We start from the raw sequence: 69,784 nt of genomic DNA on the forward strand, positions 1-69,784 counted from the left end.
GAAAAACAAAGAGTGGGGCATAAAATGACATATTTACCTTATTTTGGAATGTAAGTACCTTAAGGTAACCAGTGGCACAGAAATATGCCCCCTCTGTCCGGCATGTCCATGCCAGTGTCATGGGAGTCCTGTATTTCACACATAAATGATCAAGCAGCCAAGCGTGTACCTGATTACACTCCACGTGAGCCCAAATATTTATAGGGAACCGTGAAATTACTCTTGATGTGCGATGAAGGGGAACTTCTTGTGTGTTACCACAGGTAATGCTAAAACTGACAACACAGGCTGACATTTTAATCCCCCTCCCCAAAATACATATGTTACCGGCATATCACAGAGTGAAACACCATGCCCGAGGGTTACGGCTTTGAAGTGCAAAAAACACCTCATTCTCTTCCCTGAGCAGCTGGGAGAGTCTACAGTACACTCCGCTTACTGCACCAGCCACTTAACTCCTTCCCGAATCATCCAAACACATGTACTGACTCGCAAAATACACATCTCTCTGGTGGGCCAACTAGGATTAGGACAGAGTCAGCATTAATGGTTTATGTATTCGGTATGTCCAAAGCTCATCATTGTCGGTTTTAACCGATTTCCCCTGAAAAATGCATAGATTTTTTTAAAAAGGACAGTTTCGATTAGATTTTTTATTTTCTTATTGATGTTTCAAAAGTTTTTGTAATTTAAATCTATTATGGATTTGGTTCTCTAGACCATTGTCATTGTTGGTAAATGAGGCTACACAGTTTTAAGAGTGGGAATCTGGTGATTGTTCCGTGTCTGTATGTGAGGCCACTGGGAATGATGAGAGAGTGAGTGGAGTTTTCCATTGAGTGTGCGTGTTGAAAGAGAGGTAGTTTAATTTTAGCCTGATTGATGTCGTTTGTGAAGTTCTGCACATAAAATAAGACTTTGCAATAATTTTTAGGTGAGCAAAAGTATTAGAACAGAGAGTATTTAAGTACTTGCTTGCAATAACTGCATCAAGCCTGTGACCCAATAACATCACCAAACGATTTAATTCTTCTTTTGTGATGCTTCTACTGCAACCTCCTTCAGTTGTTGTTTGTTTCCGAGGGGTTTTCTCTTCAATCCCCTCTTCAGGAGGTCAATGCATGCTCAATTGGGTTAAGGTCTGGTGATTGACTTAGTCTAAAACCTTCCATGTTTTCTCTCTAATTAAGTCCTTTGTTGTGTTGGCAGTGTGTTTGGGTCATTGTCTTGGTGCATGATGAAGTTCCTCCCAATTAGTTTGGACTCATTTCTCAGTAAGTTGGCAGACATAATGTTTTTGTAGACTTCTGAATCATTTTGCTGCTACCATCATGAGTTACATCATCAATAAAGATTAGTGAGCCCACTCCTGAAGCAGCCATGCAAGCCCAAGCCATGACACTTCCTCCACCTTGCTTCACAGATGAGCTCATATGTTTTGGATCATTAGCAGATCACTTCTTTCTCCACACTAGGTTAATCTTGGTCTCATCGGTCTATAAAACTTTGTTCCAGAACTTTTGTGCTCATCTCTGTACTTCTTTGCAAATTGTTATCTCGCCTTCCCTTTCTTACTACTGATCAGTCGTTTGCATTACGTGATAGTGCCTCTATATTGCTGCTCTCTAAATATTATTTTTAATGGTTTATTGAGATACCTTCACCTCTGCCCTGTGGAGATAGTTTTGATGTCAATCACTGATGTTTTTGGGTTTTTATTCACAGCTCTCACAATGTTTCTGTCATTAACTGCTGTTGTTTTCCTTGGTCGACCTGTTTGATGTCTGTTGCTCAGTACGCCAGTGGTTTCTTTTTCAGAACATTCCAAGTTGTTGTACAAGCTATCCTCAATGCTTGTGCAATGGATGAATCCTTTTTTCTAAGCTTCAAAATAGCTTGCTTTTCTCTCAAAGATAGCTCCCTGGTCTTCATGTTGGTTTGTCTTTCCATCCATGCATCCATTATCTTATCCCACTTATCATGGACAGGGTCGCAGGGAGGCTGGAGCCTATTCCAGCATACATTGGGCGAAAGGCAGGAATACCTCCCGGACAGGTCGCCCGACCATCACAGGGCACACACACCATTCACTCACACACTCATACCCACGGGCAATTTAGACTCTCCAATCAGCCTAACATGCATGTCTTTGGACTGTGGAGAACACGCAAACACGGGGAGAACATTCAAACTCCTGGCCGACCAGGATTTGAACCCAGGACCTCCTTGCTGTGAGGCAGCAGTGATACCCACTGTACCATCCGTGCCGCCCTTGGTTTGTCTTTTCTAACATATTCAAATACTTTTGCTCACCTAAAAATTGGGTGGTCTGATACAAAAAGTGATATGTTCCAAGTTGTTTAACAAATCTAGATAAAATACCAATACGTTCAGATATGTCATCTCATGTACATCTTTTGACATCAAACTGAATTGTTGTCAGTGTATAGCAAAAACTAAGGAATTGACCTTGCTGTTCCAATACTTTTGGAGGGGACTGTATATACAACAACAAACTTTATTTCTGTTTCGGTGAAGTCACCTGTGTCACAAGTATATGCTTCATATTTGGACTTTACCAAAGTGTGCATGTTTGTGTTACCACTTTTAGCATAGAGAAACCAATACAGCCACACTATAAGCAAAACAGAATTATTTTAATCCTCGGAAATTGAATTTACCAACACTGCTCATTGTTTAGCTGGCACACCAGCTTCACATGTGTCCACTAGAGGTACCTCACTGAGACTCCCACTGCAGACTCAGCCAGTCCAGTCTAAATGGAGGGGAGTCTGTCCACTGTCCTCAGTCCTGCTTTAGAATATTAATGAAGCTGGCCTCCGTCTGTCTGGAAACACGTACAGTACGATACATTAAATAACTCTCACAGGCACTAGTAAAAGCACTTATATGTAATGCTTGGTTCTGTTGAATGCTTGCCGACGGATGAGTTGCTTTCTGCATACCTGCAGACCCTACTCTACGCACCGATGCTGATCTGGCTTGTGTCAGTGTGTTCGGTGGTCTTTTTTTTTTTTACAGCCGTTCCCAGATATTCAAGGCAGAAAAACGGGACGTCATGCAGCTGTAACGTGACAGAACATATTGTTTAGAATTTTTGCAGATGTGAATAAATAAATCTTGGGCAGAAGAAAAAGAATGCTTATGCAACAAAATTGGCGTGCCTCTTTCATTTCTAGAAATTCACCCAAGACATTTTCATGCTTGCTACGCTGTGCGTTACAGCGTTTTTCACAACACGACCGGAACCGAATTCAACTCTGAGGCAGATTTCCATAGCATGCATACTTTGTTTCAAATAAAAAGGGAACACGGATAGAGAGCAAAGAGAGATATCTGAGTGTTTAGCTTTCCCCATTCACTCCTGTTAACTTGGATGACTTTATGGCGAGGGAAGGGAGGATGGCATCCATTGACTCTAAGCACTCTGATCCAGTGGAGGCTTTATGAGCTCAAGCTAACACACACGCTAACACTCACCTGCTGGAGGACATTTCACGCATGGCCTTGGATTCAGAGGGTGTGATTGTTCCACTTCATCAGTGGAAGTGGGACATAGGGCTCTCACCTGAGGCGGCTCACACAGCTATGTGCCAGCCACACATGTCCCCAGGTCTCCCTAAACCCTGAAATCATTTTATGATAATCGCCGCAAACATTTATTTCTGAGAAATCAGACACTTCAAAGCGTGAGTCTCCTGGTTAACAGTGAAGGTAACCCACCTTGGTGACCATTATGATTGGTGACCAAAAATATCATTATTAATAACGGCTGACACTGTTAACACAAAATATGCATGCATCATCCGATGCCATATGAAAACCAGGCTTTCTCTAAACAAAATAATTGACTGTAACATGCAGCACAAGAGAAATATTGTAAGTTTGAAAGAGAAACATCCAAAAGACTTTGAAGTGGGATGCTCTGCAATAAAGTCATGGACAACAAATTAGAGGGGCCTGTTTGTTTTTTGGGTTTTTTTAAAGAAAAAACCACCAGAATATAAGCTACAAGGTTGTTTGTTCATCTTTGCAGAAAAAGGCATCCAGGTCATATCTAACAGTTCTTAGATGCTCGTTGTTTATTCCATGCTACATAGTTTTGGTCTTGCCAGATAGCGTTGTTCTATATTTAACAGCACGATCCCCCATACCCTCATACAAGTGAATACGGGTTGCATTGCTCTATATGAAATGACTGATGTTTATAGCATGTCTTTCACATACCATGAAAATCAACACAAAAAAGAATATTTGCAGTTTTTCAGTAACCACTCATTAAAGCATGACCTGTCATTTGATCCTGGGGGCTAATTACCTCGCGCGAGTATAAATAATGTTACCGTAATCAAAAATACAAAGGGTAGCATAAACGTGCCGCAAAGCAGCCAGGCGGCCTACAAGTCATTACGGTGCAATAGCCTTTAAATGGAGATTTAACCTCTCACCTCACACCTGGGTTTTCTAAGTGTTCCCAGGAGCTGTTACACGGAGAGGGAGGGGGAGAGAGGAGGCAGGAGAGGGCCAGCCATGCTCCCCAGCGTGGGCAGTTCTCCAGCTTCCAGCACGCACACCAGCACATCTTCCTACCCGGGAGGCATTCACATTGATGGATTGGGCTAGGCTTTCAGTGCACCATCATGCTTTCATTAGGCAAGTTTATGCTTTTTTCACTCACACCAATGCCCAGTCAGACCTTTGCCTGCATTCGTTCACACTGAAGCGCTTGTCTTATACAGACTAGAATGGGGACAGCATTGGACCGGGGTGGGCTTGCACAAATAAAAAAACTCCCCCCCGAACACTCCAACTTATACGCTATTTACGGTTACATTCTGGCAAAATGTTAAAATCCGTCAATTCTTAAAGGTAAGAATGTTTAACATCAGGGAACTCTAGATTTAAATCATCAAGCATACTCCATAGAATCCGATTAGTTTTCATTCAGATTATTTCATGCATTTCATGTTAAGTGCTAAAAATGTGAAAACAAGTTCAGGATATTTATTAGATAAATTGTGAATTCTCTTCTTCTCTTAATTATTGAATATAATCCAGTGAGCAATATTTATGCTGTAACATTAGTTCTGTACATAAATACTGCATATATCATCCTGAATATTGCAGGATTGAAGTTATAAATGTAGGATTTTACCACAGAGAAAATGAAAATACCATAAAATATAAGGTCCTCTCTACCAAGGTAACCTTCATCAACCAGCTGCATACTGGAAAAAATATTTATTTTTCATTTCAAACACTTAAGTTAAATCACAGATTTTTCTACCATTTGCAATTATTAAGTTAGAGGTTTGCTATTTTCATGTACTTTTGAAGGCCATCCTTTACATGTGAACTCAGTAAGGGAATTATCAGTGTTGTGCTAAAACCTTGTAACCTCAAAAAAGTACAGCAAACTATTTCATTTTAAAAGACACCATTACAGTTTAGCAATACTCATCACAGAGCTGGATGAAAATATGTGTAAAAATAGACATTCAACATTTTTGCAAATAAATACTTGGAGGCCAACAGCCATGCAGCCATGGTAACATGGAGCAACCTTGGCCTCCTGATGTTGACCCACAACTGGTCAGACGAACAAGCAGAAGAAGCAGAACAAAGACCCTTCACAGCGAGCTGAAATTTGCCATTTATTTGTTTGCCAATGATAAATTCACTCTTACAGATCCAAAAGCCTACACAAAACGAAAAGGCCCAAATGACATGACAAAACAGGAGGACATGATTTCCCATGTCAATGCTCAAGGGATACTGAGATACATCACAGCTAAATATGACCACCATGAAAACTACTGTGGAATGGACAAGAACAAACCAAAAGGTTACAGGTTATCATTTTAGAGGCAGCACTACTCATGCAACCTGGAGCTTAATATTCATTTATTCAAGAAAAAAGAAAATCAGGTGCACAAATGAGCACGCCAAATAAATTCTAGTGACTGTGAGTAAGAAAGAAAAAGAGCACTTTGCAAAAAAGGGAACTAATTTATTTCCATGAATAGGCAATATGGATGATGGACCGGCAAACTGAAATGCTGTGCCAGACCGTGGCTGTTCCAGGCCTGTGGCAGTGTGGCACACCACCGGACATCTACTCTGAAGCCATTAGAAAAATGGCTGGTTGGGAACGCTGACTGCAGCCAATACCAGCCCGATGAGTCTGCCATCAGTGGACCGCAACTATTGGCTTATTAGCTGGGAACAGATTGTAAATGAGTAGAGGCACATCTGCTGCTCTCCGCACATCTGTTTTCAACGGTTTGGCCAAATGTTAATCAGACATGTGAGAGTCCTCACAGAAAGAGCAGAGGAAGAGGCCTGTGAATCAGCTTCAGCGGGCCGCGAGGCCGGTGCTCTCTGAGGGTGAGCGCTCCGGTGAAGGCCATGCCAGTGGAGTCCCAACAGGATGCAAGAGAAGGGAAGGACGGAGGCCGAGAGGCAGGGGGAATACTGGAAAAGGGAATGGAAAGATTGGAATTCTGCTTGCATGCTGCTAAATATAAAAACTGAAAAATAAATTACTCTTGACTCAGTGTGTCTCAAACTTATTGTTCTTTTATGGGTTTTAGAATCTGAATCATGTTAAAGATATCAAGCCCTTACCCGTTGGCACTGTGGGAAAAAAAATGCATAAACCGCTCATCTGTGGCATCTGTAGTCATGGCGACCGATACCACTCGCTAGCTCTGCTGACCATATCTGTTGCAGGCAGAAGCAGCAATTCAAGCCTTTCATTTCATACAGTTAAATGATAAAGAGCTGGAAAATGATGGTAAAGATCATGGACAAGGCAGACAGAGCAGGCAAAGTGGAATCATAAATGACCTGTGAGAAAATACTATTAATATGCAAGTATAAGGAAAGGGAAGTTGGTGCTTTTAGCATGGTTTTATAAGGCACAAGTTCAGTGATGAATGCTAAAACACACAGTAGAAGGAAAGAGGCAACAGCTGAGAAATGACAGCATAATTAACTGATATCCTGCCAAACAAAATTGCAAACCAATTCAGCAATATTCAGTCTCATTTCACATCATTTAAGACAAAGTTTGATTGAGGGAGTACCAAAATGTAAAACTTATTTTGTTATTATCACACATTGTACAAGTTAGTCTTTCAGATGTATGACTTTTACTGGCAGCAGTACAACACACAAAGAACACTTGGAAGCCTGGTTCTGCCCTTTCTCATGTAATTATCTGTTCTGTGTCACCTGGCAGAGCGTAGTCTGTAAGATGTTGGCAGCCTGTGAGGACGTTGGCTTCTATCTTTTCTCTGTGAAATGGGTATATGGCACTGAGGGCATGGAAAAATCTCACCGCAACAAGGGGGTTTGTGTACAGCCGTGCCCACAGAGCACCATCCCAGTAAACATCCAAACATCTGGCGAGCGTTCCGGTCCCGGAGCGCCATCCAGCTTTTCGGCCATTGCTGACATTCCTTGAGCAATGCCGACGGCTTTGTGATGGAGTGTTTGTCTCTGACAATTACGCAGAAACGCGGGGACATTAACAGCCCTACGAGACTCAAATACGCTCTGTCACATTTCAACCCCTGCCTCAATGACATTCAGCAGCTGTGAAGAATGCACGCTTGGAAAGCCGCCAATTTCAGCGCTCAAAAGCCTTTTTTTTTTTTTTTTTACAGTGGACTTCTTTCACTTTAGTTTTATTTTGAAGCATTGTGGAGTGAAATACAGTAGTTTATCCACTTGATTTTCAGAATAAAAGCATGCACATTTTTAAATATCGATTCACAAAGCCTGGATTAGGATATATACTCAATGGATATAGAGATCAATATTAATGCTGCAGGTGGCATTAGGTGTTTCCTATGCAGCAGGTGGTAATGGGTCTGCATCAGGTCTCAGGAGCATAAAACGTGCAGCTGTTCATTGCCTCACAGCTTCTCAGAGGATGTGGGACAGTGGAGGTCTCAGGCTTTAAAGTGGGTTTTCTGTCCTTACCATTGAAAAAGTATGCAGAAAACACATGGTTGTGTTTATTTTTTTCCGCCTGCTATGCAACTCACATGGAAAATAAAATTATGTTCTGGACTTTGAGTTACATAAGAAAAGGTTTTTTAAAACGGGTACAGGCGTCCAAATTTAGGAGTGTCACAGAGCTAAAAGCAGAATATAAACATAGTATAAAAGTATTCAAAAGTGTGTGACAAAGATGAGGGGGTTAACTTTGTAATGCTTGCATTTACAAAGGGAAAGTTGCACTTTCTGCCTCCATTCTAGTTCATTTATAGGCTATCCATCTTATTCACCTGAGGGTCGGAGTCTGGATGTACTACCAGTGGAATACATCTGATCAAACAGAAGTGTACGACATGAAGCAGAGCCGTATTGTAGAAGCTCTTTATGATTGTGCTGACTGCAACAATCAGCTCACTGATTCACTGTAGCTGGGGTAACTTCACAGGAAGGAAGCTCCCGTTTTCATTAGAAACAAAGCACAAGCCAAGAGACTGACACAGGACACACAGAGGCACTCGCTCAGAGAATAAGAGCTTCTTTGGATTATTACAGTCCACGCATGGTATGCTTTCTTTTCGTACTGTTGACAGTGCTTCACTCGAACTGAAAAGCCATACATTTTATAAGATTAAATGATAAAGACCCGTCATAACCGATTTAAATGATTATGCTTTCGGATGTGAACCATCCCAAGTTTCCATGCCAGATGGCAAAATCTGTGTTCTCATTTGTAAACCTCTACGAAGATGTGTTTAGAAAACGAGGTTTTTGGGTTCAATGGAAACATGGTCAGTGAAGTCTATGAACACGGTGCCACACACACATGCAGGCACGCATGCACACACACACACACACACACACACACACGCACACACACACACACATACTAGTTAACAGTGTAATGTGCAAGGAACAAAAAAGGTGAAAATGCTAAAGAAGGCAACAATAATTTGGCTGTGATAATGAATTTCAATTCAGTCATTGTCTGATTTGTTCTAAATTATATGAATGTCTTCTGCAAACATTTTCCCAGTCCATACATCTAGAGGGAAAGCCTGGCATAATAAGTGCATGCCTTATATAAGACTTTAATCCTGGGGTTATGCTATATCCTCTGTTGGTTAGTCCTCCATTTGAACACTGAAATACAAAATAGGGCAAAAACTCACTACTTTTGAATGAACAGAAATCTGTCAGTACTGTGGTCCCTTACAGTAAGTCAAACTGAAGATATTCTGTTCTTTGCATACTTTTACAGTTGAATAATCTTGGCTCCTCCTCTTTCAGCTCCTGAGAAGTGACAGGGGCACCCAGCAGAACTGAGGTGGGTTGGGGGGTGGGGCGTTCCACAGGCTTTTGGAAAAATGTGCTTGATGAGGACAGGGGCTTTCTTCTTCTTCTTTTTTTAAAAAAGTGGAAGCTATTTTTAAACACCCTTGGGGCCTCTTTACCTTTAAGTTATAACTCCACTCCGTCCATATCAGACGAAATCAAGAACTCCATTAGCATGCAAATTGGAAAAAGGGGGCAATGTTTCTTTTGGATTAACTGGCTGGTTCTGTCTGTGACAGAGTAATATCCCTTATCAACATGTTCCGCGAAACAGCCAGCATGAGCACAGGCCCACGGGCATCTTAGCTGGGGTTTGTGCTTGTTTATTCTTAGAACTCATTGAGATATGAAGCTTCGTGGCTCAGATCCCAAAATAGACGCAGGTAATGCATGCAGTTCAGTTCTGACACAGCATTATTCATTAATCTGGAAAGAAGCTCTATATCTTCATGTGGGAGACAGGACCAGGCTGTCTGAGAGCTCTGCTTCTCTGATAAAAGGGCTAATGAAGACCATGGAGGGCTTCATCTGGGTGCAGATCCAAGCAGAAAAGCAGCCAGCTGCAGTATTGCATTTCTGCACTCTCACAGGCAGGCAGAACACAAAGGCTGCTGAACACAGATGCTGGCTCTGGTAACAGGAAACATGCAGAACTGTACGGACTCAAGCCTGATAAAGCAAGCTGTGACTCAATGAAATATTCACTTCTCATTTTGTGAAAATTCCTAGAAATTCTCCATTTACCAAAGCAAATACTTTCAGAGATCTATCCGTGCAGTTTGTTATGTCGTAAGATAAAATGTTATCAGTTCAAATAGTACGTTTCTGAAAGTGGTGCTGTCAGAGCCGACTTAATCAAAACCAACTTACTCTGCATGCCTCCAGTCATGTATGGGTATTACAGTATATAATATATCAGAGTTCTCTCAGCTTCCAGCTTCTTTTAAACAAGATTTTGCCACCCAAAACTTCCATGCAAACACACCACGGGGGTTGTTTTCATTGCTTCCCACGTCTCTGGGCACGAGTCAGACTGCTCGCTGCGCCTTTGCTTCCCAGCGCCCCCCCCCAAAGTTGTGGAGAGTCGCTGGGCTGTGGTGGTGTGGTGTTGGCCCTGGCTGGCTGACATTTCCACAAGGAGCCAACTCTGATCTGGGCAGACATGCTGACAGACTGGGAAGATACCCTAAACCATGCACATGACTGCACACTCTTGTTGCGCATTGCTCGAACTGCCCGTGTCACCCAAGCTTGTCTTCCCCACGGAAAGAAACTGAGTAGTACTGTCACTGTCCCCCTTCCCCATAACCCCTCCCCCCCCCCACACACACACACACGTATAAATATATAAATAAGTAAAATCCCAGAGCTTTGGGCTACTGAGCTCTTTAGAGACATTTAAAGTAGAGTAATTGAAAACACTTGTCTGTGTGAACGGATGTGGGCGCAGCTCCAATATGTATTCCTGAAATTCCTGGGCTGGAGACAGACCCAGATGGGCCAGAACTGAAAGCAGATGGCTGGGGAAGCGGGGTAGGTACAGTACAGCCTGTTCACACTCTCTGTCCCAGTTCAAACCATCCAGGGTGGTGACTGGTGTCCAATCTGAAAGGTACACAAACTGGGTCAGTGTCTGGTCATTCATCAAGTTAAAGCCTTCTTTCATTTTTTCACTGTCAGGCTCCAGACTTGGGTCAGGAGGTGAGAATTGCAGTATGGGTTGATAGGCAAATTTTCCCTCACAATATCACTTTGCAGTATTGCAGGGTTGCTTAACACACTGAAAGTCCGTGGAAAACATCTTCCTAGAATTAAAAACATTGTTATTACAAAACTTCAATTTTTTTAAATTGGCGAGTCTGACTCTTACTGCTGGGTTCTTGTCATTCCAAAAAACATTAAAAAAACATAAAAAACATAAATCCTTTAAATTTAAATTCAAAGGCAATGAGGGAGGCACGCAGGTGCAAAAAACAAAAGCTTAAAATATGAGCAAGAGACCCACACACCATTTCAAAAAAGGCAGAACTCCGTTGAGACTCCATTCAACAAGGATTATCAAAAGCAGACATTGTTATAGTTCATGTTCAGGCTAGAAACATGCAAGTACAAGCACACAAAAATCCAGCCCTTTTCTCCAGTTCAGGCAGTGTCCAGTCAGCTGTGTATTCATTCAGTACTTCTGTTTTAATTATGAAAGTTTAAACCTGAACACAGAAGCGAGGAAAACAGATCTTCATTATGAAAGGAGACCTGAATATTATTCAGTGAAAGGGTAGCTGCAAATTGCAGGTGAAAATAGACACCTGGTGTAGATGAGAAACTCCTAATTAATGCCACAAAAGAACAAGAAGGTTGTAACATATGCACACGGATAGCATCCTACTGCACGCTTGGGGCTCTAGTGCTTCAGCCTCCATTAAAACCAGAAAGTGTTTTTATTAAAGGGATCATCTGCACCATTAACCATCAGTAATAATCACAATCATAAACATGAAAGATTCAACTGTACAGTAAAAACATAAACATTACTTATGAGTTAAATAGCACCTGTAACTTTCAAGATTAGCATAGGAATTAGGAGCCCCAAAAACAAACCATCTGTGTGTGTCGTGTTGTGTGTGTGAACACAGTATAACAATGGCTCTCCAGCTAACCCTGCACGTAATATCTCTGGAGAGGAATCTAGAGCCTCTCTTGAGGAATTTGTTCTGGTTTAACAGTTTAATACACTTCAAATGCAGCACACTGTCCATCTGCAGCCGTGCTGCTCACGCGATGAAGCAGAGCTTATTTTGACCATTTAGCCCCTAATGCGGTTTAACATAAAACCCAAGATGTTTCTAATAAGGTTTAGCTGTCGGAGTAAATGAAAGCAGCAGAGAGCCACGCAAGGATGCACACAACTCTGGGAAAAGAGCTTCTCGTGTGAAGCCTTCCAGCTCACAGACCCAGAACAGCCCCAGGGAGGGAGGCAGCACCTAATACACCAGCAGCAACTAGCCCAGTGGACAACCACGCCAGACACCGGCTATTCTTAGACCCCCCCACCCCACCCCCTTTCACTCATGCACCTGGTTGAGGTCACATGCTTGGACCTCAAAATGGGATAATCGATTCAGCCCTAACTTAATAATAGGATAATCTAAACAGGAAACACAATAGTATGTTAAATAAACCGCAGCACTTACACCCAAACTTTTTTGAAAACAAAAACCGCTCCACAAATGACCATTTCCTAACAGGCAGTTCCCTCACTCATAGGTTTCAGTTACCTGCACGCCTGGAGGGAACAGCACGGAGGCAAGCTGAACATGCAAGGATGACATTAATCCAGTGCCTGGCCAGCATTTATCAAAGAGGATCTTTCATTTACCTATAGCTCGGGCTAAATGTTTCAAACATTTCCTCAAGTGGAGCCAACTGTTCTTTAATCACCTTGACCGCATGTATGTTCTGTGCTGAAACAGATGTGGTTCCCAGTCAGGCTTACCCTGAATGGCAGGGTAAGGTCAGGTTATTCATGAAAATAATAAATAATAGTGCCTTCACTGTCTACAGTACCCAGGACAACTGTGAGGGAGTATTTAAGTCTTGGAAGTAACAAAGACATCTTTGACTTGTATTTCACGGTATATAGGTATTTTACAAAATGGCTGATATGAAGTATATGTTCGGAATTAAAGACCATCATGTGCACAATTTAGAGCTAATTTCATATCAGTATACCACCTTTTCAGCTGAAACTAGTAATACAGCGAAATGTGCTGAAAATTTGAGCATCGCAGCAACAGCTACCCATCCACAAGTTGTGACCAAAGAATGACTTTCACATAATCAAGTATTCCCAGCACGATCCTTCCTTTAAAGCCATTAGCCAAAAAAGAAAAGAAAAGCCACTTGCAGCTCCCTATAGAACAAAAGCTGTAAAAGCTTGGCAACCTGTCTTGGCAACCAGTGTTCAGACTTAACGTTCAAGTAATATGTAGTTACAAAAATGCCTTTAAAGGCAAAATAAATTTTCAGTTTCTAAATTATGATGGGAGCATATTCACTTCAGGAATGCTTTGCATACCACAGTTCAGAAGCTGACTAAAGAAAACATGTAAAACTCATGATATTGATACTTTCAGAATAATGAACTAAGACTTGTAAAATGTAAACTGCTCAAACACAAATTAACACCTTTCAAAGCCAATGTGCGGTGTCCCAAATCACTGAATACAACTGGGTGCTTTTCTTGCTGTCTTTGAAGACCGGCCCAGTTTTTGGAATTGCAAACCATTTTCGGTCAGAAAGATGTGGTCTTTCAGTGCTGCTGCACAGTTGTGGTTAAAATCACTAAGAAACCCCAGTCCTTGGTAAGCCCATCCTAGCTTCTGTCCCAACACCAGCCTAGGCTGACTCTACCCTCATTCTTTGTGGCAGAGGTCAGGGAATGCAAGAAACTCATCCTGGGCTGAGGCTGAGGCTTAGCCAGTTTGAACCCTTGGAGCGCAGTAATAGCTGTGCGTAAGACAAATGATGAATGCAGCCGGATAATACGGACTGGACTGCCAGAATGGATGGCAGGGGCAGCTGCACTCCAGAGAAGCTGGGGCAGAGCCAGTCTGACTGGATGACAGTATGATAGCTTTGGTAGCACATCGTTCTCTTGCAGGTTTTGGGAACTGTGGATATTTGTGGCACTTGCCCAGCACGTATGGGGTTCAGACAAGGTGCAGCTCTAACAGACCTTATGGTTCAGACTCAGTAAATGTTCTTCCCAGAGGTCTGCGTCCCAATTTACGCAATGCTGAAGATTTCCTCTAAGTGATAAACAGAACACAACATTTTTTGGCTTAGTTCCTGAATTTCTGAATGTAGGCTCTGTGCATATGTACTACAGAGACAAACATAAATTCACCCATACAACAAAGACATGGCTTTATTACCACATTTATGAGAGTAATATAACGGTTTATTTGCGTGAAAGAGATGACATCAAGCATCTATTCCCAGAATTGCATTTGCAAAGCAAAGGTCTCAAAAAAGGCAGTTAAAATTGGATGGCCATCATGTCCACTGCATTATACTGTCCACATCAGATGCATGTTTGTAATGACTCAAGAAAAATAAGAACAGGTCATTACAGTCACAGATAGGGGTAACACTGTCCTACCATGGATAAGAGCTTCTGCTAAATGCCAATGCTGAGCAAGGTGAAACACAGTGAAACGCAACTTCAAAATGCAGACAAGTGACATGGTAAGATGATTAATTATGTTAAAGGTTATGTTGAAGGTACAATAGGTAAGATTTTTGTGTTAAAACATTGTTACAAGACCATTTTAAATCCCTTCCTATCATTGAAAAAGGCTCACTGACATGTTGACTAACCCTCTGCCTGTGCTTATAGTCCTTAAATTTGGGTTTCAAAATATGCAGTTGACGGGTCAACACTCTGTACCAAAACATTGTAAAGCAGTACAATAGATCAAGCTCATTGGTTGAAAATGGTTCTAATTGCCACAGCCAATGGCATTTCAACATCAGTGTGCTCACAGAGAAGGGGGAGGGATAAACAGTGTTGTGGTTTGAGGGTGTTTGTTGCTGCAATTCCACTCTTGACCGTTAGAAGTCCGAAATTACCTATTGTACCTTAAGATATCTCAAGTAGACTGGTCTGTAAGCATAGTGGTTAAGGTACATGACTGGTACATGCAAGGTCAGTGGTTCGATGCCTGGTGTAGCCACAATAATGCCGTTAACCCTCCATTGCTCCAGGAGAGGATTGTCTCCTGCTTAGTCTAATCAACTGTATTTCGCTCTGCATGTTACGTCTGCCAAATGCCATGTAATGTAATGTAATGTAATGTAATGTAAAAGTTAAGCATGGCCATGAGTGGTCTCTCTGGCTGAAGCAATTGAACTTGAAGCAGTGATTAGCAGCCCAGCTCAGAGTACAATGGGGCCTGTAGTCTTTCTGTACAGTCCTGCAGTTTCTGTAACTGCACAGCTCTGCTGGTAGACTGTAATGCAGAATGAAGGACTGGCTGACATGCATTCAATGATGCTCATAAAATTGTGTTGCAGAGAAGGGGAGAGCATTTAAAAATTTTGCTGCTTAATTAAAGGTTTATGCTAGTTTATATCCTGAAACTGGCATACATTCTTGTCGTCCATGATGGATTATGGACTCGTTGTCTCTCCCTCTCTCTAATCTGTCCAGTCAAGTAGTATTGCATGCATGTTGCACCACATTTTCTCAAACTGCATATCCTCCCTTTTAATGACAGCTGATATTATTATATAAATTGATAAAAATATTGATTTATTAAAATAGTACCATGACTAAGCACATATAAAATACTGGAAATTGAATATTTTTAAATTATAGTTTAAAGGGCACTGCTGGCAATCAGATAAATTATTATGAAAAATAATAATGTAAAACACACAAAGACGAATATAAAAGGTTTAGATCATGAAGGTAACTTAATAAAGATGTGGGTGTATGGTAATTACTGCCTTCTAACTCTCCAAATAAAATTCTATCACTGCAAGTTTCCAGTGAAACTAAACAAGGCCGGCAGTCATTCTTCAGAAAGTGCTCGGTCACATACTAATCAGCACTATACTGGCATAGGAGCACCGCTACCTATAAAGCAGTTCATCTAACAAGAGGAGGCTCTCATGAGTTCAAGAGACCTCTGCATGCAAGATACTATGTCTGCATGGTAATACATTTCTACTTAATTCTTGCTTCTAGGTTTCTAACAGGCACTGCTGATTGGAGGTCGCAAGAATATGAAAGAACCATGCTATGTCTTCAGGTCTCCATTTGCATTTCCAATTTTCAAAAGCATTTCAATTGTTGCCAGTCCCTTGCTTACAAATTGTCACTCGAGGCACTTCCAAAGTACCGCCTTTGTCCAGGTCACTGAAAGTTGAGAAGAGGAAGCATTTTAAAGCCATGGTTTCCGCGCAGTGACTGGACACAAGCATTACATTTAATCCATATCTCCCAAAGTGCTTGCTGTGTATAAAGGCCTCAAAGCAATATACCTTACTTTTGTGCTGTTAAAAGTCCTTTTGTCACACCGTAGCAGGTCAGAAATGTGATAGTGACGAATCATGGTCTGAAAGTCTGTGCTATACTTCATCGTATATATATGCTTCATTGTGTACACATTTTCAACTGAGGCACATAATGTTAATATCCCTACAAAATCAGTGATTATTTATGGCAGGCTGAAAAGTAGATTTAATTAATTAAGTGGCATCACAATATCCCATAGAATGCATGTTAAGGTGCACCGGCAGTTGGAGGCAACAAAGCAACAATACAGATGTAAATGTGTCAGTGCACCAGTGGTTTTATTGGTGACAAGTGCATTTACAAAAGACAGACAAAATCTGAATTAAAAACTAGAAAATACAAAAAGAAAGGAGGCAGCAAGGGTAACACCCCCACCCTTAAGACAATGAATATCTCCCAATTCATTGTCTCATTCGTAAGTCCGGGACAATGCATCAGCAACAACATTATCACGTCCACAGATATGCCGAATATCCAAATCATAAGCCTGCAAAAATAAACTCCAACGCATGAGACGTTGATTCTGATTACGCATGCGGTTAAGGAAAACTAGTGGGTTATGATCCGTCTGTACCACAACAGGGCGTAAAGAGGAACCTACATAAACATCAAAATGTTGTAATGCAAGAACCAAGGCTAAAGCTTCCTTTTCTATTGTGGAGTATAAACGCTGATGCCGATTGAGCTTCCTAGAAAAGTAGCATCCAGGAAAGTAAATACCGTCACTAAACCTGACTGTTACCCTTTACCTCGAATGGATGACTGTGTTGACCGAGTGGGTTCGGCTGCTTATGTAAGCAAGTTGACTTGCTTCGGGTTACTGGCAAGTTCCTCTGTCGAAACGTGCAAAGGAGATTTCTGCTTTTGTTACACCAGATACTTTCCTGCAGTATACGGTGATGCCTTTTGGTATGAGGAATGCTCCTGCTACATTTCAGAGGTTGGTTAACCTTGTCGTGTCTGACTTGCCAGGTTTGCGAAGCGTATCTAGATGACCTGGTCATTTACAGCACTTCTTGGACCGAGCATGTAAAACAGATAGGAGATCTTTTTGACCGTTTGTTTGCTGCCAATTTAACAGTGAACTTGGCAAAATGCGAGTTTGGCCAAGCAACTGTCACGTACTTGGGCAAAGTTGTGGGACGCGGACAGGTACGTCCGGTGGACTCAAAGGTGGAGGCGGTAATTACATTCCTGTAGTCTGTGCAAAAACGAAAAGTGCCATCGGGTTTGCCAACGAGCAGGCAGGGAGAACTCCAATCGCTTGAGCTAGGCTCAGCTATGCCATTCTGTAGCATGTAGTTCACCTCCTTCTTAAGCTGTGCTCGTTTCTCTGGGTTAACACGATAAGGGTGCTGTTTAATTGGGGAATAGCCACCTACGTCGATGTCATGCTCTATAAGGTGAGTGCAGGTCCGGTCTCCAACGTGACGAGATGCTGCATCCTCTTCGTCCAAGTGTGTCTCTCAGCAACGGAATGCATGCTCCCCTCCACCTGTATAGGGAAACACAAAAACACAGCAGTACCCAGCCCAAAACAGCCAAAAGGCAACAGCATTACACAAGCTTGTTGGCCAAAATAGCTAGTCTGCTGTGGTGTGCCTATGTTAGCTCAAAAGAGTCTCTGGAGGAGCTCCAGGTGAGCCATTATAAGGCCTTAGCTCCACCCACCTAGATTAAACTAATGATAACTAATTATGCAAAACATATGGTACCATGCAAGTAAAATTTAAAAGATTGGTACTGGGAACTGTAAATAATAAATCAAAAGTACATGGTTTCAAAATTCCTTCCTGCTGGCTATGCTCCGAATGGAATTTCCCACTGGAACCACTCTTGAAAATACTCCTTTGGTTTCACCCACATTTACCAGTGGAACCGAAAATGGAGAGGTAGTTTCTCAATAAAATAAATGTATGTGTTAAAACAACATATTTTGTGTGAAAAACAGCTGAACCACTTGACTACATCTGCATGCTTTTATGCATTTAGTTGCTGCCACATGATTTGCTGATGAAATATTTGGATTAACAAGCTGGTGCACAGGTCTACCTAATGAAGTGACCACTGAGTGTATAATATGGAGCATTTTCAATGCTAGCAGGCCTAATATAACACCTGAAATGCAACGGTGATTTAACGCAAAAAACGCATACAATAAAAAGTTTTTTCTTCTAGCTGTTTAAACACACAGACTCGAATAGCAACACAAAGCCCACAAAAGAAAAAGAAGTGCGTGTTTGGGGAAAATGTCCTTCGTCATGGCACAAGCCTGTGACAATACAATTTAGCGTAATTAAAAAATGGCTAGCTTTCTGCAATGCTTTTAACGTCAACTGTTCAACATTGAGTAGTGTAACAAAGAGCAGTCTACTCCTATGAGTGATTTCCACCACAATGTGAAATCCTAACTGACTGACTAATATTGATAGAAAATAGTGTATACTGTGGAATATGTAGTTCCACAAAAATAGACATCAAATGTCTCAGCCCTGCCTTCAGCAACGTATTGCATGGACTACTGGAGGCTGATATTCCACTTCTTGCCTCACCTCACTTCTATTTATGTATGTGAAAGATGAGCCAAGAAGGGATGAATGGTCACCATCAAACTTTATCATGTCCGTAAAATTTTCATTTCTCTTTGTGACCGTAATTATGTGGCACTTAACCGATTGGCTTGGCTTTCATTGGTTCCCTGGTTTCCCCGATCAGCTGACTGTGTTTCACACCTTTCAGGCTTGTTTTATCGTTTAACATAGTCGTTTTTACAAATCGACCGGTAAAATGGTGCTTCCGTTTCGGTAACATGTATGCTCTTCTTTGTCACCAGCACCACACAACCCCCTTTATATAAATTGCCTGTACTTCTCTATTTCAATTCCAGTCACTCTGCGAGTGAGACATCCATTAACACTACCGGCTAATCTTTATTACCTTAGAAAACATGAATGATAGCAAAAGCTAATCCTTTCATTTTCTCTCTGTTCTTCCTTCTGCACGCTCTGAGACTCAGGCAGTCAGACTACTCTTCCTCTTGCTTCATTCTTTTAATGTAAAAAGTTGCAATGACACTTTATTTGAAGGCTCCTACATATTAAGTGCTAATAACTCCTTCGTAAGAACTACATAGCACAGTCATAAGCACTGCTTAAGGATTCATAAGTGCTTACTGTATGTCAATAAATGAATAAAGGCATTAGCGCTTGTGAAGGCTTATGTAGTGCTGATGAATAGTAAATGGTTGGCATTTATATAGCGCCTTTATTTAAAGCGCTGTACAATTGATGCTTCTCATTCACTCATTCATACACACACTCACACACCAATGGCGATTGGCTGCCATGCAAGGCACTAACCAAGGCACCCCATTTGGGAGCTAGGTGTCTTCCGCAGGGACACTTCAACACACCCAGGACGGGATCGAACCGGGAACCCTCCGACTACCAGATGACTGCTCTTACCGCTTGAGCCAATGTCACCCTGTATAGGGATTATGTAGGAGTTATATAGCTCTTATGTAGGAGCCGTCAAAAAAAGTGCTCCCAAAGTTTCTCTCCAGCTCTGTGGCATGTTTACTGCCATTTTTCCACTGTTGCTGAAGGAAATCTATTTGTGGCTATATCATGCTACAATGTTGCAGCCTTACCATTATTAGTGCAGTCATTATATATAATCTAGCATGGTATTTAGTTAGATTAGCACTGCAGTAATATTACACAAATTATTTTTAGTAAACTTCAACCATCTTCATGGCTTACGTTCTTGTAAAAGATCAGATCAGATCATGCGAGGGGCAGCTGGCTCACACCGTCAGGGTTTCAATCTCCCTACATGGATCCTTTGGAACTGTGATCCCTCAATTTGCTACCCTCTGCTTTCTACCTGTCTGAATAGAATATACAAATGGAGGACAGACTCTGCCGTTCTTTTAAAAAAAAGCATAATTAAATTGAAAAATGTGTTTCTTGAAATGACAATTTTCTCATTTGCATTTCATTTAAAAGAAATGAATAAAAAACAAACGCAGTAATTGCAAACTGTGTGAGATTAAAATGCTAATCTCGTGCGATTTAATTAAAATGTGTCTACTGGGAAAATGATATTTTGCAGTGAAACCAGTCCAAAAATATAAATTGCAATGTTAACAAGAGTGGAAATGCAGATGTAACCGACTTCAAGAAAGTGGCACAATTGGGAATAATTAAATTCTCCTCACAACATAAAGTATCACAGCACTGATTTGTGGCAGTTTGGCTGTGAGCCATTGTCCCTCTGATACCAGTGGTACAAGATTTACAAACAGTAAGGTGGGACTGTTCATTAAAGTAATTTAGCAAAACTGTAAACACCTTAGCTTTTTTGGCTTGATAACAGAAGTTAGGCTCTGTACATTTCTACCTGTACAAATGACCTGGTGGTTAGTTGATAATTATTTTTCAGTTTTATAGATTGCCTCAGTACTACAGATGTAGTATGTAATGGGTAGGGTTTCAATCAATATCCATCTACATTTAAACACAGCCTTGCTGGACTTCCCTCTAGGATCTACAATTGTACACCCTGACCTTTTGTGAATAGTGCACCCTATTCACATACATGGGTCCTGGTAACAGAAGGAATGAATAGGTGAATGATGTATCAACATGTAAATGAATAGTCATTAGCGTGTGATTAGTATGCTTAACTTGCATTAATGCTTTAGTGACCATGCATATATACTCACAGGTCTGGTAATATTATTAGCTAGGTTAACTGGCCATATAAAATAGGTGAATGCATTTACACCATGTCTACATTGCAAGTCACTTGGGATAAGAATATCTGTTGCATTCATGCGATGTAATGATAATAACAAAATCTTAAATGTCGACTGTTGGATATTCATCTAGAAGGCAATAATTGGACTGCTTACTTCTGGTCTCAGCTCTCTGCTCCACTGACGGCCTGGAAATGTCACCTTTGTGACGCGGCGCCCCCAACTGAACTTAGAAAGACAGCTTTCAGCTGCTCCGCTGGATCAGTCTACCAGAAGACCTTAAACTTGACATGCTAATAATACGGCTGATTAAAACACGTAAGCCATGACGCAGTGACTGCAGAATGATTGTTGACTTTGTGCTTTATGTCAGGTCCCCCTCACAGAAGAGTCTCAGTGGGGTTTTCCTGGTAAAATAAAGGATAAATAAATGAATAGAGCACTTAATCTCACAGGCCTGCTTGAATGAATAGATCCACTCCTCCCGGAAATGTCTAATCTCAATTAAATAAACGGGACTGACTCATTCTGACTCATGTCTTCATAGCATTTGCACTTTATTAAAAGGGCACTGCTCTCTCATTCAGTGTCTGCTTTCATATCAGGAGCATTGGCGCAGGACTATCAAAGGCAGACATTTGCAGTCTCGGCCCTGCCTTTTTTTACGCTATTTATGGGGTTTATTGTGATTTTTTCCCATTGTCTGACTTCACCTGTGGCCATCTGAGCTGTTCTGTATGAAGCGAAAAGCTCCACTGGGGTAAAAACACAAAGCCACATTATAACAGAATAAGTCCAGCCCTGAAGGGGAGGATTAGAGCCATAATTCCAATGCTGAGGGCCAGGAGCACAGACCTTGATTGGTGGGGCATCAGCCAATGAAACTGGCCAAACACTTAGCATCCTGTGCGGGAGCACTTTACAAAACAATACAGGACAATACGACATGACTTTATTATCCATTATCCATTCCTTAGGGCAGATTCATTTTCTGCATTATTGAGCACAGGGGATCGTAAGCAGTTGAACATTTTCCGGCCCCTTTAGGAAAAGTGTCAGTCGCTCAGACAGAGCTGGGCTGTACCGCAGCGCCATTATCTCTCCTCTCCTTTCCTCTCCTCGTATCTGCGCTCAGGCGGCCTTTCAGTCATCTGCCTGCTAATAGCATTGGTGTGTCTTATCTGATGGGGGGCAGCCCACTGCAGAGCGCCATGCTATCTTCCACCCAGCGTCTCTCAGCTCCCCTCCACCGAGTCCAGACCCATGGCACCACGCCACGCTGCACAGTGCGCTGAGAGAGACTCTCATTCAGACAGCTGATCACTGAAATGTTCTCCCGTCAACATGTATGCATGCGCGCAGCCTTGCAATCTAGTCCTCAAATATAAACACGTGCCTGCCAGCTATAGGGCGCAGACTCTAGTGCTAGCCATCTTGCTCAAACACTGATGAAACCCTCATAACCAAAAACCTAAAAGTGGGCTGAACTAATTGCTGAAATGGAGGAAGTACATTTAGCACTGAATTCTTACTAAGAATACCTAGAATATACTACTAAATAAACAAATATGTGTTTTACTTTGTTTTTGGGCTGAATGCCTCTTGTTAAGGAAAATAGCAGCCTCCTTCCAATAATTCCACCCCCCTGGCTAATGGACATGAATCCATTGGCCCAAGAATTAAACTGCAGTAACACAACTGAAACTGCATTAATATTGACCTAAATTTTTTATGGTCATATATAGACTATAGGCCTATTTTAACTACTCACATTCTTGACATATATCCTGGTTTATTAACACTCCCAAATCAACAGAGATTTAATGTTCCTGGTACTCTGATCTGTTCTTGGCCAGAGCACCACAGACTGTTGGAAAGGGAAAAAGCAAAAATCCAGCAAAGAACGAGACAGAAATTTTATTGCAGTATTTCTTGGGTTTTGGCTGGTCATTTTATCCCTGAGAGAAACTTATCTTTGTTTTTCCAGGGAGCTGTGTTGAGAAATGTTGGGAATGTTGTATGTTTCCTATTGCAAGGTACCTTTAAATTATGGCATGGCCTCCTTAGGGACTTGCTTGATAAACTACATGCGTCTCCCTCACCGTTCACCTATCACCTGTTGTTTGTCGGTGTATCCAGCCCAGTCCCTCTAGTGGACATGAACAGACTTACAGTTTACACACATTGCTCAAACTGCTGTTGGGACAATGGAGGGCCACCCAGCATTATAAGTGGACTGTGTATACCAAGACTGTGATCCAGTGGGTCACTTAAATATTTATGTGCACAGGGGCTGACTCCTCTGCAAAACAAAAGTTGGGCTCTTTGTTATGGTCTGTCACTGGTTACACTTGTATAAACATTAAATAGTGCATATAAAGTAGGAAATATCATAGCTTAGTCATAGAATAATGTTTAGCGTCTCTGTTGGATGTTTTCATGAGTGCACACAGGTGTTTTTTGTGTGCTTGCGTTTCTGCATGTGTGTTTGTGTGTGCGCACACATGTGAGTGTGTGTGTGTTTGTGTGCATGCGTGTGTGTGTGTGTGTGCGCATATGCATGTGTCTGTTTGTTTCTGCATGCTTGCGTTTGTGTGTGTGTGCATGCATGTGCGTGTGTGTGTGTATGTATGTGCATGCATGTGTGAGTGGGTGCGCATGTGCATTTGAGTGTATGTGTATCTGCGTGTGTATGTGTGTGTGTGGCTATGTGTACACGTGCATGTGCATATATGCACGTGTGTGGTCTTCTCCACACAGAGCCCAACTCTTCAGACAGTAAGACCATTGTTCTCAATTACCTTCCTGGCTTTTAGCGTCTCACAGCAAGTATTTGTTTAATTTAGTTTTGAACATTACATGAACTGCTAGACAGCAGCTGAGGCACGTACCTGTACTAGATCATTAACAATCTGAAGAGGAACAGGGGGCAAGTGACCTCATGATGTAAGAGTCAGCCAGACTGCATGCGCATTGATGTAAATTATGTGAAGATTCCACGTGCCGCTGTACAGTTTGAGTAAATACACTGTCATTGTAGCAGATTTGCCCTGCCTTTCAACCTGATCCACGTCCTCCACACAGTGGAACACATACACTCAGTCAGCATTTTATTTGGTATTTATTAGACTTATTGGTCGTCTGCTGCAGTAGCCTATCCACTGAGAGGTTTCATGTGTTGTGTGTTCAGAGATGCTCTTCTGCATACCACTGTTGTAATGTGTGGTTATATGTGTTACTGTCACCTTCCTCTCAGCTTTGACCAGTCTAGCCATTCTCCTCTGACCTCTCTCCTTAACAATGCGTTTTTGCCAACAATGCGTTTTGTTTTTAGCACCATTCTCTGCAAACTCCAGAGACTGTTGTGTGTGAAAATCCCAGGAGATCAGTAGTTTCTAAGATACTCAAACTACCCTGTCTGGCACCAACAATCACTTAGATCACATTTATTCCCCATTCTGAACAGCTGAACCTATTGACCATGTCTTCTCATTGGCCTCCACTGGCTTCCTATTGCCGCACGCATCCGATTCAAGGCCCTAGTGTTGGCATTTCAGGCTGCTAAGGGGACTGCCCCACATTACATACAATCCCTGATCACTCCCTACTCCCCAGCTAGACCACTCCGGTCTGCCAGCTCTGGTCGCCTTACGGTTCCCTCTCTACGGGCACCTGGCGGTCGAGCTGCACGTTCACGCCTGTTTTCCGTTCTGGTTCCTCAGTGGTGGAATGACTTGCCTACCACTGTCAGGACAGCAGAATCCCTCCCCCTATTTCGACGCAGACTCAAAACACACCTCTTCAAACTCTACCTTAGTCCTCCCTCCTGATTTACCCCGCCCCCCCTTTCTGATACCCCTATCCCTGTCTAACCCCCCCAAAAAAAAAAAAAAAAAAAAAATTGCACTTATGATGACGACTATATGTTTAGAACAGCAGTCCAGGTGTATTTTCCTAGTTCTGGATGTGATGCTTTGACTTGTGGTAGAACCTATGCACTTGTAAGTCGCTTTGGATTAAAAGCGTCTGCCAAATGACTAAAATGTAAAATGTCAAATGTGCATGTTTGTATGCATTTAGTTGCAGCCACATGATTGCCTGGTGTACAGGTCTATCTAATAAGTGAGTATGTGAAATAAAAAGAACAAGAACAAAATCAATACAAATTTCGGAAACTTACTAAAGTATTCACAACTATCCAGTCTATCCTGTATTCAGACTGAAAGACTTCTGATGTAGGTTAGTAGTTCATGAGGACGTTTGACTGAAGTATCACACAGAGGCCACTGGTGTGCTCTTAGACTGTCAGACAGTCAACTACTGCTCTGGAACACTCAGCAGTGAAATGTTAGATTTTGTAAAATGGCACATTTGAAATGTCTTTATGTGTAAAATACTACAGGTTCTGTTACAATTCCAGTTATGCTGTGGGTCATGGCAGTTTATCAGTTTCAAAAGTCAGCTTCAATAGTAATAAATTCCTTTGTTGTACATTGTACTTCAGTAATATGATAGAACTAAAGAGGCTGAATCACCACAAGGTATCCTAATCTAGATAAAAGACAGTGGCTTTGTAATAGATGAATTTACTTAGTACTGATCAAAAGCACTTTTGGAAACGTAAAACTCTCAGTGTAACAAAATGAGCCAACAGCCGCATCAGTGTCTCTTCCTGACAGAAGACCACCCCGGGCAGATCAACCAGCCGTCACCACAGTTGTAACTGAAACTGGTCCATATTGGCCTTACCCAGTGGGGACTAGTCGCCAAGCAGAGACTTGAAACCTTTCTGGATCATCATGGTGCTCTTGGATCAAACAAACAAAAAAAGTCTTCAGTTGCAGCACCACAAAAATGGCCAAAGCAATCTTTGCAAAACAGTGCTTCAGAATGCATCTGAAAGGTTTTTCTTTGAAATAGGCTACTAAGAAGGAAAGCAAGACAACACCAAAATGAAATACAGAGTAAACATGGACGGTTCTTTTCTTTAGCTTAAATGGCACGAGATCCACTTAAGTTAATCACACAGAAACATTTCTGCTTTGTGTGTGCATGTTATGTGTACTTGTGTTCATATGTGTGCATACACACGCATATGCATGTGACTGTAGTCCCATGTGGAAGGGATGGGGAAGGGAACTGACTGGATGCCCTGAAAGAATTTTCCAGTAAACAGTGGCTACATAAAAGATAAAAAGCTATTAAATTGGTTAAGTGCTTCAATTTCTTAAACAAAACAAGATGTTGTAGTGTTTCTTTTCACCCTTATCGAAGCCAGTCCTGTGTCCTTGGTTTTGTAGGGTTGTGCATGGCCAAAAAAAAGGTTAAGCTCCTGCTAATTTGATTTCTTAGACATGAAAGCTCAGTATCACCAGAGTTACTAAAGCTGATGAGGTGGTATGTTCGTAGGGATTTTTGTTTATTTGATTGTTTGTTCTGTTTTGTGTTCCCCACGTCTCCTTGACCTGAACCATCCAGGGCACTTGCACAAGCACAAACACATGCACACACGCACACATACACAGACACCCAGAATTGTGGTTTCATTCCAATGTTCCATTGGCCTACATCCATGCAATTTGTCTTTTTTAGCAACAGAAATAAATAACTGGACAAAATTTGCTCAGATTTTATGAGTTCAGAAAAGTGCAGCCCTTCTTTCTCTGTTCCATGACTGAACAAGACTTCAGCAGGGTTAAGTGATTAATTACTGAATGCACAGAGATAAGCTAAAGGAAATCATTTCAAACCAGAAGTGAAGTCAGACTTTGTAATAGGATGCTATGGTAACAATCACTAAGGCCTGAGTTTTGTTCTGTCAGAATTGCAATACACTGTCAACGGGTGAGGAATTCAAGCAACTACTGCTTTTCCATTGGAAAGAAGTTTGTGAAATTAAGAGGGGGGGGGGGGGGGTTAGGGTCAGCTGTGATAGATCTCAAGTTTCCAATTAAGAATATAATGGAAATGCATGGAAATTACCTTTGTGACATTCCAATAAATTCAAAACATTCAGTAAATATTAAAGGCATATACATAATGAATTGTCATGTTGTATTTAATAAAATACACTTAATTATAAAAAAATATACATTTTCTGACACACTTGAGAGTTTATAACGCCTACATACTTGATTTTCTAATTACATTCATTGTGTTCCAACATTACTTCCCTTCATTTGTTTGGACATTGAGTGTCTTCAGTGTTTTTAATCAAAGGGAATTAGATTAGCTCCCCAGTCTCCACCAAACATTGTGTTCATTCATGTCTCAAAGAGATTATATTCCTGTTGATGCTTGTGAAAAAATACACCACTTAGAGGCTACAGCGTAGCTTTCTAAAGGAATATCAACTGTTTCAAGAAAAACATGGTTATTTGAATGGGACAAAACGTGTAAATGCGCAAAAGTGGTGCACACACATGTATGTTAGAATACATGTAATACAGAACCAAACTAGTCAAGACATATTCAAACATGAAACTAAATCTAACCAGCACACGAATGCGTACGTCTTTAACAGATAAAGTTTAAATGTGTTTGAATAGATAAACGGAACTGATACTACGTGCGTTTCATGACATAACAACATATCTCCTCAACCCTCAGCAGTCCTGCACCACTGCACGTGCCGGCGATTCTCCGTTGAAGACTGCTTGGTTTCCTTCCCTTGATTCTGCCCATAGGAAGAGGTTGAGAATTAAATACAGTTACGGCTTTCCAAACGTCAAACAACTTAAGTCAATAACTGCGTAGTTTATCTCGATATAACGCACAGTTCGTCTAGCCTATTAGGCTACAACAACAGGTCTCATCAATAAGTATGGTTCAGCTAAATGCCACTGTGATAAACCTCAAACGATTTGAATAATTTCAGATGGTATTTTTCAAAGACATTTTAAATACGAAAAGAGCTCAGTACATTTGACTATTGACGCTGGCTTGTAAATCCCACGCCGACTGTGGGCTACCTTGAAACCAAAGCTAAGTAAAATACGTATAAACGCAGATTAAAGAAATACATCATCACTGCTGCAAACGTAGATAAGTAGGCTACGACAAAACTATTGCTCAGGCACTTCTGTTAAAGTTCTCAATAGCCGAGCACAGATTAAGTATTCTGGCAGTGCGTAGACAGCGATCGGGATCACGTTTGCGGCATGCGAACTACTGAAATAAATCCCGGTACAGCCTATTTTCTGCGAATTGGAGCTAAAAGATGAGAGCGACATTGAAGTAAATAGCGCAGAACCCTCTAAACTGAGGATTTTCAGTAGACATTTATGTGTAGCGTTAGTTTCCTTCTCATTCAACCAGAACCGAACGTGGGTTGAATTATATAATTCTTGGACACGAATAGCTACCTATCTCTATTTTTAACCGTTTACAAGTCGATAGACTACTGTAATGAGCGCACATCTAGATTTCACATATTTGCCTACAAAGCAATGCAACTCTAATGACAGAAATCAGATAAGAATCTAGTCCTAATTATTCTCATAAGGGAACAATATACTCATAACACCTACGTTTACACAGAATCGCTTAATATAGGTCGTTCAGAAATACATTTGGTCGGCTATAATGTGTAGATGTGCATACAATTTGAAAATTTCCAAATATAGGCTACCTATATCTCAACTAACTCATCCCTCCCCAAGCCCCCGACCCCTGTCGCCAATTAACAATGGTAATGCAGTTAAAGTAACGTTTTCCTTGAAAAATGAAAAATGATAGAGAAAATACATATTTGTATGCATACACTTTTAGTGAGGTTGTAGGATAGGTTTCTCCAGCTACCCATAAACCACTCTCCTGTGCGTAGACATTACTTTAGAAAACAATTTAATACTGATGTACTTCCCAAAACATAGTCAAACTTTTAAAATGTAATTTACACCCTTATTTATTAAGGGAATACTCAAAAGCATCAGTGAAGAGTTACATTACTAGACGCGTAAAGATTGACTAAAGACAGCCACAAAAAGTTTCGGAGAGTCACTTTAATTTAGTGGAAAATATTCAATCAATTAAAAGCGGTCACCGGCACTGAGAATGGCTCTCAGATGCTGTGATTTGATTGGACTAACCCGCAGGCTCGTGATGTGTAGCACATTATCATTGATACAGAATGCCTATATAAACTGGAACCTGCGCTCCTTCCAACATGCACACGAAAAAATATAATACTATACAGTATCAGAGGAAAGCCCAGCAGAAACCTCCACAGATCATACCTAGAAAATCAAACAATAGACTAAATAGAGCACATTTTCACCGGGAGTAGAAATCGTACAAAGACTTTATTCTTTTTGTGCAGATTCTCAACATATATAAACAATGCTTCAGAAGACTGGACTTCTCGCGCTGCTCGCGCTCATTGCATCTGCCTACGAACTGGATCAGAACGAGTCCTTCCCTCCCAGGAGAACACGCGTCTCTGCGAACAGCCCTTGTAAGTAACAGACTTTATCGTACCATATGCTTTCCTTTCTTTTACTGATGGCAGGTTAATTGTTGAATGTGAAAGTTTTACCGGTATCTTTACACTATGTACACGGATGTATCTCAATAGGTTACCAATGACAAAGTACATTAAGCTCACGATTTGACATGTTTTGGGCTGTTAAAAATACTGGCATTTTCAAAAGTGTGAGGAGTTATTGTTCAAGGCACGACACTGGAAAGCAAGTTGATCCACTGCAGGAAGCGCAAAACTCTTAAATGAGTCAGCAGTTGATATTAGCCCCCTATTTGTCACTAAAATACTTAAAGTGTCAGATTTCAGATACATCCTGTAAATAGCAAAAATTAATAATAAATCTTTGGTTAAATCAGGAGTTTAGCCTGCAGAAATATGAATACCAACAGGATTCAGTCATTGGATAACTGCCAGTTTAAGCCACTCGAGTTAGTTTTCCATGTGATGGTCTGATATTTCGTGGACTATGCCAATTTGTTCGTTTTTTACAGGAAGACATTTAATCATCATTGGTATCTACATTTTACATCCGCGTATGTATTGCATTATCGTCAAAATCGACATGCGGTGGGAATGGAATACAGTATATCTCTATAGTTGCCATAGTAGCAACCATGCGTAATATAGAGCCTTAAGTTAAAATAAGGAAGAAACGAGACAGCAGATGCATGCATGCATGCATGTCCTCCTATGTATGGACATATCGTCTCGATCCTTTTATAACAAATCTCATGGATTTTAAATGATATTTTCACATTTTATGGACCGTATTACACATATACTACGGACGGAGATGTGTGTGTGCGTGTGTGTACTGCATGTGTGTGTAAAGTAGGGTGAGGTCCAGCACACTGCGGCTTGTCAGTGTCGCCAGTCTGCTGCGCGTCTCAGATGAAAGCGCGCGCAAGGCCAAGCGTGGACGCAGTCTGTTGCCAGCTCTCTCTGAGAGAAGACGAAGCCAAGCGCCGTAAATCGAGTCCGAGTTTTTTTTATTGGAAGGATGGGAAGGCAGATAAATAGTGATGAAAATGTTCTCAACTATTCAGTCTGGCTCCAACAACATCAGTATGCACAAGTAGTCAGCAGAGTACAGGGAATCAAATGTTGAGCTTGAATTATATTACATGCGAAGGAAATAATTTTTCTGAAATTCTTGTGTTTGAACAGTGAAATTTTGCGACCACAAGTATACTCGTTAATTATTTGTAACAGCATGTCTAACATTATGAATTACCTTTTTAAAGACAAATGCATGTAATACTAATCAACTCCACCATGATTCTTGGAGCATTAGTGTACAACATTAAACATCCTATTTAATAATTAACAACACACATTAACACCAGTTGTATTTAACGCCTCACTATATTGTGATTCTCTTTTATCAAGATTCTAATTGAATGAACAGTAATTAACATTAGGATGCAGAAAAGCCTTGTGCATTGTGCATCGCATTGCAATGGATATTTTTGCTGGGGTGGGTGGGGGTCGGGTGCTGGTCCTGGAGGGGAGGGGGCGTGTTGGTTGCTTGAGTCAGTGCTTAGTTACAGTACAAAGGGACAGCATCATTATGGGCAAGTCCTGGGAACAAACACAATATTTTCTTGGTGATGAATCTGTGAAGGACAAGTGCTGTATCGTATATCTTCAAGCCTCTGCCAATACACAATCACTTAAGTGAAGTTTGTGATCTGGCTTTAGGGGTTCTACACTGTATATGCTAGGATGAAAAAAAGAATACACAGTTTTGCAGCTACTGTACTTGGAATCTCATAACAATTCCAGAACAGTTCTGTGCTTTTATGGGCCCTGTACCATTTCTATAATCTTGCAGCTATCACAATACCAAGAAAAATACTATAATCCATGAAATTGCACTATTAGTATTCCTGAGTCATATTTAAAGAGTGTATTGACTGTTAATGTGCAACAGTACATACATTTTGGTTTGCTTGACATTTGCAAGATTTTGAACAAATGTAAGGTAAGAGGGCAGTGTGACGTGGACACGCTTCTGGACTTCTGAGCAGAGGATTACGAGATCATGTACAGAGCAGAGCACTGCTGGTCAAGAGGAATGCTGTGAATTGCTCTAACCAAGCAATAAAATGAACTGCAAGTTGCCTTAACCCCTTGAGTCTCACCTGGGCCAGTGTGGGTTTTTTTTGCGTTAATTCCTTTTTTTAATGGTGGTATTTTCAATCACTATGGTAACAGGATATACCTTTGGAACGCGCTAAAACTCACGGTTCTATCTTTGTAACCTATTTTAAGATGCCATTGCTTTAGCGACAACAGTTCCTTTTTTTGTAACATGTGGGTGGCAAAACAAGCGTGGGGAGACCTCGCCTTCTCTGCATTTTGGAAATCCATATACTACACAAAATAAGATAATGTCAGTGTCCTTGACATTAAAGCAAATGCATAATTATGCAGTTCTAAAAACGTGCTAACATGGAGAAATGTTGATAGAATGTCCATTGTTGATTATCATTGTTGTACATTTTGCCATTGCATACTTCTAGAAAAGTACTTGTTCATAGGAATGCTATTACCTACATTTGTATAGGCTCTCTGGAACAAGAAGAGCCCATGTACAAGCTTATCTGACCAGTATCGGTAATCCATTTGCACAGTAAAGGCATGATCCCCACACGTGAGCAAAAAATACTGTTCAAACTTCAGCTGAGCCTTGAGTGGCTCGTGGTATGGTATTGAAGTAATGACTGAGAAGCATTTTAGCTAATGACATTACGTTTCCAACATTGTATAGTTTGCTAGGCTTTCATAAAGCAACCCAGCATGTTTTGGCCTGCGTAAGGAAAGCGTAGCATTTTCAATACGCCCGCTGAGACTTTTACGCTTTGGCAAAAACTGTTCTTGAGATTCTATGGCCAAAAAGGTTGACGTTTTACAACAAATTTGTGATGCCTACATGTAAGTAGAGAACTTTGAGTATTCTCGACTGAATATTTCTGAGGAAGACAGTGAAAACACCATTGACTCCACAATAGAGAGCATTTTCATTAACGCGACCCCATTTCATATCAGTGATCATCTAACTACATTCTCAAAATATTGTATTATTATTTAGTATGCTTATAAATAAGGAGCTTATAAATAAGGAGTGTTTGACTTGTTGATGGGGGTTGGATATTTGACAAAGATGTTGATCAGTGGACCTCAATGAATATATTAGCATGCAAGATGTTATTATTGTGATTATTGTACTTATTTTTATAATCTTCTCAACCTGTTGCTATCTGAGGAGACCACAAGGAGAGGGAGAGGATAGGGGAAGGTGAGAGGCAGGGAAAGTGCAACTTTCAAGAATAAAAAGTGTTGTATACTTTAGTAAGCAAAATATAGTATTTTACAAGACCCATAATATAATTTCCATAGTTTCCATGTGTCCTTTTGGAGTCTCCAAAAAACTGCCTCAACGCTTAGAAAAACAATGCAGAATGCAAATGTTTGGTGATATTGTCATCACATTTGAAAGGGCATTGTCCAGTGTTTTGGCTGTGGCTCCATTGTGTTTTCTAAGTGCGCCAGGCACCGTTTCAATAATCTGTATCCACTCAGAAAAAAAAAAAAATTTCAGTGAGAAAATAATCTTCCACTTCCACTGAGCTTCTGTAACTTTTATGTAGTAATACTTAAGAGTAATTATCATGGAAAACAAATCCGAAACAAAAGGTTACCTTTCAGAAGACACCAGGATTATGACTGTAGTCAAAAGGGTTTAAGAATAGTAGCCATTTTATTTTGGGTATGTAATTTTCAAGCTTGTGTAAAGAAAAGTGGTGATACTTAAGGGGTTAAACGGAATACTATAAGAATTCATACAAATGAACTTGACAAGGAAAATGACTTGTATGTAAATGTATTTCCAAAATCAATATGATTGCACCAAATGAACATGTTGAGAACATAAACATTTGCATTGTCTATTGATTCTGCAGAAAGCTTATGTTTGTCCTGACCCCAAACCTGTCAGGCTAGTCAGCACATACCAGAACATGACCATTCATAATGGCAGTAAGTGAGCCAGGTTTTATTTAGGTTTCATTACTTAATGTCTTCTTATATCACTGGCCTGCTTTCAGGTGCTACACAATGAAGGTCTATAAAGTGAACAAACTTATCTTGTAAGGCCCTGTCAGAGATTGTGTGTCCAAAACCAAATGATTCTTGTACTATTGTAAAACAAGCCTCATCTGTGTGGCCTTGTTAAGCCACGGTGGTAATTGCACAAGGTCAGCTGAGGGGGAACCAGCGTAGAGGTTCTCTGGTTGCGTCACATCAAGCCTGTAGTCAGGGCTAAGGTACATACCTGGGACCAGGAAGGTTGGTGGTTCAAGCCCCAGTGTAGCCATGATAAGATCTGTGCAGCTGTTGCGCCCTTGAACAAGGCCCTTAACCCCACATTGCTCCAGGGGGGATTGTCCCATGCTTAGTCTAATCAACTGTAAGTCGCTTTGGATAAAAGCGTCAGTTAAATAACACAATTGAATGAAGCCGTGCCATTGGGCATGCCCAGGGCAGGTACCACTCTGCCATGCTTTCAGACTGAAATGTGCGTATGATGGGGCTGCTGACTGGACTTATTTCTGGTACATCCCCACCAAGGTCGCATTGCTTTCTCAGATAGAAATCCTCATTACACAAGTGCTGTTGCTGCATTACTCTCAGATAGACATTCACATTACACAAGGGCTGTTGTTGTATTACTCTCAGATAGACATTCACATTACACAAGGGCTACTGTTGCATTACTCTCATATAGACATTCACATTACACGAGGGCTGCTGTTGCATTACTCTCAGATAGACATTCACATTAGTGTTGGGTTTCTGTCATACGTACAGAATTAATGGCAGGGTTAAAAATGGTAGTTTGTGACAACTAACGCAAAGTAGTTGTTTTACATTTTACAAATAAAAAATGAAGTACAATAATAGAATTTTCCAAACTGAACTGGAGTTATGAATACAAAAGCATATGTTGTTAACATTTACTGAGCAGCCCACAGACTGCACTTTATTGTGTTCGGGACAACTGAAATGTTCATTGCAGCATTTGTGTTTTTTTATAGAAAATGACTTTTTTTAATGTACTGGCAGAAAAGTATATAGGCTATAGCATGTGCAGCATACATCAGCCTGATAATTTTCTGGATGAGAGCAGGAGTATTCTGGATCTGTATACTGTGTACAGTTGGGATCAGACCTGGGTCAAATACGTAATTGGTTTGGACTCAAATACTTTTCTGTGCTTCATTGATCTTGCCTTGTGCAATTGAGCCAACCAGGAGGAGTACTTCTTGAGAGTATTTCATGGGTTCCAATACACCAGACAAGCTTAGCAAAGTGTCAAAAACTGTTTGAATCGTAAACAATTTGCGTATTTGACCCAGGTGTCCATACATTCACAAGTACAAGTCTAGTGTTTCTGTGTTTACAGATGATGGATTGATTAAGACAGCCTGTTGATATACGGTGCATAGACACTGACTGGTTGTATGGGTTGTTATCGTCTTGTCTTGGAAAGGAAGTAGTGTTATCGCCTGCCAAAGCTGTCAGTCAGTAGAGTCCTGTGCCACATGGCACTCTCACACTCTGAGATCAGTGCATCAGTGTACTCACACAGTCCCAGCCTGTCAAAATTATGTGACGTGTTGATGCGTTTGGTTGAGTAAATCACAACCCATTCAGGAAAATGGAAGTGCAGGAATACTCAAAACTGCTTTTCAAGTGGATCGTATTGTCACCAAATATTCTTTATACAGGGGCTGACTGACAACTGACATGACCAAAAATGACTGTGGGTTGGGCAGCCTGATATTGGCTGGATTCATCGTCCAGTTTATTGAAACATTTGAGGGCGAGTTTCACACTGAGGATTGGTTCATAGTCCTGTGAGATCTATGACGTATTGATGGCCAGTTTTGCAATGAGGATTGGTTCATAGTCCCCCGAGATCCACAGTGTACTGAGGGCCAGTTTTGCAGTGATGGGTGGTTTGTATTGGGCGCGGCCCTGGTTGACGCCCACCCTCTCTCTGTACAGCAGACGTGGCACGCTGTCTGAACAGTGCCCTGCAGGTGGGCTGCGGTGCCTTCGCCTGCCTGGAGAACTCCACGTGCGACACGGACGGCATGCATGACATCTGCAAGGCCTTCCTCTACAGCGCTGCTAAATTCGACACTCAGGTACGCACTTCTCAGGCCTCCCACTGAAAGTCCTTTTGGTGAAAAGTCAGGGAAATCTGTGGGTCGAGGCTTTCAGGTGAGAACCCAGCATTTGGTTGAAAAGTGAAAGTTTTGTAACTGACTAGGGCTATGGTCTCTCAAACGCTGCAACCCATACAGATTCTAGCTTCTGCTCACTGGGCCTGTATCTCCTCTGTCCCAAGTGTGTGTACACATCCCCGAATAGATCCTGGGCTAAAGGGAGACAAGTATCCCAAGTATGTATGAAGGATGAGGGTTGTTGATCTCTTTCTCCGCTGTCTCACGCAGGGCAAGGCCTTTGTGAAAGAGAGCCTGAAGTGCATAGCCAACGGCATCACCTCCAAGGTCTTCCTCACCGTCCGGCGCTGCTCCACCTTCCAGAGGATGATCTCCGAGGTGCAGGAGGAGTGCTACAGCAAGCTGGGCATCTGCGCTGTGGCCCGATCCAACCCCGAGGCCATCGGAGAGGTGGCCCAGCTGCCCAGCCACTTCCCCAACAGGTGAGCGTCCACCTCTCTCCTGTCCCCAGACCCGCATCAAACAAATACGCACTTCCTTTGGATTCAAATACTTATCTACACTTCACTGAGCTCATCTGGTGTACTGGAAACTACAAAATACTCTCAAAAAACCTTCTGTTCCTCTTGGTTGGCTGAGTTGCATCAGGCAAGATCAATCGAGCGCAGAAAAGTCATTGAATCCAAAACAAATACGTATTTGACACAGGTCTATCCCCACCCCAGCCCCCCTGTGACCGCGCCCTGTGCTCCCGCAGGTTCTACGGAAAGCTCCTGCAGAGCCTCCTGGAGTGCGATGAGGAGACGGTGGACTTGGTGAGGGCCAGCCTCCTGTCCAGACTGGGGCCGGAGATGGCCATACTGTTCCAGCTGCTGCAGAGCAAGCCCTGCCCCTCGGCGCCTGCTACAGTGCCTGCTGGGATAGAGCCGCGCGGCGGCTGGAGGTGGCCCATGAATCCCCACATGCTCAAGACCCAGCCCAACCTCCGTAACAGGGACTCCAGTCCCTACGCCAAAAAGCGCGCTGCCGGCGACAGCTCTTAATTACCGCGAAAGAAACACAGAAACTACGTCCACTGTAACTCCGGCAAAATAAGCAAAGAAAACTAAACTAAACTTAAACCCTCCCTTGAGTGTGTGTGTGGGCAGTTCCCCTTCTACACTGGGGGGAGAGAATATGTGCCCTGAAGTAAAAACTGCTTGTATGTCAGGTATATTTGACAGCTTCCTTATGCGAATACATCGATTGAACACTTGGCTCGTATAGGGCAGTTTACTCTGTGTTTAACTGACGTATTCATAAGTGAAACTGTGCAAGCTACGTTTATGACAAATAAGGGAAAGAAAAAACTATCTGATGCAATGCTGTTTTTACTTAAAGGTATCATAACTGAAATAGATCACTTTACTGATATAATATACTGAATATTTTGTATGTATTTTCATTACAGCAAAGTAAAAAAAAAATACTCTAGCGGATGAATGGGTGATGTAAGACAGATGACCTGTGCTGTAATATAATGAGTATAATATTTATTTATGAGCATTCTCTTAAGTACCTAATGAATTCAGTTGTTTGTCTCAGATTATGCAGGTTCCATTTGCCTCTGTGTGTTACAGCTATAAGAGACCCCCTGGACTGTCACTCATACGGTTCTATGCTGCAGGTAGGGCCAGCTAAAAAGGCGGGAAATGGGGTTGGGGGCGGGGCTTAATAAGCTGTACACAGGACTTAACTACAGAAACACCAAAAACTGAAGACTGCCCCCACTGCCATATGAATCAGCTGGGAAATATGGTATTTGGCATTCACGATACAATACCAGAGAACAGATGATTATATACAAGTGTAATATTACAGGCAAAAGTTCCCTATAAACCTACAGTGCAAAAAACAGGGTGGACTAAGAAATGTGTTGTCAAATTCTGCCAAAAAAGGAGAATCTATATTCACTTATATGTGCAATGTGTAGCTGTAGTATAACTAATGAGCAAAACATTTCCTGAAACAGATGTACAGAAAGCCACCTCTTTGGAATGATGCACAACACACTCCCTAAAACATATGACATGGAGAGGTGGCTCCGATACACTGACTTGCAGTGTTGATTATAAGGAATATGACATTACTATTTAAAAGCCTTGTGGTATATTATTAATATTTATTTTCCTACTATATTATTTAATTTTTTATTTTATTAAGTTGCTGTGGTTATTATAGTTTTGTATGCTAGTTTTAGGTTATAGAGATAGATTTTAAAGTACGGTTGGTGTGGAATCTTAAAGCGTTGCCATTCTCCGAGGTGTCTTCTGAGATGACTGAATAGGTTTCATGTTATGACTCTGTGCTGGTCATGGGGGAACACGTCGGCTATTCTAGTCAGGTGATCTTCTTAGCTAGTGTTAAATGGGACCATATCTAAAACAACTTATCAAGGGTTGCAACTTGCGTGTGTGGGTCAAGAGGACTAAATGTGTGTAGGTTTATTACCTTAAAAATCCCAATTATGTTTGTTGGGGACTTTGTGTACATTTTACAACACAGCTCAGTGCATACAGATAAAATAATAATGTGACTTACCCATCGTACTGTACAGGTGACTCTGACAATTTTTCTGGAATAGTGAACTGCAAAGTGTTTGATGGATTCATTTTATACACTATGCAATATACAGTGTTTGTGAAGAGCCTGCTCAGTCATAAACGTTTGCCTTGGTGAATTTAGGGGCTATCATTTCCAACAGCTTTTCAAAAGTTGATCTAAACAGAAGTAAAAGAACTGTGAGGGGTGAGCGTTTGTACATTTTTGTTTGACTAAGGTAAACATTCATACAACTAGGTTCATAAAAGGCAAACATGGCTTTAAAGACGACAACGTTCTGTTCTACGATACCAAATAGTGTGCAAAGTGTATATAACACACAACACTATGCAATAATCTTTGAAATTGAGGCTCCTTGGTAAAATCCTTAAGAAAAGTAGTAGTTTTGCTCTGTATCAGGTCAGTGCCAGCTGAAGCTGTGTTAATAGTAGCAGTTTCTTTGCTCCCATGTACACAGTGAAGAACGCAGACCATGCAGTCTGTTTCTAAGGTTCCCAAAGTTATTTTTCTTTTCTGTGCGAAGACATATGGGTTTTTGTTGTTGTACTTGTTTTCCTCTTTCTTCATCAGGTAAAATCCTTGCTTCAAATAGCCAAGAAATGTAAGCATTATAAAGAAAAATGTATATAAAAGCAGAAATATAGAAAATAACTGCGTAGCACAAAGTTTATTCAAGTAAAATATGCTTCAAATCAAAATGCACTTTGCATCTCGTATGACCACTATATAAGGGCATTTAAACTTTCAGCACTTGTTAATCTCAACCACATTTTGAAGAGAAACAGCAGAAAACCTGTTTTATGTTCTCATTGGATATCAGCACATCTTAATAGGTTGGGGCTCCTATATAGCTTATTTACTGCACAGTAAAATGTCCAGTGTTAATGCAAGTCTAACTGAGTACATACACATCCAATAGAGGCCATATGCACTCTGGAAGAGGTCATTTAATACTGAGCATTTTACTGCGTATGGTTTGGGTTTAATAGGCCTTTCTGAAATGCCTTGAAATGCCTAGAAAATACCTAAACCCGACAGTTGCTGCTAAACCAACGTGTTCACTCCACTGTGCGATACTGTCAGACCCTGCTTTGACACTCAGCTCCACAGTGGGGGCAATTTCTTCACTTCATTATTCAGCTCCTTGTATTTTTATGCAGAAGCCAAAAGCATACACTCAAAAATATTTTATCAGGGAAATATTTTGATCAAGGCTAAGGCAGAAAAATAGCAACCTTACAGGGCAAGTCTTTGACGTGTGTAATGACCCTGTTTCCAGTGAGGTTCTTGCATAACAACCATTGCCACCTGCTGGTGAACTGATGTTACTGTTTCTATCTCACCACACCCTTTGACTTTCTGCATATGAATCAAAGACCTGATAGACTTGGTAAACTTCTGAGAATGTATCTTAAATCAAATGTCTGTACTAGAGAGAGGGCGCCCAAGCCTAGATGGGTTAAGACAAGCGGCTTCTTGGCTTTAATGGGAATAGAAAAGTGTCCTGAGCTGAACTCAAGGGTATTTTTGTGTGCTGGTGTGACTTATTGAAGCACTTGCTGCAACTAATAACAGATACCAGTGAGACCCTTAAAAAAGTTGCCTTTCTCAACAAATCAGCCCAACCTAGTTAAAATTTGAAGGTTGAAAATCGATCGGTTCCCTACAAAATCCGGGGATTTCATTGCAGAGTGGACACTGTGCAGTAAGCCTTTGAGCACTATTGTAGTGTCAGCATCTGCATTACAACTCAGTCCACACCCATGAGAATCAGTGTATAAAGCTATTGTACTCCATGGGCTGGGGACCAGTTTATCCCCTTTGAGCGTTATCTTCTGAAGTCGTATCGAGGAGTGGGCTCCCTGTGTTGTGGAAATCTATGGTACTCTTTTCTTTCCTATCAAGACTTGAAATAGTTTTTCCCACATTCAGTAGGTTGTTATGTTTTGCCAGATGATACACTTCTTTCTGATTTATACTACATGACTTTAATCAAAACCATTGTTTTATGTTCGCCAATCAACGATTGGCATCAAAATCAAATCAACTAGCCAATCAATCCTTAAGATTCTTTTTTTGTTGTTGAAGTACATACTGTATGTTAAGCATGATTGAACCTTGTGATTTATTTGCACTTTAATATATATAAATATATATGATTTCTTCTTTGTGCCATTCATTTGCAGCTGTGTATTTAAAATGATGAAATATACAAATACATAAACTGTGTGTCTTTTGTTCAGCTGATTAAAATAATAAATTATGATCACATCTGGCATATGGCATCATATTGGTTTTGTCTGCTCTCATCATTTCAGTTGGCCTCTCACTGTGCCCTCACACCACACCATGGCTGTGTTTCAGCGTTTAACCCCTGCATGTCAGAAATCACTTCACGGGCAATGGAAGCAACTACACATTTTCAAATAGCTATGACTGGATATTGTGCTATTTTCAGCATGTACACGCACAGTCATGTACACATCAACATCTGGCAAATGGTAATTAAGAACTAGCCACCAGTTCTGACAATGCAGTAATTGAGGTGGGCTTGCCCAAATATAATCTCACACCCGGGGTAAACTGACCTGGACAGACCGGTCATACTGGGTGCCTGCCAATCAGCGTAGCTTTTTAACTGCAGGCTCAGTGTGACGAATTTGCCAGGACACATTAAGTAGACAGTGGGAAAGACAGAGCCCATCCCCATGGGAACTGAACTTTCTTAAACTTGAAGTGCAAACGAGCTGAAACTGCAAAGTGAGTCTTTCATTTCAGAGCCCTGGGAGGAAAAAGGAAAGGAAAAAAAGCCTAACACGAGAGGCAGAGCTTCTGCTATCTCAGTCAGAGGGAGATATAATTTCATGCCAATTTGCCAAGTCCTGTGGGGCTTTCTGATCCGTGGCAGTCGGTATCAGGAATACAGTAGGTGATGCAGCTGCTCCATACAGATTTCAACATGTTCTCTGTTAAAGAGACACTCGCACCAAAGCCTCAGACTGAGCTCTTCAGTATGCGAACGCATCCAAGACAGTAGTGAAAGCGGATCCTGGATTAATGTACCTGGGATTTCAACTGTTTCCCGGCTCACAAGCGATGCCGTCATTTCTGATATGCGGCTTGATAATTGCCGTTGGAATAATTCAGGCGTAATATATATTCATATATTCCTCCACAGCTAGAACCACAAAGGAGGTTGTGTGATTATGATCCGTGTTCCAAGGGACTTAGCACTCACATAAAAATCAATGAGCTTTCTGGCACTGAGCAAAATTCATTTGATTCCCCTGTACTTTTTTATTTTATTTTTTTACAACAACTTTGAAAAGTGAGCCTGTGCTGGCATAGTTAGCGAGGTACATGATCAAATACTGCCAACCAGTACAGGATGTATCAGGCCAGGACAGGAAACAGAACAGGCCATTCTTCTGGGAGAGCCATAGCACCAGATTACAGTCCTTCACAGAAAACAATCAAGTCAGCTTCAAGCATGCACGTTCACAGGCCATGGGTACTACTGAACATAAGGGGAAAAGGACTGTCACAGCATTGAACATAATATAGGTTGTGCCACAAGGCAACAGAACAATGTGAGTTTGACATGGGAGCTGGAAAACTGTGATCTGCTATAGATCACAACAAAATGGTCTAATAAGGATGTTGGATTACTGACTAAGTTAAATGTTAAAAGTGAAATGTCCACCACAGTATGGCCAAAATCACAAGCAACTGTTACACATCTGTCAAATGCTTTTACAAAGCTATCCATCTTAAATATTCTGAAATATCAGCATGCAAGTCTAATGTCCCCACTATATGATGGAAATTTAGTACAATAATGGACTAACATTTAAGTCAGCATAATTAAAATGGCTGAGAGCGACGTGCATGTTTTATGATTGGCTGAATGAAAGACATGTCTTTGTCTGGAGCATAAGAGGAATCCCACATAAATCATCACATTACATGTTATTTAGATGACGCTCTAACCCAAAGCAACATACAGTTGATTAGACTAAGCAGGGGACAATCCCCCCTGGTGGGGTTAAGGGCTGACAGCTGTGCGGATCTTATTGTGGCTACACCAGGGATTGAATCGCCAACCTTGTGGGTCCTAGTCATATACCTTAAGCACTAGGCTACAGGCTACCCCACATCACATGCGTGGGCACATTTGTGCATTATTCAACTGAACTATTACAAAACATATTCCTCTATCAGAACAAAATGTTCAAGTAAAAGTGTTCTGCTGCAAGCGCCTGAAGATTAGATCCTCTTAAAACGACTGCCTCTAATAACTCCAGAACCTCAATTTAGCTGGATGTCCCTCTTTGCTATAACTGTACACCATCAGCAATGTGGGAAATCAATTCTGCTTTTACATTACCAGCACAAATTCAAATTCATATCATAATACTAACAGCCCAGATTCAATCTAACTGAAATGGCCAAAATTCTAAATATGTGCCAGTACATTCACCAGGTACCAGGTAACTCTCAAAGTTCTGCCTGATGATACTTTCAGATCTGGCTTGAGTCTGAAAATGATTAGATTGACCAGTCATGTGGCAAAGAGTTTTTGAAGTAACAATGCTTTTAGAATAAGAAAAATATAATTCTCAGTCATATTCGTTGTTGTTTGTCAGGCTGAACTGTTGGACAACAAACACTGGAAAAAAACTGTTGGGTTCCAGTATAATATTAAATTAAACAAAAATCTTAATGTGATGGAAAAATGTGAACTATAAAGCTCAATGCACCAAAGAATGCCACAAGAGGCAGCTCCATAAAATTCAATTAAATTAAATATGGTTCAAACCAACCGTCTTTTGAAATTGAATTTATGCCCTGACTTCTTAAGATCCCATGGCATTTATTACAAACAGGCTCCAAATGTCTTCCCAACCTGGGTCTCTCAACCTGGCCACCTACTGTAATCACCCATTTCCACATGCTGAACACTACTCCACCACATATGATGTGCAATAAACATTCTGACACAAAATGGCTGCTCTACATCATCCAGGTAGATGCTACACATTGGTGGTTGCCCCCTTAACTGTAAACCATTTTAGGATTACACAAGCAAACGGGCAAAATTATGACAGAAACTAGACTAGGACCCAAACGTTTTTTCCAAGTAACTCCGACTCAATATTATCCTGAGACTACAAATTTGCACAGTGAAGTTGAAAAGTACCCTACAGTAGAAAACTAAAAAGATGAGCACAGCGGTTTCCAAAAGTACTGATTATAACCAAGTACTTCAACATGTATACCTCAGTCTTTAATCCAATATCAAGATATGTATGTGTCATTAGTGGTTTTGATAAATTAGTTGTGTGAAAGACATGAGACAAACAGGCACACTGATGGCATGGGACAGAGACTGAGGTGTAACTTGCTATCAGACATCAGTCCACAGGAGGGCAGTGTGTGGACACACATGGAGATGGGAGAACTTTTGACAGTGTCGGGCAACTCCATGATCTTCTCGTTCGTCAGCTCAATCCATAAATAGTTTTAAGGTCAATGTATGTTTCTCATATTTATATTTGCATTTTTCCTACAACAACAGCAACAATAATAATAATAATAATAATAATTTCCCATTTCCCGTTCAGACATGTCGAGACATTTCGAATCAATTTGTAGTCTCTAACATAGAGATTTCCATCTTCTTATCCTAAAATGGCCAGTGTGGGTGCAGGTCTCTTAGCCCAACTAATGAATTAGCTAATCTTGGTCTTTAAGTGTTGGGATAAAACTAAAACTAAAACCCACACTGGCCCTAGCTGGATGAGATTGGACATCCCTTTCCTGTACTTACTCTTATTCCAATTAAATGTCTGGAACATGAAGTGGCCAGAATGGTCAAAGTTTGGTACATTTGCATATTTCTAACAATCGTTTGTTGCTCTGTGTGAAATATAAACATAAAATTCCTCTGCTATTGGCATCAGAGCTTTTAACAGAGTTAAAATATGCAGTTTTTATTAGTATAAACAGTCTGACCATGACTGAATAAAAAACGATTTGTCTCATTCTCATTCCAGCCACCAGAGGGGGCTGTTTGATCAGTCTTACTTTAGAGCAGGGGCGTCAAACTAAGTTTTGGGCTGCAGTAACTGCATTTTCTTGTGGTTCCCTTTTAATCAGCTGCCAATTAAAAGCCTTGAGAACAAGGTATGTGGATTCTTTAGCCAATCACTGACTTAACCAAACCATCGGTGTCAAGAAAAAGCAGCAGACACTGCAGCACTGCGCGATGGGAGTTTGCTTTAACAGTGGCATTCATGGACAGTGTTAGTATCAAGACTGTGAGGGGAAACATTTACTCTGGCTCAGATAGATAAAGTCAAATAGCAGCAGAGCAGACTACAGACACGATACTAGATAAAAAATGAGATTGTTAATGCTCTATTCTATTGTGCTGTATTCTAGCATATGAGAGTTTATAGTGTGCACATTAAGACAGAACAAGGGAAAGACACTGGTCCCCATCTTTAAAATATGTTTATGCCTGGACAATTATCTTGTATTTCATTCAGGGCAGTATCCATGGTATTAGAAGTAGAAAAATATAGAACGCAACAGACAAACTGCAAATAAGCTTGAGGATAAATAATAAGAACGTATTTCCGTCTCATAGAAGGTTGTGAGGTTTGCAGTGATCTGTGGTAATTGGTTTCTGTTGCCCCGGAGGCAGGGATATCTTTGAAGCCATATTAAAAGCTTTTGGAACTCTCCACAAAGAATTCATGTCCTAAACCATTAATCCATTTCTGCTCCAGCTAAGACTATAAACACAGCATGACTGTCTGCTGCAGTATTAGTGTACACAGAGAAAAGCCAGTGCTGGTATCAGCGTTCTCTTACACAGTATGCACCCTTTTCAGTGGGATCCCCCATAGCTTTGATCCCACGGCCATTCAAACTACTGGATATTTAGCCAAACCACACAGCTTAAGTACCTCCATATGGGACTTGAACCCAGAGCAATCTGGTTATAAATTCAGTCGCTTAACCATTATTCCGCATGACACCCCTGTAACTAGTCTAACGCCGTGTTACAGAACTGGGGATATATTGAAACAAGACAGACAGAGACATCTAGTGGTTGAAGATGAAACTTGTGCTATTTTGGACAAAGTGATCATGTGAACTACACCTTAAAAGCTTTAAAGAATTGTAAGAATGAAACATGCAGTTGGGTCAAATTTCAGTCTGCAGCCCCATATGCGGCCTGTTCACCGCTACCTGGAATGAACCTGTACACTGCAAATGTGTGTTAACATAAAGAGTTCACTGTATTGTTTATATATAGCACACCCAGATATTTTACAAGTTGCCATTCAACACTTCAGCACTATTTCTTGACAGGCTTGTCTCACAGTAAGAGATGCGCGCATGTTTAAAGGTTAACGTAATTTGTTGAATGTTGTGCTTGTCAAGCCCATTGTGGGTATGACACGCTCGGAGGACAACGAGAAAGCTACCTGAGGTCTATTGTCACACTGGGGTAGAGTAGAGTTTTTATTAGAGGAAGGCCACCACCCTGGGTGCTGGCCTGACCTCTCTCAAACTGAGGCCATTAAGACCAGCCATGAGGGTGACAGTGTAGACAGAGACGGGCTGTTTCCGTGACGAGGAGCAGACGCCCGACCCGGCCGCACTCACTCAAGTACAAAACACCCCTTTCCAAGGGGCCACTGAAACAAGTGAAATCTCTAAAACCAGGTTTCTGTTCACATTTAACCTGTTTGAAACTGTTCCAGTAAATGTACTCCCTCCTGCTATTATATTCGCAATTGGTGTATTACATTTTATTTCTCAAGTGGCCTCCGCTAATTATTGAACAAATAAAAAGATGAAGGGGACTTGATATGTGGATTCTGCTTTTTCTAGAACAAAGGCAGCCCATTGTGGCTTACCAAGGGGCATATACAAAGCATGTATGAAACTTCAGATTCAAAGGTAGTGTTCTCAAGCAAATGCACATGCACACATGCACACAGAGAGACATTTTATCACTTCAAGCCTACATGGAGGGTTCATACAAAATCTGGAGTTTTCTCTAACAGTGTTGGCAAAGAGGAACCCATTGCCTTGATCTCTTTGTATAATGACTGGAGATAAATTTGCTCACGTACACAATCTCAGAAATAAAGGTACGAAAAGTGCCTAAAAAGGAAAAAATGCTTGTGGCTGGGGCGGTACCCTATAAATGCTAAATTGTAATTGTAAAATTGTACCCTTAGCCAGGAATATATAATTAATTTGTACTATTTTACTTGGAAAACATATATGAGATATGTGAGATATTGAAAACGGTTCAATAATTGTAGTGTGGACATGATAGCTAGAACTAAAGCTTTTACACACTTGTATGAAAAGAATTATAACTTCAGTTTCTTGCCTCATTCTAAAAAATTGCATTCAGTAGCAGTAGAATTTCCCCACAACAGCTTTCAGGAATCAGTTATTCGTATTTGTCTTGATGGAAGACTGCCCCCTATTGTCCGACCAAGACAATTTCCAGCTGTGCCATGTTTTAAAATAGAATGACTTTATTTTTCCCTGGGGGGCGGAACTTCTGTTCGAGGTTTTCCATCCACATGCACCAGCCAGGCACATCATTTACATCTTGTGCTGGTCAGAACAAACTGTACAATGCACATGGGCATGTGTGCCTGCATATGTATATCTGTCCATGCATCGGAGTGAATCTTTGCATTTGTGTGTGTGTGTTGTGTGTGTGCGTGTTTATGTGTCTGTGTATGAACACACACATTCACGTGCTTGTGTGAGTGCATATGTGTGGCTTTGTGTGTGTGTGTTTGTGTGATTGATTGACTCCTTTAGTGACCTGCATGACTACTCCGTACGCCCGGTCTAAAGAGCTTCCTGCGTACGGCAGCCGTGGAAGAGGAGACAGGAGACGGATGACAACTCTTCACACCAGGCCTGCCAACACCTGCCGCCTGTGTGTCACTGCGCTGTTTCTACGGGTTTATCCAATCAGAATGTTAAACCCTAAACCACCAACCAATCTGGGTTCCACAGTTTTGCTTTGTACCACTACTTGTGTACTACCACAAGCTGCACTTGTGGTAGTACACAAGCATTGTCTATATTAAGTTATTATATTTGTTATGTATCTCAGATAAGGTGTTCAACATTATGTGAAAGGCATACTTTTTTCTGTGGTCTATTAACAAATAATAACACTATAATGAATCACTCTCAAAAGAAACTTAAAAAGCATCTATACAAAAGCAGATTCCCCTCACTGTAACTGAAAAAAGATAGGACTCTATATTTTATTTCTGTATGTTCAGGAATAATTAAGGATATTGTCAGTTAAGATACATTTTGACAACTGACACTCCAAGCAGAAGGGGCACTCATGTCCCCAAAAAACTTTACTCAGAGAGATACCACTGAAAGGCCCTGTGTGGGCTCCAAACCAGTCAGCAAACAACCGGATTAGTGACTTTTCTGTTCCATTGAGTGATGCAATGCGAGTGAATGGATTGGTGACACTTGAATGGAACACATTGACAGTAGGGCTCAAACTTTCCCCAGGGAACACTCTGAGAATGCTTGTATTCGCATTGTGTTGCCTGGTGTGCATGTGCTTGTGTTTGTGTGCGTGTGTGTATGTGTGTGTGCATTTGTGCATGCATGTGTGTGCATGTGTGAGAGAGAGTGAGAGAGTTTGTATATGTGTGTGTATGTGCATGCGTGTGCGTGTGCGTATGTGTCGTGTGGGTTTTGTTTGTCAGTGATTATCTGTCTGTATTTATACATCTCTCTTCTAAAAATTATTCCAACAATGGAATGTACTCCAACGCTCCTACGGCTAGCAGATACTGCTAGCAGAGTAGTAGCATTTTATTAATGGACGAGTATGGAACCCATCACTAAGCCACTGCTCCTCATATAATTATGTTCAACAAGAGAGATCATTTCAGAATGCCGTTACATTTCTGGTGATCAAAGGGCTCTGTCATGCTAGCCCACCATGCCATACCTCCCCATTCAGCTCCCAGCATTCCCAGTCAGACCACATGAGGCTGGGACAGGTACGAGCCACGCCCACGGCACCCATCCCAGAAGCCCCAGAGACACGAGGGCCTTCGGCGAAAACGTGCCCTGCCGAGTCCGTTTCATCACTTCTGTATGAGATTACATTGGGCAGAAAGGATTTCCAATTGAGGAGCTGCCCTTTCTCAAAGATGCCGATCTCAAATAACATTTTGATGAAGATCTCTGGTGACAAATTGTTCAGGAGAGAGGGCTCCTGGCATCGCTCAATAGAGCCAGAGCCGGCTCCCCTTTCAGCAGCTATCACCCTCCCATTTTACTATGTGATTAATTATGGTATTTTGTAGCAAAACTTACTTAAACTGCTTCTTCTGTTACGATGAGGGAACAAATGGCGGGATTAAGAAAGGCGGCTCCTCTGAGTTAGAGGGCTTGGCCCTTCGAGCGTTCCTGCAGCACGCTGAGGAGCTCTATTAAGTCATTAAGTCATCAAACCGGACACTGCAGAATCCCTCAGGTTTCCTCCTGACTGCTTCAGAGCCTTTCCACACTTATTCCTTTTGAAATATGTGATACGGGATTGCATCACGACTGACAAAACAACTTCAGAAGTGATTCGGTTTATTGTGAGGTGGAGGCCGCTTAAATTAATATGATGCCATGACTACACGCTATATTAGACTTTAGATCAAGTGAGTGTTATGAATTATGAATTATGTTCTTTGCCCCCTCTGCATTTATGGTCAGGTGGTCCAATAAATAAAAATAAATATTATAATTACTCAACAGTTTACATCAATGTCTTGAACTTTCAAGAGTTTTGAAACAATAATAAGGTAAAAAAGAAAAAAAGAAATTATTTAACCTTTACTTAACCAGGTGAGTCCTTGTGAATGACCGGGCCAAGATAGCAGCAATACAGTGTCGCAAACATATATACAGCAGAAACTCACAATCACATTCCTAAAAGACAAACAGGAGGAAACAGAATCTAGCTAAGGAAGCATTTACAAACTTCACTACATTTTTTTATGTCCTAATTGAGATCAGCTCATCTAGCTGCAAGCACTTTATATAAGCAGTGGCTGCAAATATAAGCAGCAAATACAAGCAGTGGCTAGAGGAGTTTTGACCACTAATGAGGTAATACAGACCATTAGAACTGAAATGTAAACAGAGCACTATTCAAATCGATCCAATGAGCTTGAGGTTTTTACAACATTAATGTGTTGCATGCAAATAAAGAAAACCATAAGTAGCCAATTAAATACAATATCTACTAAATGTTTTACTGCTGCAATTTGGCAAAATTCTGGGCACATTCAAAATGTGCAAAATTTCAAAACCACATCGACACTTATATCTTCCTCTGTGATAAATACCTGATATGTACAGATCCTGAATTAAGGGACATACTAATAAATGGATCCTGACACTGTTAGAAACAAGAGCTGTTGGCCTGTGAAAAACTGTAGAACAAAAAGTGATTTTAATGTTACGTGCGCATTTGCAACGTAAAGTATTTGTTAAATACAAACAATACTGTGATATTGACCATAATTCAAACACATTTTATATTAGTCTACATAGGAAATTAATGTAGGCTATATTATGTGTAGCCTGTTGACATTCTGAATAAATTAAATCCATAACTCGATTTCAGTTAATTTATATGTATGCAATAGTGCACGAGATTCCGTCTTTGAACACAGTGAATGTACCGTAGGTTAAAGCGGATTCATAAGGAATTAATGCGAAGTATGTATGAAACTAAATGCAGACTAACTGTTGTCAATATGATTCCATTATTTCTCACTTTGTAATATTTAGGCTAAGTCTATAAGATGAATAAAAACTTGACAACTACAAAATGTTTTCCGACAATTATACAGATTATACATCTTAATGTGAAGCTAATTATATAGACCATACATAAACGCTGAAATAAGATTGTGTAATGTTCTTTACACAATAATATTTGCAAGACCAGTTTGATTTCTCACAAATAGGCCTAACTTTTGAACTAAATAAGTAAGTAATCGCCAAAACAATCAGCACTCATTTTGAACAATTATTTCCATATTTAAACGCGGAAGGGATAAATGAATATATTAACAATCCTAATGCATCAGGGAAGTAAAGTTTTAAGGCTTCTGGAAAACGACATATTTTTCGCATGATTGTCTCCTTAATATGTATTTGGGAGAGCGCAATTATGACAGTATTATGACGATTATTATAGGATGAATTCAGGTAATTTGGGAAACTTTACTTTCAGACTCAGAAACTGAATTTACAAGAGAAATTTGATTAAATCTTTTCAAACTTTTCCTTTAGTCAAATTCGTTCAATAAAACCCAAAACTGACCCATCGTGTAATCCCTCCAGTCTGTACATTTACATTTTCGGTATCCTATTTAGCCGACGTTCTTACCCAGACCGACTTCCAATTAGCACAAAGAAAATGCCTAGATTCGTAAATCACCATAGGCCTACCACTAAAATAAAAACATAAAATAAAGATTGCAACAAAAGCATAATACTTTTCATATTGGAGCAAATATTAGGCCTAATGGGGTTTCAATGTTGTTCCCTTCATAGCCTACATAGCCATCTATTGCAATATAACATTATCTTTGGTTTTGAAGGCAATTATCCCTTTCTTAAGAATCTCAATATTACACCGTAGGCCACTCTTCCTCAAATTGTGAGCAAAGCCAATCTTGTCTATGTTCCTCTAAAACACCTGTTCATGTTTGACGGCTGTGGGCTAAGCATTGGCCTCAGGATTTAGAACCACCGATAGAATCGCCAGTGGCGCGTAGATAGCACCGCACTCTCACACCCATTCTTGTTGCTGTATAATCCAGTTGAGACATAGCTCATTAGGAGAGATAAAGACCTCCGTTCCCCGCTCTTCCTGCTCGTCTCGGCCTCAGCCAAGCATTGCAGCCTGGCGCCGCAGCCTCTTGACTTCCACAACATCAGGTGTAATGTTACTGTTTGTTGTGGCCTGTGTGCACTAATAGGCCACTGGACGTCAACATCGGCGCAAACCTGGCAACATACACCTTGTAATGGCAGTGCACGCATCCATGGCGAGCTGTATACTAAATGAACACAGAGACTCAATAAACAAGCGGAGAATGACGATAGCTTTCGCATATAACACGTTTTATCTACACCTCTAAGGGCTGCCGTTTTGTTTTATGCTAAGCACGTTGCACACTCATTAGACTTTAATCGTGGATTTTTTTTCCCAACAAAGCCTGTATACTGGCTTTGTCATTTGTATACTGTCTCTAAAATGGTAAGAATGTAGCAACAGAATACCGAACAGCGTGTTAAAAAAAACATTCGTGGATGCATGGGTCGTAGTAACTTCAGGTCATATTTTGTCTACATTTCCCATTCAATACCTTTAGGCTTTAAATGAAGTGAACTGACCAAAAAATCATATAATATGGACACATGATGATACATAGCAGATAGGCTACAATCCAGCATTTTTAATTAAAATCAAATGTTTAAAATCAAATCAAATAGCATGGTTGGTATAATTTCATATATATTGTTTCAATGTGACTAGTGACACCAATTGCGAGATGCATGTTTCTGTGGGTAGACAAAAGATGGGAGTTCTACAGCCTTGTTGTTGTTCGGAGCTACATGTGTAGGCTACGTGTTCAATGCGAATTAGGCCTAGTGATTAATTAAGTGTTGAATAATAACTTTTTACTTTTTATATTGGGTATTTGAAAAGGTCATTTGAACGTAGCCTACACACAATTTAAAACGGCCATACCTGTACGTTGTATGTAGAGGTATAATAATAATAATAATAATAATAATAATAATACTAATACTAATACTAATACTAATAATAATAATAATAATAATAATAATAATAATAATAATAATAATGGCTATTAAGTGCCATGAGACGTTTTTCTAAAAACAGGCCAGTTATATGGAAGGCATTATTGTAGCCGTATTATACTATATGAACGAAATCTATATTTCAATTTGTTTTTGGAAGAAATAGTTAGTGGTCTAGTAGTTAGTGATCTTCTGCATGCCCGCTATAATCGAAACGATTCACCTTTTTTAGATATCTCAGAATAAATTAATTTTAATTAACTAGAATTAAAGCACACTGCAGCACACATATTAGTGCGTGTGTGTATATGTGCTATAAACAATTCTAATAAATAAAATGGTCACTGCGTAATCTGGCATTTGTGGATCTGTGCATTTCTTTGTAGAGGTCGCTGAACTGGCACCAATGTGATATTTTAATGAATGAATAAATAAATAAAATGTCTATATTTCCAGGTCTTACCCATTTTCGAGAAAGCTAAAACATACCACACTTGCGCATATTCATTACGCACGACCTGATCCAAATTTAAATTCTGATTTAATTCAATAGTCTGCACAGATTAGGCTACCTTATAGCACTTCATACATTTCTAGAAAGTAGCCGTATAAGAGGAATCCTGTATAAACTGGTGGAGACTGGTAAAATGGCCCACTGCCACTAGAATATTGTGGTACGGTTCGTTTCGGTCTATCCTTAGATTCGATCACTCAATTCATTGCAGAGTTGTCTACGTCCTTGGCTATTTATATTATTAATTTCGCCTTCTTAGTTTCTCTCCTTTTGTTTGGCTCTGACAGAAAAAGTCTGACTGTTATCTTTGTCCTCCGTCAAATATAAGAGCCATCGATAAGCAAAGCAAATACGGATCAAACGAGCCCTAAAGAAACCCTGTATAGGCTAATAGTGTTTGAAGGGGCCCATCGGAAATTGTCATGTGAAACCATTTGGAAAATGTCCAGAACTCCAAACAGGGATAAAACAGTCAATTAGTCAGGGAATGAGATGGCCGAAATACAACCCATTAGACAGATAAGTGTCAATCGTAATTTATACAACGGGAAAATGTAATAGGCTATATTTTAAAATTGTAATTGAGGACACTCTCTCAATATTTGTCTGATTGTCCACGTTATTAAAAAATGGCGCATTCTATTAGTGAAAGTCTGCCTTCACATCCTCCACCTTACTTTCTACTATGGAAACGTATGTCTCATAGGCTAGATTGTTCAACGCCTAGGGTTACAGGTTGGGTAAATCAAACGGGAAATCTGTATATATGGATTCACAGTAGTAAGTAGCCTACAACGATTACAACATTTGTACCTTATCATTCTTCATGGCAGACAAATGTGAATTTGATCATTCACAAACTCACTATCTGCCTCCAAGTCTAAATTGAGCGAAGGGTGTGGTTAGCAAACACATGAGGAGAGGAGTGTGCACAACACCACGTGATTAACTTTTAGCTAATGGCTGTTCGAGGAAGTGCTCATTGAGCGCTGAAAGGTAAATCCTTGATCTCATTAAAAGCCATTAGACGAGTTAACCTCCACTGTGGAAGTCTCTGGATTTCTCCTGCAGCCTTCAGACGAACAATTTCCTCTGAAGATTACTTGACAAGCGAATGAGGTTTTTGATGCTTAATTAATCCATCACTGTCATTATATTTGACTAAACTTTACTGTACTTTGGATCTTATTTTTTTTCGCTGAACTTCTCTACTGATTAACCACAATGCTTCCTAGTCCTGTAACGTCAACACCCTTCTCGGTTAAGGACATTCTGAAGTTGGAGCAACAGCAGTCGCATCACGTTTTCCATCAACACGGAATTTTATTCCCAGATCAAGATGCAGGGCCCATACCATCACCACAGTGTCTGCATTCGGCACTGGGAAGTCTCGACATGCTGTTCAGCCCGGAGAAGCAGTCTTGCGCGGAAGGAGGGCTGATAAAATGCCATATAAACACTGAGGACTTTGACATCCTGAGAGATTCCTGTGGGTCCCCGACAGAGGAAGAGACGGATCCAAGCGAAGACGCAGGTAAACGCCACACACGACTGAATGCTATAAAAGCGAAAGTTGGTTTTGGATCGTCGCTTTAGGCTATATGAATCTCTAACTGAAGTTGTGCATTATTGAATATAGCCAGGCATTAACTACTGAATTGAACACTTAAAGAGAATTATGTTTTTCATCTTGACCCATAGGTTTTTTTTAAACAAATCGACAGAACAGGTTAAATTCGGCTTACTGCAGGTCTATGCAGCGATTACCTTACATTACATTACATGGCATTTAGCAGACGCTCTTATCCAGAGCGACGTACAACGAAGTGCGACGTACAACGAAGTGCAGATTTTATATAATGGTCAACAAATGGACAACCTCAGCTTTAACCAATGACTCCATGATCCATACAACTTTTTAAATACAAAACGAAATAGTTTTACTGCCATTTAATAAAACGAGTTTATACACACCAGAAACGAAACATGTAGCCTATTTAGCTGTCACTGAACATTGTTAAATGCAAATGAAATTAATATATACTAATTCATACTCCTGTATATCAGTTTTGAGAATACAGCTCACTGCAGTCTTCGTAGCATAGGCCTATCGGTGGGAAAGCAATACATTCTGAAAGAAAACTTTTGCATTTATTTAACACCTCTCCACTGAGCACAATGTTTAGTGTTCAATGAACTGCATACCTACTGTTACATCTGATAGAGTGGCCTATATATTGGCTCCCAATCTAACTCTCATAACTATGTTTGAGCTGATTTAACACTGATAATTTAATTGACTATTTTTTGAAAAAACGTCAAAACAGAAAATTCGTAAATCCAACTGACACTGTTCATCTTTTCATGTCCGTTTAGATATGGCCTTATTTCATTACATTGATCAGAATAGTATTCATTTAAAATTTTCATTGACACATAATATTGAGAATATATACGCGCAAAATATTCAGCACAATGCTTATTTAAATGTGAACTTCAATAGTCAGTAGTACATACACTGCCTTAAATCGTAATTCTTACCATGCTTATATTTATGAATGAGATATTGTCTATTCTGTGTGCTATGCACTAAACTTTGTATTCTTCTATTGCAGGCACATGTGGTCATGACGATGCGCTGGGGTGTAGTGTCCAAAAGAAGGACGCCTGCTCGGAGAGAAGTACACAGAGGCAGCGCAGGAAACCGCGGGTCCTTTTTTCACAGGCCCAAGTGTTCGAGCTGGAGCGACGTTTCAAACAGCAGCGGTACCTCTCCGCGCCCGAGCGCGACCACCTCGCCAGCCTTCTGAAACTCACCTCCACTCAGGTGAAAATCTGGTTTCAGAACAGGCGGTATAAGTGCAAGCGACAGAGACAGGACAAGTCGCTGGAACTAGCCGGACACCCGCCTCCACCGCGAAGGGTAGCAGTTCCTGTTTTGGTGCGTGATGGGAAACCCTGCCTGGCAGGATCCCAGGCGTATCCGGGTCCATACAATGTCACGGTTGGCACATACCCTTACAACACTTACTACAGCGGCTATAGTAACAACCCGTACAATTGTAACTACACAAGCGTGCCCCCTGTGCCCAATGCCACGCAAAACAGTCACATAGTAAACCTCACCGTGGGCAGCGCAGAGGGGCCCTTGAGCCAACAGGGACACTTTCAGGCCACCCTACAGGGAATTAGAGCATGGTGAAAGCCAAAACAATCAGGTCCTGTCAGGAAAGGACCCCAAGAACAAGAAACACGCTCTGTCACGTCTTAACTCTGTTTTACGTGTTTTTGTTTGTTTGTTCCGAGCCAAATGACTGACTGTATATTGTACAAAACTATATGTCACACAAATGCACATGCATAGTTTATATTGTTTGTAAAATATGTCCACTGTTTTGATATAACTTTTGCTTTTATACTTTTGTATTTAGAAGGTGCTACAATAAATATCTAAACTGATGTATGGCCTTGTTTATTTAATTCAGAAGACCGGGACTGCATTGTAATGTGCACTTGTATGACTCGGGAGAATACAGAACATTTTTAGCATTGTAGTTGAAATTCAGGACATTATGAAAAATGTCACAGTGAAAATCCATATGAACGTATTTTGGATACAATGCACAAACATCACTTTTATAGCTCGCAACCTATTTATAAAACATTGAAAAATATATTCAGTATCTTAAGTTGCACAGAAGGTTACATTTGCATTGCATGCTTTTTCAGATGGATTAAATAAATCGTCCAATCTCAACCGACCATATATATATATTAGAATAACTTGCAATGGGAAAAAAAAAAATTGTATGAATGCAGATCGTCGCAACTAATAAATGAAACTGTACCATTTTTTCTGTAGTATTAAACATTCTTATTTTTCCATTGGACATGTTATGTTACCAAAATCTTTCACAAGAAATTAAATGGGCTACTTAATAATTCCATTAGATATTATTATTATTATTATCATTATTATTATTATTGTTGTTGTTGTTGTTGTTGTTGTTGTTGTGATCTTTTATTGGTATTGTTTTTTTGTTTTTCACCTAATTTGGAAAATACACAAAGTCACAATACAAAAAACACAGATACAAAATGTTCATGCGTCACGTTAAAATAACACAACTGGATTTTACCCACTGAGTAGCTTTAAAAAATAAAAATAAAAAACACCCTAGTATGAGAGTGTAAAACGGACCAATAGGCTATAACCGGTTCCTAAAACCTTGTCACAATCTTAATTCTATCAAATGGGGAGGTCGTTACTGTGCCATGGACAAAACAGAAAAACAATAGCGAGGATCGCGATAAGGCCAAAGAACCTGCCCTGTCCTGGACCGCAGGTAAAGGTAAATAAACTCGCAGACAATCTGGCTCTACCATTCTTGCTGGCTTTCAATCAAACAAGGAAACAGTTTCCAATCCGATCAATCTGCAGTTGATCTCGAGACCAGATACAAGCACTTTGTATTTGGTTATCCAAAGGTTAAGTCTAACTATGTGCTTAATTTCTGTCCACTTTGTTGATATAGAATCCCGACAACAGTATGTAAATTTAATAAATCGAATGAAAAATGACAGTGCGCATGGCTGAAAATTAATCAGAAAGGCAAATCAGAGATGCCACATTTCGCAATAACAGGGTAAGCCCTGAATTTGTATAATTATTATTATTACTACTACTACTACTACTACTACTACTACTACTACTACTACTACTACTACTACTACAGTTTATTACATTACAGCTTACTACATTATCAAGATTATTTCACATCATTCATTTTATCTGAATTGCCAGGTATCAGCACTTTTACGGTTATAAATGGAAGGATTTATTGCACACAATCCATAAAATGTTATCCATCTCATTTCACATTATTTGAATATCTAATTGACATTGAATTGACAGTTAATATCAATTAACGCACAGTTACATTACATTACATTACATTATTGGCATTTGGCAGACGCTTTTATCCAGACCGACGTACAACAAAGTGCATACCCATAACCAGGGCTAAGTGCGCAGTTCACTTATAAATAGCTATACGATGTGTAGTGCGTTCAGCATTTCAGATTTAAAGCACCTACTGTTCAATCTATTAGCAGCTGTGCCGGATATTTATTTAAAGTTAACTTCTGTTAGCATGAAGACACCATTTAACTGTCGCTCTCGCCTGCTGATAGATAATAAATGCCACAAGCAGGAAACATGTCAAGAGCGCCGGATTAGCAGTGATTGTCAATTTACGTGGATAACGCAAATGATTGTTAATAATTTTTATCTGCACGTTATCTCATCCATGTAAACTTTAATACGAAACCGTTTTCATGCTTTCGTTTAAATATGCTATCTGAAGGGGGAGATAATTACTCAAAGGGAAACAATGAACGCTATTATAATAACTATCCCATTAATATTAAACAGGATTCGTTGGTTGGTGTAATACAGCCAGAAAATATATTGGTCATTATATCAGCATACCCGTTTTGATTTAGTGTGAGGTAGTGATCTGTAGTAAAATGAGAAATTCTTTTTTTATTGGACATTTCACACACACAATCACATGCGCGCGCACACACACACACACACACACACACACACACACACACACACACACACACACACAGACACACACACACACAGTTACACCCTGAGTGATTAACAATTAAACAAGTCTTTAGTCCGTTGGAGCACTCAGCGCTCAGTGTCTTGCCCTGGAGGAACTGAGATAATGTACCTTCTCAGTACTGCTATCTACTCCTCATTAACCTGTAATTAGCCCATTAGAGCACCAACACATTTCAGTGGGCCCTGACTGAGCAATCTGGAGGACCACAGTGTCTGCAAATACTACTATAGTGCTGCCCAAAACAGGGCCAAAAAACCATACGGGGCATTGACATGTCTTTCACAGACTTTCTCAGATACCCCTTTTCTCATCTTGACACTCCAAAATGTTAAACCCAAGGTAAAAGGCTAGCATGGAGCCTGTGTGGGTTTGGTGGGACGGAGCCCGTGGGGGCAGTGATGAAGGTGAGGAGAAGCACACCGAGGGGGCAGATAAGGGTCCGGTGTGGCTCTGAGCAGCATTAGCGGCAGACAGAGTGGAGACCAAGGCCACTTGAAAGGATCAGATAAGCAGCCAGCGTGTCAGCAGCCCGGACCCTCACAGCACGGCCACAGCAGCAAGCGAGGAAGAGATGGAATCAGCCAGGCCGGCCACAGGGGGAGACGGAGCCGCCTGAAGAGTGAGCCATTCAGTCCCCAGGGGATAGACTACCACCAGCCACCCGAAAAACAGGCCTGCCCAAGCCAGACCAACCACTGCAGCACTCACAGATTTCTTCACCACAGTCAGGGCTATCTAATCTGTTCCACTGGGAGCTAGGAACTAACTAGGAACTCATCCCAGTAAGGGAGAAAACATAGATTGGCAGCAATTCTCTGTTAATTGTTGGAGAGCTGATGATTCTTACCATATGTGGAAACCAATTTTGATGTATTGCCTATTGTTGTTATTGGCTGAATTGTATTGTAACCTATCAGATTAAAAGGTAATTCAGAAACACAGATTTTATGGCATGTTTAGGCCAAAGCTTAAAACAGGAATGCGGATGCATCTGTCTGACAGAAGAACCAATCCCTGAAACAGCAAGAGAGGTCTTAAAAGCATATTATTTAACCTAGTGATCCAGTTAAACCAGGAGATCTTACATTCCACAGAAAGCCACAGCATTTCAGAGACGACCGTGCTTACTGGCATTCCAATTTGATAACAATCAAGTTACTGCAAATGACTGCCTGGATCATTTACAGCTGTTTAATAATGTTTACAAAGTACTGTGCTATTTGATAGCAAGTAAAACTGAAATACTATGTTCTCCTTACGGTTGAATAAAAGTACAAGAAGCAGCTTCAGTTCATGGACCAATATTGACCAATAATAACAAAATGTTAATGTAATGCAGCTCCACTTCTTCACAGCTTTATATTCCAAAATTGTAGTGTTCTCTTCTGATTATAGTGCTCGAGTTACACTTGACTTTGATGGTATCATTAGAAATTACGCATTTGTTGTTTTGTGTTTTTCTTTCATACAAACATGCATCCATGCATACACACACATAATATTCAAACTAAGTGTAATGCCTGTGCGATTCTCAGAGGAGAATATACAGTAACAGGCATAACCGTACAAAAAGCACAGGTTCCCAATAACAGCACTTTAGAAAAAGGCAGTTTACAGAAATCCATCACGTATGCCACAACACAAGCCCTAAGACGATAAAGGGGAACCGGGAAGGTCACACGACACAGGGATAGCAGTTAAAAATGTGCCAAATGTTCCCTGCAGCGGCTGACCTGGACAGCCCCCCAGTGCTGAGTTACAGTGTTTCCTTTGTACTGGGGAAACTGAGGGGAGATGGCACACAAAGCCATCTTCTGTCACAAGACATGACCCCTCCGGGAATATAATCAATATTTCTGTCTGTCATATTGGAGATTATAGCGGCATTCATCTCAAACACCTGGGTCTTTTCATCTCAGAATGAAGGCAAAGGGAGTCGGTTATCCCTACAATAAGGTAACAACCTTACAGACAGACTGATTTTCAGAAACTGATCGTCTTCCACGGGTATAAATCTCTTGTATACTTACACAATATAAAATCCCTTGATTGTGTGCAAACAATATAATTTTCAGGCAATATATTGAGAAATGGTTCTTATGAATGATCATTAATATGATAATGAAATACTTCCAGGGCCCACAAAACAATTTGATTCCCTCGAGCAGTTGGGCCCAATCTCATCCAGAGAGGGTTGATGTGGTGCACATTCTCCTTTTAGCCTAGCACTATGACAACTCTTTCAACTAATCAACTAATCACGATCTTCCATCAAAACTTTGATAAGTGGTATCTGGTGTGTTAGTACTGGACCAAAACAAAATCCTGCAGCCATACTGACCCTCTATGCACAAGACTGGACACCCCTGTACTGCATATTGTATACTATAGCCCAAAGTAAAAGAATCCAGATTTTGGGGTCTGCTGGGAGCAGGACCAGAGCAGGACCAGAGTGACTGGTGATTAAAAAGCCCTCCACATTCTGCAGGCTCACTCAGGAGAGGCCATCTTAACGCTCGTCACTTCCAGACGGACATTTCGTCCACATTAAAACGAGGGGCCCACAGGCATCTTCCACCTCCCTCGCACACACACATCTGTCCGCACTTAGGAAGCATCACTCAGCTGTCCACCATCTGTAAACAAGCTCTTGTCCTCCGGCCAGAACGCGCGCTAGTCCAGTGCCATACTGGTAGGACAGCATTTTTCCATAATTTACATGCTGAACATTTAGTTTGTGTGCTGCTGGACTTTCCTCATGTAGTTCAGTTTTTTTAAAACCCCCTCTCCAATGTGGGGGGCTGGGTGGTGAGTTCATGAAGTTTTTTAACTGATGTTGCCAAAGAGAGGGGGGAAATATGTTTGAATTATGCTTCATTAAATCATACGCTCTACTGTCTATGTGCAAGCTTCCAGGCACTAGTCCAGTGAATGACCTCAACAATACAAACAGCAGATTCCTGTTACTAAGAATAATACTATGGACAGTGGCTAAATCAAATCAAATCAAATCATTACCTCTGCTTATCAGAAATGATAAAAGTGCCATGTGTAATATCTGTGCGGCTACTTTTCAGATGAATATTTGGGTAAGAATACAAGCTGGAAACTCAACAAAGTAGCCAAAGTCCACTACACTCTGCTCCAATGTGCTAAATTAAGTCTCACAAATAGACGAGAGGTCAACTGCTGGAAAGTTGAACAGCTGTTTGAGTTGCAAATGACAGGTTGACAGGTTTTTCTATCAGGAAACCATGCAAGCATCAAAGAAAGATTAAACTGACAGGATACTTTGTGCCATCAGTGACAAACTGTTTACTTTAGTACCATTTGCCTTGACACTACAGTCTATTTTAACTCATAGATGTTGTTAAGTTATTTAAAATATAAATGACAACACAAGGCAATGCCATATAATTAATAAAATATCAGGCCTTTAAAAATGTCAGGGATTTTGACAACGTTCCTTATTTAAAAAAATATGTTTCCTCTTTTGGAAAATGTGGTTTTCAACATGTTACTATAGACCAGAAGATCAAAAGCAGTTTCAGCGGTTTCAGCAGTTTCATTCACCTCTAGTTTATCCCTAAAGGTACAGATTTTTCTCCAGGATATATTGAAGATGTTTCTGAGGAATGCATGAAAATAAACACACATATATCAATAATATTTAGTGGCAGTCTTTGTGAAAGTAAGTGATAATCCCATTGAGAGCTGAGAGGTACTCTACAGAGTCACCTCCTATAGGCTTTGATTTACCTTTCATTTACACAGTAGGATAAATACAACACCATTGAGCTCTGTGCAGACTGAAGTGAATCTACTAAAGGATTAAAGTCAGTAGGAGAGATTATATTTTTTCCTGCCATTCACTCTGCCAGAGCCTCGCCTGTGTGCATTATTTTTACCGTGTAAAACCAGTGCACAGAGCGACAGACTACTTTCTGCTGTGACCACAAGCAGACAGCATCACAATGTAACAACGGCCAGCGAGCACCTATTGGCCCATAGTGCTGATTACGATAGTAAAATGCTCACTGACTGACAACTTTCTCGATGGTTGGGTAGTTCAACGTTTTAAAAAAAACGTCTTTTATTCAAATACACATCTCCTGTGTTGAGCCAAACACTGTTCAGAGGTCTGTTATCTGAGCTGTCAGTGGCCTGCATCATATGAAATAAAATGAATTGCACAATGAAAGATGGCCTTGCTACTTATAGCAGAGTGTGCTGAAAGATCCATCAGGACAAATAGGCGCTGGAAGCCTTTTGCTGGTGTTTTAAATGATCTGGGAAAGCAGAGAAATACACACTCATCTGGTTTCCTGTCATGAGGCCTTTTTCCTCTATTCACACTCCATTTCTGGGGCTATTTCAGTGATCAGGACAATTCATTCTGTCAAACAGAGAGTCAATGAGGCTTGTCCTAATAATGAACCATGGCCAACAGCTGAATATCACAGCCTTGCATCGCCCCCTGCTGGTATAGTAATGACATTACAGTGTACCAGAACCGGTCAGTTTCCAGTGCTGGTTCATTCAGAGCCAGATTGAATTGATCCAAACAGCAATCAAACCACTTTAACCAGGACAACAGGCACAGACAGCTAACAGCTGCTACACCCCTGTCAGTCACCATGTGAGAGTCTGAGCTGTCAGTGATGTCAAAGTCCAGGCCAACATAAACAAAACTCAGGAGACAAGAGATTCCTGCCAATTTCACTTAGGAAGGCTGGCTTGTTCAAATTCACCTATCTAGCTTTGAATCTGCTTCAGTCCCTCAATGCTTAAAAGTTGGCACACTAAAGGGAAATATTATTGAGTGTTAATAGGAATTCACAATGCTATGATGTAGCCAAAAATTTACGAATAGACCGTGTGGACATTTGATGAATAAACTGGTGCAAACATGTTGAATCCTTTATCTACCATAGTGTTTTCAACACCAGAAATTGTGATTAAACAGCAGCTTTCAATGTGTTAAACAAATATATGAAAACCAAAATGTGTTCCCTGAGCAATTGCTGAATGGAATCAGTGACCATACTGTGAACAATACTGATGATTCCCATCCGAGAACCCTACAATAGAACTGAACAGAAGGTAACAGATTATAACTACTTGTGGAAATAAGCGATAATAAACACCCTTTCTATACGATAAAGTTTGCTTTAGTGGGTTAAAGTACGGGTAAGTAATAAGCCAGTTAATAATAAATTACTTGTTGTAAAAATGTAAAGTTTGATATTATTTTTGAAATGCCAATTCCCCTCAAAATGCTCATCAGTGACGACATCCTCAGATGAAAGAACTGAAAATGGAGTCAGCTACCTCTAGAGGGCAGTACTGACCCATTGGTAGCAGGTAAATGATGGGACCAGTCAAACCCAAATTTAGACATTTCAAGGCTATGTCTTTGTTAGAGATTGTACAGTATGCATGTTGAACTGATTTATTAATTAATTACTTATTAATACACTCTGCTTTATTTGTTTCTCCAGTGCCTTTTTGTGCTGTCAATAATACTGTGTATTGTAGATAATTGTCTTCTACATATCTTGATAACAAGCAAGAGCAAAATGTTATTACAGCTGAGAGATACCCTCCAGTGTGGCCCTAGCTCCTGTGCTTATGATTGGATTCTCTACTCATAAATCATAAGCCCTGATAACATTTTCCATGCAGCTGTGCTAACTGAAGAGGATAGCGCCATCCCTTACATTAAAACAGGAAATTGAAGGCTGAAGTGCAGTAAAATGCACATCATATTAGGCCCATTTCTGCACACAGAAACAGAACCAAGCGAATATCACAATCTTGAAAGTGTATCACATTTCCGTATTCCAGGTACTCACACTCAGATAAAACACAAACATTATGTTCCTGAGTGCAATAACGACATAAACGATAAAATGGGGCCTACCACGTTTCTCCAACTGGCAGAAGTAAAAACAGCAGACAGAAGCACATGCATTCAGCCTAAGATATATTTCTTCCTGGGTTAAAAGGTCACATCTTAACCAGCTGACATCTGGTGCTGGACTAGCCCAAGTTACAAGATATCCGGGCAACTGTGTGCACCATGAGCACCAAAAAAGGAATGTTCTGGGTCTAAGGAGGAGGAGGGCATCTTAAAGTGAGTAATGTGTTTCTCATTACAGGGTGACATAGTGCATCACATCACCTGAACAAGTGAGTCTTTAGTCAAGATAGGCATCGGCAAACACACAAAACCGGAAAAAGACTTGATTAAAGTCTTAAAGTCACTGCATGCAGGTATACAGCATACAACACAAACAGGGAAGGGCTAGTGTATTCAAGGTGAAACCTATCACTTAAACATCTCATGAGTTTACATGGAAAACAGCTACTGTTTACCGATGAAGTAAACCTTCAAAAATTCTTGGAGCCTGTAGTCTTTAGCCGGATTTACAGTATTTTCTCATAATCCGCTGATACAATCAACAGGACTACACTATTTAACATGCCATTCTACCCTATACCCATATCAAATCAGTGATAACAATGACTGCAGCACAATGGCTAAGATTGGACATGGATTTTAGTTTCAGACAAATACCAAGAGCTTACATTTTTAAAACTGATTTTAACAGTTACAATTGATTTCTCTCCCCGGAAAATGTAAAAAAAAAATATTGACCAACAAGGAAAAACAAATAATTATGCAACCGCCTCTTCCAAATAAGCTCACATCTTCCAAAAATTGTACATATCAGTGGGAGAGGTCAGCTTTCTGAGGTGAAAGTACAGACAGGAAGAGGTGTGCGACACGGACAGAGGTAAAGGGGACAATGGGGCCGTTTGTCATGCCCGCAGCCTTGTTGTTGTAAAGGGAGACTGAATTCTCCCAGGGCCTGACGCCGCTCCTCGCTTTCCCTTTCCCAGGCAGGGGGGCGGTCAGGCCGCAGCGCAGGGGAGCACAACAAACAGAGCGCACACGCTCTGCGCGATGTGAGCATCAGGTGAGGACCCGTCCCAATGTGCTCAACTCATTAACCCCCGAGGGCCACCCACCCGGCGCAGTCGCTCTGCCCCCTGTCCAGGACCTGGGGTTAGGCTTCCCTGACACTCAGGCCACGGCTAAATGTAACACAGCTATCCAGTTGCACAATAAATCTCTCCTAGAGTACAAGAGCAGGGATTCATTACAATAGAACCAACCGGGTAGGACTTGTTGAAAGCTGAAAACTGAGATTAAACGTGTAGTCTTTTGTCCATCATTGAAACTTTAAACACATTTAGTTCAATCAGAATCCATAGCCTCTTTTATTGTGAATGTGGAAATGGGAAGTTTTCTGATTAAATGGAAGACATTCCATTTGAAACTCCCATTTCACATGAACCAGTTCATTATGAGACATAATTAACACCTGAAATACAACTTTGTTTTAACATTTTTCAAGGAGATAATCTGATACAACCATTATCTTCTCCTGCCTTCTTAGACATGCATTCTGAGACCAAATCAATGTCATATTTCTGTAAAAGAGTGTGAGCACTGACACCTCTCCACTTTTCCTGCAACCATTTCTGTCAGTCTGTGTGACGGCTCAAGAGCTAACAAGTCTTTAATATGGCTCCAATATAATAATAATAATATGCAAAAATAAGATGGCAATAATTTCCCCAAGCCTGCACATTGTGAATAAGACAAAATCATTTTAAAATAAAATACCATTTTATTTTTGTTTTATAAAACAATAAAAAAATATTGTATAGAATAAATGGACATGGCTCGAAAGCTTGTTCAATAAATGTATGGAAACATACATTTAAAGTAAGCATAATCTAAATATGAAACTAATTAAAAGACATCTTTAAAATATTTTTGGCACTAAGGCCACGATCTGACTGCAACATCGCACTGACTTTCAGAAGTATATACAGTACGTAAAGATTATTTATCCTCACTATAATTTAGTCACGCGAATATAGTGGAAGCACATTCGGACTAAATTCGTTAAAAAACGTCATACATACGTAAGGCTGTTTCTCTCATTAGCGTCTTTTTGGATGACGTCGGCAGCGGCACTTGCACACCACCAATGGGAGATGATGACATCCGTGGGGAGCGTAATGTATAAAATGAGAAGCATTACCACTGTCACAGAACTTTGGATCTATTTATCCACAGGTCGGTGCATCTGTGGCCGCAGAAATGTCTGCCTCTGCCAAACCATTAACGTCGTTTCTTATTCAAGACATACTGTCTATTAAAGAGGACAAACGCCCTTTGGGGCGCACAGCCTGCACGGAACCAGTACGGAGTAAAAGTAACACAGGTGAAGACACGAAGCAACCCACAGACAAATGGACCGACGGATTACCGAATCATGTCGGTTCACTCGCGAATGATGCTGCACCCAAGGATAAAGCGCCGAATACAGTTCTTGGCACTACTGAAACAGGTAAGAATGAGCCTGAATCAAACAATTTTAATTACACTGATTACACTGTAGCCTACACTTATGTCTGTATTTTATGTACTGTTGTGAAGCAACAGAACTGCGAATTTGCGATTAATTTTTATTACAATTAATGCACAATGCATAGTAATGTATATTCGTGTCCTCTTGTACACAATTAGTATGACAGTAAGCAATATTCAGACTGTTTAGGGTAATAATTACGCGTATGATTAAAGCAATCAGTTTTCAGTATGTGTGTAGGGTAAATGTTTACCTTCAATCGATCTATTATTTGCGAATGATGAATAATTCTAATTTTAATTACGTTTTCTTCCTCCAGATTTAAACGACAGGTCTTGCGCCAACTCGCCGGAATTAAAAAGAAGTCTGTCTATGGAGAACCTGGGCGGCGTAGGCAAGCAAAAGCGTTCTCGTGCTGCTTTTACGCACCTTCAAGTACTAGAACTGGAGAAGAAATTCAACCACCAGAAGTACCTGTCCGCACCAGAGAGAGCTCATCTAGCCAGCAGTCTGAGGCTAACCGAAACACAAGTTAAAATCTGGTTTCAGAACAGAAGATACAAAACTAAACGGAAGCAACTGACATCAGAGTATAGCAAGGACATGTTTCAACAATCAGAGGGACTACCTTTCCACGACACAGAGGACGACTTGGTCAGAGCGTCACTTTTCGCAACTATGTATAAGGGTTACCAATACCGGCCATACTTTTACGATATCAATGGTATTGCTGTATGGAAATCTACACTATGGTGAAAAAACACTCAGGCACTGGACATTATAATATATATATATTCTTATGTAAATGTTCACAAAATGCATGTATAAAATGTTTGATTATAAAATAGACATATATCTTTATATAATAAACTGCTTTGCTTTTTCAGCAAGTTTAGAAGTGTGTATCTCATGTAATTTAGGAACAATCGAATTCTAAACGTAAACCATATGAGACGTAAAAACATTATGGTTGGACCTACACCCTCATTTACAGCGTAAGTGTGATATGTGATATGTGTGATTAGAAAGTTCTCAACTGAGCATTCTCATACTGATGGAACAATCACTACTGATACTCAAAACCACTCTCGAACACGGTCTTAGAATTTCGAAAAATTCTACTCAACTTTTCAGGTTAAAATGCACAAATTCTAACATCTAGCATGATTGATATAAGCACACATAGGTATTTTATGGTGAAATCAGTGCGTATACAGCTGATGTGATAATGCATGCAAGTGCACAAATATAGTAGTTATGTGTTTTATATTTATGGCTATAAAATAAACAATGTTTATCATTTATCCAGAACAAAGCTATATGGGACATATTCTTGAGTATTCATCCAGTACCGTAATTTGCATATCACAGACTGGTCACTATCTGCTATTAGAAGGTTACAGTAATGATTGAAACACAAGAATCCAACAGTAACCAAATGTAAACGGCAAGGACAGTGCCTAGCTACCCAAGTACTCTCCGCTATTGGCAATGACCATATCTCAAGTAATGTTTTATGATTAGCTTTCAGATATGTTGGTTTGGGTCATTAAAAGGAGATATGGGTATGGAGGTAAGAGGTATATGTTGGAGCCAATGTCTAGGGTTCCAGAAGGGTACATCTCTGTGAATCTGCTCTTCAGGTAGCTTGGCAGTATGCATAAATTACCCTTAAGAAAAATTAACGTTAAGAAACCACATGTGAAAAGAACACCCATTATGTTAAGAGAACTATAAAAACAGTGGAAAAAGGGTGGAAAAAGGTAACCATTTCAAGTCATATTTTCTGTGAATAAATGTGACTTATTTTCTTCTCACAAATATTAATTCACCAATCATGTGAAAATTTCCAGTGCATATATAAATATATATATATATTTTGAATATTTTCATTCACATGTGAAAAAAGAACATTTCACATACACACAGAAGTCAAGTCACCTTAACCTGACCCCATGCACTACAGATAAAGCCAAGTCAGTCCCCCACACAGCCAGAAGAAGGCAGGCTTGCTAAACTGACACTACTGACCTCTCCAGAAAAAGGTTGACCATAATTAACTTCCATAATGGCTTTAAGTAGACAGCATTTTCAAACAATGCTTTGCCTCATCATGGTTGTCTGGCAACAAACCTGCTCACTTAAGGACATTTAACTCATATTGAGACCATTACATGTACCACATGGTGTAAAAATTGACTACATTTCCCATAATAGCCATTAAACCAGGATAGTAGTGACCATGCCTGTGAGGGTGATGTCTATGATGAGACTAAGCTATGAAAGGAGCTGGATATTTAAGTAGCTAAATGCTTATGGTACATGAGCAGCTAGGTTGATATGCTTGCCACACAGAACAAAATTAACCAATATTGCCATTCAATGCTATGAAAGCAAACTACATATGCATTCATAATACTGTATTAATCACAATAAAATCTACAAGAACTGCAAACATTTAACATTTTAATCTGCTGTTTCTTACTTGTAGGGCTGTACTACTTGAATTAATGGCAAAAACAAATTCCACCATGACACAATGTGTAATCTTGCAAAGTACAATGTGGAAAAAGAAAATTCAATCATGTTTGGCTCAATAAGCTTCATAGAAAAATACATTCTGAACTGGTGAACGTTCATCCAAAAATGACTTCATAGGCCCTCTAAAGCAACTGATTCTGTAAGGAATTAGCCTACATTGACAGTTTTCTTCAA

The 69,784-nt window shown here is 40.5% G+C and overlaps 3 protein-coding genes across 4 annotated transcripts; all 3 read left to right on the forward strand.

The window, feature by feature from the left end:
* The first annotated feature begins 29,391 nt into the window (after nt 1-29,391).
* stc1 (stanniocalcin 1) lies at nt 29,392-40,827 on the forward strand. 2 transcript variants are annotated; one of them, XM_061260633.1, is made up of 4 exons: nt 29,392-29,655; nt 35,755-35,897; nt 36,207-36,418; nt 36,694-40,827. In XM_061260633.1, exons 1-4 carry the CDS (start codon nt 29,541-29,543, stop codon nt 36,977-36,979), a joined length of 756 nt encoding a protein of 251 aa, XP_061116617.1. In that variant the 5' UTR covers nt 29,392-29,540; the 3' UTR covers nt 36,980-40,827. The 2 variants fall into 2 exon arrangements, with proteins under 2 accessions (XP_061116617.1, XP_061116618.1); XM_061260634.1 differs by having other exon boundaries at nt 35,758-35,897.
* A 13,377-nt stretch (nt 40,828-54,204) lies between these two features.
* On the forward strand, nt 54,205-56,182 carry nkx2.7 (NK2 transcription factor related 7). Its single transcript, XM_061261710.1, has 2 exons — nt 54,205-54,514; nt 55,596-56,182. The coding sequence occupies exons 1-2, from the start codon at nt 54,205-54,207 to the stop codon at nt 56,180-56,182; spliced, it is 897 nt and encodes a 298-aa protein (XP_061117694.1).
* Nucleotides 56,183-66,740: 10,558 nt separating this feature from the next.
* On the forward strand, nt 66,741-67,967 carry nkx3-1 (NK3 homeobox 1). Its single transcript, XM_061261640.1, has 2 exons — nt 66,741-67,048; nt 67,389-67,967. Exons 1-2 carry the CDS (start codon nt 66,799-66,801, stop codon nt 67,823-67,825), a joined length of 687 nt encoding a protein of 228 aa, XP_061117624.1. The 5' UTR covers nt 66,741-66,798; the 3' UTR covers nt 67,826-67,967.
* Nucleotides 67,968-69,784: the final 1,817 nt, after the last annotated feature.

The sequence above is a fragment of the Conger conger genome, chromosome 11, assembly GCF_963514075.1.
Source record: "Conger conger chromosome 11, fConCon1.1, whole genome shotgun sequence".
Classification (NCBI taxonomy): Eukaryota; Metazoa; Chordata; class Actinopteri; order Anguilliformes; family Congridae; genus Conger; species Conger conger.

What these genes read in the sequence shown, in the direction of transcription:
- stc1 (XM_061260633.1), top strand. Translation starts at nt 29,541, where the DNA reads ATGCTTCAGAAGACTGGACTTCTCGCGCTGCTCGCGCTCATTGCATCT. An exon ending in CTGCTAAATTCGACACTCAG is followed by an intron (nt 35,898 to 36,206) that starts GTACGCACTTCT and finishes TGTCTCACGCAG; the next exon opens with GGCAAGGCCTTTGTGAAAGA. An exon ending in CCCAGCCACTTCCCCAACAG is followed by an intron (nt 36,419 to 36,693) that starts GTGAGCGTCCAC and finishes GTGCTCCCGCAG; the next exon opens with GTTCTACGGAAAGCTCCTGC.
- nkx2.7 (XM_061261710.1), top strand. Translation starts at nt 54,205, where the DNA reads ATGCTTCCTAGTCCTGTAACGTCAACACCCTTCTCGGTTAAGGACATT. An exon ending in GGATCCAAGCGAAGACGCAG is followed by an intron (nt 54,515 to 55,595) that starts GTAAACGCCACA and finishes CTTCTATTGCAG; the next exon opens with GCACATGTGGTCATGACGAT.
- nkx3-1 (XM_061261640.1), top strand. Translation starts at nt 66,799, where the DNA reads ATGTCTGCCTCTGCCAAACCATTAACGTCGTTTCTTATTCAAGACATA. An exon ending in TCTTGGCACTACTGAAACAG is followed by an intron (nt 67,049 to 67,388) that starts GTAAGAATGAGC and finishes TTCTTCCTCCAG; the next exon opens with ATTTAAACGACAGGTCTTGC.